This window comes from Dermacentor variabilis, chromosome 10, assembly GCF_050947875.1.
Source record: "Dermacentor variabilis isolate Ectoservices chromosome 10, ASM5094787v1, whole genome shotgun sequence".
NCBI classification, from domain to species: Eukaryota; Metazoa; Arthropoda; class Arachnida; order Ixodida; family Ixodidae; genus Dermacentor; species Dermacentor variabilis.
The window spans coordinates 111,676,761-111,748,849 of record NC_134577.1 but is presented as its reverse complement, the minus strand read 5'-3'; the positions used below and the strand labels follow the sequence as shown (position 1 = coordinate 111,748,849).

At 43.7% G+C, this 72,089-nt stretch overlaps 1 protein-coding gene across 2 annotated transcripts; it reads left to right on the top strand.

Annotated features, from left to right (window-relative positions):
• Positions 1 to 16,830: 16,830 nt before the first annotated feature.
• Positions 16,831 to 55,788, top strand: LOC142560876 (xaa-Arg dipeptidase-like). Of its 2 annotated transcripts, XM_075673283.1 has the most exons (7): positions 16,834 to 17,123; positions 31,102 to 31,309; positions 41,695 to 41,843; positions 43,075 to 43,224; positions 43,769 to 43,910; positions 51,379 to 51,624; positions 54,684 to 55,778. In XM_075673283.1, the coding sequence occupies exons 2-7, from the start codon at positions 31,102 to 31,104 to the stop codon at positions 55,043 to 55,045; spliced, it is 1,257 nt and encodes a 418-aa protein (XP_075529398.1). In that variant the 5' UTR covers positions 16,834 to 17,123; the 3' UTR covers positions 55,046 to 55,778. The 2 variants fall into 2 exon arrangements, with proteins under 2 accessions (XP_075529399.1, XP_075529398.1); XM_075673284.1 differs by lacking the exon at positions 51,379 to 51,624 and having other exon boundaries at positions 16,831 to 17,123; positions 54,684 to 55,788.
• Positions 55,789 to 72,089: the final 16,301 nt, after the last annotated feature.

Genomic DNA, 72,089 nt, shown 5'->3' with positions numbered 1-72,089 from the left:
TGGATCATCTGCATTGGCATTGTTTTTAGAGAGCACCAATACTGCTTTGATAGAAGTAGCCTCGTGGAACATGAAGCATCGCTTCTTGCTGAGTCAAGGAAATATTATCTGCATATCTGAGGCGCATGCGTCATATGCTCGAACGCTGTTTAAAGGCTGCTAATAAGAAAATTACTTCACTTGCCTTCCAGAGATTGTTTCAGTAGTCTATGCTACTCGATCATAAACAATTTACCAGAGTGAACATTCATCACAGTTGGCTTGGCAATGTTTATGCAAAATACCACAATTGCCTACTAGACATGTGACTGCACTAAAACTTGGAATTAATGACCAGTAAGATTTATGGGACCAGCAAAACTTAGTTTATTACTCCATAACAAAACGCGAGGCACTTCGGTTATTTCTTCCATAGAGTTTCTTACAGTAATTACTAGAGGGAACTCTGGCGCTGCAGTCGTACCACCATGGGAATGATGGGAAGCACATGGATTTCTGATATTCGTGCTTGTGAATTCAGACGTTCTTGTGGCTTCGTATATTATAGGCTATATAAATCTTATTGTCGTAAATTTCAGCGCAGTCTATACTCTTCTAAGTGCAGAAGACGACGCCAACACGCACAATTTCTATTAATTGCAACGATTGAGCTTGTCCAGGTGGCCAAGTCGGAAAGCGCCAAGCGTCTCAAGGCACTGGTATGCCCGCGATAAATTCATCAGGGCGTTGCATTCGCTTGTCGTTACATGCCTCCGTGGCTTAATGGTTTCAATATCGGACTTCTGTTCTAGAGTTCCTGTGTTTGAATCCTGTCGTCGGACGATTTTAATGTTTATTTATTTATTACGCAGTATATTGTTGAAAATGACTCGTTTACAAAGTCACAAAGCCGTTTGAAGCCAAACAGACGAAGTTTAGGCAAATCCATGTACTTCCCATAATTTCCATGCTGGTACAGCCGTTCTTGTTTGATCTCCTGTGGACACTAACGTCAGAGTTCCCTCTAGTAATTATTGTATGAAACTGATTTCTGCACCTTGCTCGTGCAGAAGCGGCACCACACCTGCGTAAACATGCACTCCCTTTCGGCCAAGTGCAGGGAATGCTTTGAACTCGCCCTGTACAAAGCCTGCACTAAGTAAAACAAATCACAACGTGCAGTTGCTGCCACGTTGAACTGGTGGAATGAGTAGTGAAATGCAGCACCTCCTGAACTAGTTGAGAAAGTGCAGGTTAATCAAGTGGAGATTATATAATAACAGAAGTTGAGTGATTCTGCATTACATTCACGAAATATACTGCATGATACTTTTCCATTTATTTCCTCAGTTATTAAGAATCTCTTTTGCATTGTTGGACAAAACCATAGAATGCCAACATATTTTCTAGCATTCACTGGTAGCAAACATGTCAAAACTTGTAGTTTCTGGATTGCCGGTTTAGCCGTTAACCCCCAAGTAAATTCCGGAAAAATGTACCAAATTTTCCAAATTTTTTACGTACTCAATTTTTCGGTGTCATTCTCATTCTAAAAATACATTTCATTGGTCTCTGGTTAGAAATAACATAAAAATAAGAGCTGCTCTTGAGGGCTGCTTTCCCTCAATGCCGGCTGTAACTCATCTTTGACAATAAGAGCAGCATAACATCGGGCAGAAAGAGTGCGACTCGTCATTGGCAATATTGGTACTACCTCCAGTCACTAGTACAGCTTGGGATCAATGGTTAAAGGTTGCGACTTTGTTGCTGCCCAATTTTAATTCTGCAGCTGTTACACTTGGCTGTAGCGTGTGTATGTACGTGTGCATGCATTAAAATGACTTCACGCTAGAGCAAAGCAACTGTAGTGCAGAGAGGCGTTAGTCATCTTTATATATTTGCTTTGTAAAGATGCACTAAGTTTCTTTTGCAGTATAGACTTGGCGCTCATTGGCCAAAGATGCCATTGTGCTACTAAAACCTATCAATTAATTCGCTTTTTGCAGTAGCAGGTGCTTATTCCTTTCTCAGGATCGGTCTGTGAGTTTTCATTTGCTTTTCTTGAACTGTGCAATTCCCACTCACAGGACTGCATGTCATCTGAGGTGTTCTTTTTTCAATCATGAATGTTGAGGTTGTGTTTGTGAAACTCGATTTCTTGCCTCAAACGAGCTTGTACAAACTGACCAAGCTGATAATTCTACCTGCTTATATATTAAATATGTTGCGGTTATGAACCCTCATAATTAATGACACATAGTGTAGATATTTTGTCTAATGAAACAATTTAATGAAATGTTTCATGTTTTTCGCGTTCGTGTTCACTTCTCTACTCTCGTGTCCTGTCTGCATGCCTCACCTCTTTTTTGCATATTAAATATCGTATAAACTTAACCATGCTTTTTTACCACAATGCAGGGGGAAAAGGTTCCGGTAACACCATGCATTCAGTATGGTGGCCCAGACGTGTATGCAAGCAACCTCCTTCATGTGGACCAAGAACTACTCTGTAGTGTCTCGCAGACTTCCATGCGAAGCCCCCAACATTCTCGTCTCAGTGGAATGGCTGCTCATCTATCTGCGTGTCCATCACCAAGAAGGCCAGTTGTAAAGCTCCTGTACCCGTTTAAGAAAGCTTATTGATTTTTTTTATTTAGTTTTCACGGTTGGCCGTAGAATCTTAACATTTTTGATGTTTCTAACATTTTTACCTGGCACAAAGTGGTGCAATAACTTTAAACCAGTGTAATGTATTTAAGTGATGCTCACTCTAATGCCTATCTGGTTTTGTTTGTGTTTAAGAAATTTGAATGTCTGATGAGGTAACAGCATTTGAATTTGTTATCGTGGGTCGTTTCAATGAGCTGCAAGGAAATAAGACGCAAAACTTGTCACACGCCAGTTGTAGCATTTTTTGTTTTCATGACTAAAGTATGCACGTTTCAAAAGATGGAAAGTGGGGAAAAATGCCTCAAGAACATAATCGTCCTAGGATTGTCATGTCCTTACAACTCTGCAATGACTAATGCCTCATACATCTTGGGAGCACATTGGTCGCAATGCCTACAGGTATACTTGATAACCGAATAGCTTGCACTCAGATTTGCCACGCAGTTGATGGCTGATGGCTTTTGTTTGTCGTCTTCATGTTACTGCTATGTATTCAATATTCATTTAGATGTGCTGCGGTTTTTTGCAGTCACCTATATATACATATATATTCTTCGTTTCAATAAAAATTTAGTTGAGAGTTAGTGCTCGTCCTTTCTGCTTCTAGTCTGTGTCCGTGTCACTTCGCGCTACAATCCAAGATCATGTTACTGTACCAACTCGCCCAACTTTCTATCCTTGTGTTAAAGACACACTCAGACTTGTTCGTACTTATGTGACCGGTAATTTTTGGCTTTATAAGATGCAGTGCTTTTCGAATGAAAACGTGATAGTTCATAGTGAGGTTATTTAAAAAAACTGTTCTGCTTAAAATTTAATTGAGCAAGCCTGTGCCATTATTCGGTGCTTATGTCTTTGTATTGGTATGGTTTTACTCCTTATCTTCCTTTTTACTTTTAAAATGTGCAAACATTATTATGTAACCATTTCTCTTTAATGAAATAAATACCTCTGACAGTTCGTCACAAATTTTACAATAATTTTGTTCAGTTAGGTAACCTTAGACGAGGTGATTGTTATTCTGGTAGCTTAATTTACAATTCCTGTGGAATATTAAATGCAAGCACATGGTGAAAAATAAACTAAATTATTGGGTATAAGCAGGTCACTGGCAGTATATGGAGCATACATATATTTCAGGAAATAGTGCATGCTTATATATTGAACAGCATGCACACCTATGCATGCTGTTTTGTTCGTAAATGCTGAAACATTATTTGACGTGGAAGCACTTTGTTCTTTGGCTTTCAGTGCTACCTTTAAGTCATATGTCTGAAAGTACTAGTAGAAGCATCCCGGGGAGATAATTGACAACTTTTATGAATAGAGGTATAAAATGTGTGCTTAAAACGGCAAAAAACTACTTGACAGGCAAACGTATGCTTCTGTAGTACTGCACTTGTTACCGTCGCCAATCCATGCATTGCTTGCGCTCTATTGCATTCAATAGGAGCTACAACAACGAGCTGTGGTGTCTTTCCCTTCTGGTCCAGCTAGTGTTGCGAAAATTTTTGACCAAGAAAAGTGGAGGTTTTTAATTATTTGTGAAAAGCATGTAACCATGCTTTTGGCTGTGTGCTGTTTCCACGGGGTTATAAGTACTGGTGCACCAAGGTGCGGGAGATCCTGTGTCCTTAGTGCAGCGCGCATTGTTATTGCGCTCTGCATCCTGCCGGCAGTGTACTATCACTGCAGAGGAAGATTACGAAAAGCATGGCGTGTGTACCTTGCTGCAATGGCGAAACCTTATATTGTTTGCCTGAAAGGGTCGCACGTTATGCTACCACATGACGGACCAGAAGCGCAATATGACGACGCCTCACAGATTCTGGCTCATGCTGAACAAGGTAGTACCATAGCTAAGGCTAGGCAGCATTCACAACAGCTAGTCTGCCCATTAACTACATGGCTGTAGTGAACGCAAAAATACTTGCAGGGATAACACCCTTTTGGAAGGGTGCTGTCCATGCTACACCCATATTGAAAGGGTGGTGTCTGTATTACACCCCATATAGAAAGGGTGTTGTTTGTTAATTTGCATCCCTTTGCTTGGGGTGTAGCAATACACCCAAAAAGGGTGTCACCCATGGGACAAGTCATTTACACCCATAAGGGTGTTAATATTTTTAGAGTGCAGGCCTCTGATACAACTCATAAGACAACCTAACGCATCATCTGAAAACAAATCGTCTTACGCAGCGTTTTAGTTTAGTTTTGTCCAACATCATGTCTCATCATCATCATCACCAGCCAGGTTACGCCCACTGCAGGGAAAAGGCCTCTCCCGTACTTCTCCAACAACCCCGGTCAGGTACTAATTGTGGGCAGGTCGTCCCTGCAAACTTCTTAATCTCATCCGCCCACCTAACTTTCTGCCGCCCCCTGCTACGCTTCGCTTCCCTTGGAATCCAGTCCGTAGCCCTTAATGACCATCGGTTATTTTCCCTCCTCATTACATGTCCTGGCCATGCCCATTTCTTTTTCTTGATTTCAACTAAGATGTCATTATCTCGCGTCTGTTCCCTCACCCAATCCGCTCTTTTCTTATCCCTTAAGGTTACACCCATCTTTCTTCTTTCCATAGCTCGTTGCGTCGTCTTCAATTTGAGTAGAACCCTTTTCGTAAGCCTCCAGGTTTCTGCCCCATACACGTTTTATACACATTTATCTTGAGGGATAATCGCAACCTGCTGTTCATGGTATTCTCCATTAACTTTTATCCCCAATTCTTCCCAATCCAGGTCTCTGAATATCTCCTGTAAACACGCTGTGAATAGCATTGGAGAGATCGTATCTCCCTGCCTGACGCCTTTCTTTATTGGGATTTTGTTGCTTTCTTTACGGAGAACTACGGTGGCTGTGGAGCCGCTATAGATATTTTTCAGTATTTTTACATACGGCACGTCTAAACCCTGATTCTGTAATGCCTCCATGACTGCTGATGTTTACGAAATCCTGCCTGGTCCTTTGCTTGACAGAAGTCTAACATGTTTCTGATTCTATTTGCGATTACCTTAGTAAATAGTTTGTAGGCGACTGACAGTAAGCTGATCGGTCTATAATTTTTCAAGTCTTTGGCGCCCCCTTTCTTATGATTTAGGATTATGTTAGCGTTCTTCCAAGATGCCGGCACTCTCGAGGTCATGAGGCATTGCGTATACAGCGTGGCCAGTTTCTCTAGAACAATCTGTCCACCATCCTTCAACAAATCTGCTGTTACCTGACCCTCCCCAGCTGCCTTCCCCCTTTGCATATCTCCCATGGCTTTCTTTACTTTTTCCGGCGTTGCCTGTAGGATCGCGAATTCCTCTAGACTATTTTCTGTTCCATTATCGTCTTGGGTGCCATTGGTACTGTATAAATCTCTATAGAACTCCTCAGCCACTTGAACTATCTCATCCATATTAGTAATGATATCATGTCATTATCATAATGTAGTAATGAACATCATGTCTATGTATGCTCGACCCGAGCACACAAACTGGGTCGCCAGTCTACCTTTCGTGATTTTCGCCTATAATACTGCCATCCAACGCACAACTAATTAGTCTCTACTCCTCACGTACGGTCGGGCACCGTCTTTCGCCTTGGACATTACATTCCTTTCACTACCTGCTGCTCCATCCGCGTCCCTCGCAGAAGTAGTCACGAAAGATTTCTTTCCTTGTTGTAACGCTTCTGCCTAATAATTAACCTCTGCATGTAATTCTAGCATGTGATTCAATATATTTAATGAAGAAACGTAGAATGACGGACTGTGCAACAAATGAATACTTAATTACTATGTAACTTTGATGGGTCACTATAGAAGGCACAGAGTCATTCTGCTACCTCGACTTGCTTTCTATATGGAGTATTTAGTGCCTTGGGATAAAATTACCTAAATTGCACATGCTTACCTACCGTCGGAAGTAATTCATGACTGAAGGTATTTCAGGAAAATACATGAAAAAGCGATGGTTTAGAAACGATCGGCGGCATTTGCATTTATAGCAGGATAGTTTCGCAGCAGAGTGCACTTAAAATTTTAATATTTTCGCAGACTTTCTCGTACGTATCCCTAGCGTTGTTTTAGGAGTCTAGGAAACATCTACATTAGCGGCAGTATGAAACATTGAAACGCTTCAATTAGTAACTTTCTACAAAAGCTGTAATGAAACTACATAGAATAAATACATATATCGTGCGTCCCTCAGACCGTTCTCTCGTACGTCGAATAAATGCAAAAAGCGTGCCCCGCATATTTTCTCGAGGATACCGGAGGAAAACAACTAAATGCCGTGTAAAACACGTAAAAATTGGCATTACGCAACCGGTAAGTACTTTTTTCAGGGTACAAAAGCAACTTGTACAAATTTTCGGTAAACATCAGCAGAAAGTGGCCCCGGATTTTTTTTTTCAAAATACGAAATATTTGCTCTGTTTGCTCCTGCCGAGGAACAAGCAATAGAGTAGCTCTTATTTATAAACAACCTGAAAATGAAATCGCCAGTCTGTAGTGACACGTTTTTCGAAAAAATTCAAGTCAGTGTTCTATTACTACTGAAATGGCTCTGCGACTTGAACCAAGGACATTTTCACGAGCTTACTTACGATAAGTCGGAATTAGAGAGCAAAATTCGACGGTTATACCTCTAAGAGGTTTGATTATGTTTATGATAATGATAAGATACTGATACTGCAACGTACCAACGGACGGAGATTAAATAGTTGCAGCATTTGATAATCCCATGATTTCAAGCCGTAAAACCTGTCGTTGGGCTCGGCTGATCATAATACTTTATGCGGACCTCCCCCTCACCCATAGATTAGATGTAAGATGCAAATTGTGTTTCAGAATACGGATATAGCAGTCCGAAAAATACTAGCGTAATGCAAATTGCGTAAGCTGACAGTTTGTTAGCTAGGGCAGGAACTGCCCAGCGCCAGCCGCTATCCGCAACGCATAAATGTAAGGCGACACCCGCCCGTCGTCTACTACAGGGCTTCACGAGAAGTCACAAAAAATCGTCGTTGTAGAAGCGGGGATATTCACAGTAAAGAGTAACCTATGCGGTCACTTTACTAAGAAAGAAAACTTAGCTTCATCTATAGGGGGGGAAGAAATGGACAGGGCATCTAATGAGGAGGGAAGATAACCGACGGTGATTAAGAGTTACGGACTGGATTCTAAGAGAAGCCAAGCGTAGCAGGGGGCGGCAGAAAGTTAGGTGGGTGGATGAGACTAAAAGTTTGCAGGGACAACATGGCCACAATTAGCACATGACCGAGGTAGTTGGGGAACTTCGGCAGAGGCCTTTGCCCTGCAGTGGGAGTATCCAGGCTGATAATGATAATGATTGGGGCGAGCGCAAATTACATAATTTTCCCACCCCCTAAACGTTTTACAGTAGCGGAGGAGGGCAAGTGGCCCCCTTAACGCCCCGTAGATACGCATATGGGCTTTTTAAACAAAATAATGCTTTCGCACAGCTACGGCCGCACTTGTGGTCTGCCTCCTACCAATGCCAACATATACACGCTATCGCGGTCACCTGTCACCGTTTTCAGTATGCTTTCAGTGAAGGACTACATACTGTTACGATCGGCCTGCGGGGGCTGGTGATCTTGGGAGCAGCGACCTCCGATCCCTTCCAAGCCCGCTGCGACGACTGACTTTGTAAAGACAACAATGCGCCGCCTCAACAACCCACCGGCGCCTGCATGTCTAGCCACGTTCGGCGGGGCGAGTATTGTTAGTTGATTCGCTCTGAACTTCACGGTTTGCTTGGGGCAAGAGAACTCCTGTAAAAGGATGTTTTGCGGTGCTTTCTCACGGCCCCAGAAGTCGTCGCAGTCAATGGACAGACGCGACGGCTACTGACTGCGGGATCAGCTCTGGGATGAAGAGGCGACTGCTCGGGTCAAGACGTCTGTCTACGAAAGCCCTCTCACTTCGGTGTGTTCAGTGAAACGAAAGTGCGGAAGTGAGTGTGTGAACCCTCCCCCTCAAAAGCGGGTCGACTACGATGCCGTTGGACGCTGCCATTGGCGAAGGTTGAACGGCAGTTTTCCCTCACCTAGGGATCCAGGGAGGACAGAGTGTTTTAAGCAGCTGTTTACGGCTGCTTGGGGTGCATTCTCTTTGAGTCATGCTAGACTGATGAAATGTAACGTTCTCCGATTCGTGTAGCTATTGTAAATAAATCCCATATTGCTCGTTCTCGATTAGAAGTCCCTGCCTTCAACAACTTCCTCAGCGTGCATGAGTTGGACGACGGCATGGGCCAGCTACCATTTATTTCATGCCCGACCCCAACTATTACAACTGGCTGGCAGCGGTGAGACGAACATTGCGACGTGGTGCTGTGTATGTGGTTAGTGGTTGGTTGTTACTTTGACTCGCTAGGCTTCATTTTGTGGTTGTTCAGTTTACAACAATAGGCAAGCTGGATTGTTGATTATTAGCTAGCTTGTGCTACCTAGGTATGTTTAGCGACCAGGATCAAGGCAGTTAAGCAGCAGACATGGAGTTAAGGACAATGCCGAGAGACGAATTGTGGATTGTTGGTGAGGAACTGAGCCTTGAGGTACACAAGGAAAGCTAAAATGGGAAATTACTGAAGCTAAGTTCCGAACAGGCCAGTGACGAGTACATTGAAATTGGTAAGCACTTCTTCGAAAAAGAGAGAAACGGGAGTTACAGAGAGAAGAACGGGACAGAGAGGAACGCGAGTTAAGAAAAATGCAACTTGACCGTGAAAGAAAAAAAGTTTGAAGTAGTCTCCATTCATTGAAATGGCTCTGAGACGATCAAGTGAGGCAGAATCATACCGCATGGACACGCTAAAGCCATTTGAGGTCGGGAACGACATATGCTTCTTCCCAGGAAATTTTGAAATGATTTGCGAGAAGACGAACTTCGGTCCGAGTACATGGCCACAGCGGTTGCTGTCTATGTTGCCGTGTGAGGCTGCGGAAGTGATCACCAGACTCACTGCAGAAGATGCATATGATTATGTGAAGGTTAAGGCTAGTGTTCTGAACAAGTGCCACCTTTCAGCCGAAGCTTTTCGGCAAAAGTTCAGAAGCACGGGCAAGAAGGGTAGTGAGGGATATTCTGAGTTTGCATACTGCTTAAAGGCCAACCCAGTCGAGTGGTTGAAAAGCGCGGAAGCGTACGCGAGCCGAGACATTATTATTGAATGCATATGTCAAGAACGGTTTTACAAAAGCATCCACCAATCTGTGAAGCTGTGGGTGCAAGACAGAGGAAATGTTAACACTGCGGAAAGGGCGGCTGAATTATCCGAAGAGTATGCAACGCGTAGAAAGCTGAATGCCGAGGACGGAACCTGGGACGGTCGGAATGGACCGCGGAAACTATTTGCGTTCAAAAAGGGTTCATAGACTAGACGACCGGAGCCTGTAGACGTGGAGGAAAAGCCCTCAGAAAAGAGCGAGGAGAAGTCAAACGGGGAGACCGTATGAAATGAGCAGAAAAGAAAGTTCGAATCTTTTAGACAGATCCGCTGCTATAATTGCCACAAACTCGTACATGTCGCTGCAAACTGCAGCAAGCCTAGCGTAGTTTTCTCCTACGTGGATGAAAAAGACGAGAATATGGAACTTTTAAGCCAATAGCTTCGCGACCTGCAAGTTAATGGCAAACCATACCGGGTGCTACGAGACAGTGCCGCCACTATGGACATTGTCCATCCGTCTTACGTGACGGTAGATAACTTCACTGCAGAAGTTGCATGGATGAAACAGGTTGTAGAAGAACACAGCGCGTGTCTGCCCATGGCCAAAGAAAAAATCAGTGGACCATTCGGGGAGCTCGTGACCGAGGTTGCAGTTTCAAATTCTTGTCGCTGCCCTTACATATTTGGAATCGGTCGGATCAGTTACTGCGGGACAAAGGGCTTAAATAGAGAGAGGGGGTAGTACAGGCTTTGACGCGAGACCAAGCTCCTAAAATCACGTTGCTTTAGGCTGAAAATGCAAAAGCTGCTCCAGCTGAAGTAGCAAAAGCGGCAACTTCAGTAACCGAGTTCGAGCTAGGCTCGAGGGATGAAAAAAAACGGTTGAGGAAACCCTGCCAGTCACCAGCTCAATCAGAGCGTATCACTACGGTGTACAAGTTCACCCCTGCAGCAAGAGCCAGCCGACACAATCGCAAGCGAGACAGGGTCGTTACTATCACCGGCCTCAACGAACTTTGATCGGCTCTTACGTGTGGACCGATGGTCTATGGCGGCCAAGCAAAAGAATGATGACACATTAGCTAAATTGCATCGCACAGCTAAAGAAGGCATTGCTAGGCGCAACGCGACGATACAAGAGGGAAGAGGATTGTTGTATCGGCTCTACAGAAACCGAAAGAGCAGGATTCAAGATCAGTTATTCGTACCTACTAAGTAGAGGGAGGACCTTTTGAGTCTCTGTCATGGAAATGGGTGGTCTAGCTACCTATGCATAAACAAACTAAATGAAAGATTGCTTACGCAATACTACTGGTCTGGCTGCTTCAAACACGTAGAAAACTTTGTGAGATCATGCGATGCCTGCCAGCTCTCGGGTAAACCAGGAGAAACGTGGAAAGCTCCACTAAAGGTAGTGCCCTTAATTTCAGAACTTTTTAGACGACTTGTGGTAGACACGGTAGGGCCTCTATCAAAGACAAAGTCGGGTTACATGTACATGTTTACCATGCTGTGTCCGGCAAAAAAGTTTCCGGAAGCAATCCCTCTGAAAGAGCTCAGCTACACCGAAGTAGTAGACGCACTTTCACCAGTATTCGCATGAGTTAGGCTTCCAGCCGAAATTCAGGCGGAACAAGGGTCATTATTCACCAGCTCACTGACTTGCAAATTCTTACTAAAGTGTGGGGTAAAGTTGACACACAGTTCCGTCTATCACCGTCATTCAAATAGTGTAGAGAGGTGGCATTCAGGGCTTAAACAGGTTTCTTGGGTGCTCTGTTACGAGCACAAGGAGGACTGGGAGAATTGTCTTCTGGCCACTTTGTTGCTTTGCGAATGGTTCCTCATGAGGGTACAGGGTTCTCTCGGGCAGAACTAGTGTATGGGAGGACACTACGTTCTCCCCTGAGAATGTTGAGAGTTGTGGAAGGAAAGAGGAGAGAGTCCAACAGTGGTAGTATACGTGCTAAATCTGCTGCAACGGCTAAGTGCAACCCAACAACTAGTCTTAAAGAACATGGGAGTAGCTCAAAAGAACGCCAAGTTCTATTACGACAAGAATGCGAGGCTTCGTACATTTAACACCAGAGACCAGGTAATCATTCTCAAGCCTTCAAGAAAGAAAAAGCTTGAAGTTCACTGTGACGGACCCGTCAAAGGGTTGCACAAGCTTTCCGATACTAACTATGCTCTGAAAATGCCCGGTCGCATGAAAGAAGTGAGCATATACCACTGCAATTTGATGAAGCCGTACGTGCAGTGGAGCGGAGTCATTAACATTACCCTCAAGGAGCAGGATGACACTAGTATCCAGTTTAATGATTATAAGGTGACCTCCAACTCTGAATTCAGCCTGGAAAAAGTGGTGAAAGATTCGGCAAGCTTGCACGCTCTTAGACCCCAACAACTAGATGAGCTAAAAGGGATGTTAGGGGAATATCTCGATAGATTCAGCGATCGGCGAGGTAGAACCGAACTAATAACGCATGAAATAGAGCTGACATCAACCGAGCCCGTGAGATCAAAGCCTGACCGGGCGTCTACACGACAGAGAGAAATTATGGAGGCAGAGATACAGCGGATGCTAGAGTTGGGAGTTATAGAGCCCGCTGAGAGTGACTACCGTCACCGCTAATACTTGTAGAAACCCCTAATAAGGACCCTCGTCCGTGTGTTGATTACAGGAAGTTAAATGCCATCACTAGGCATCAGCTGCACCCGATACCCAACATTGAGGAACGAATTCTAAGAGTTAGCGCTGCTAAATGCATTTCAACTATATATCTTGTGCGGGGATACTGGCAAGTTCCAATGTAGGCACACATGCCCGTGGTGCGGGCAACCCCCACGCTTTACCATATAACCTGGGAGAGTAAACGTAACTACACATTCCACCAACACAAAACCCCGAGTGCGGAGCGGTGGGAGAACCGGCTCACCAGCTGCGAGCTCCCCGCCCAAAGGGCAATGGTGCAGCACGCAGGGCTCAGTGGAGCCCTGGACTAGGGTCCCAACCCTGCTAAAAAGGTCACGCGTCTGTAGCGACGAAGACGAAGACCGAACGCTGAACCCTCAATGGACCAAATAAAGTTTTCTCTCTCTCTCTCCCCTTTCAGAAATTGCTAGCCGCTATGCCGCATTTATCTCGCCTGTAGGCACTTTTCATCCTCGCGCCCGCAGCTTCGGGCTGAAGAACGCGCCGTTTCGCTTCTCTAAGTTAACGGATATTGTCCTGAAAGACTTGCAGGAGGTCGTCTTGCCATATCTTGATGATGTAGCAATTTTTTTCGGACAGCTGGGAACAGTACGTATCGCACCTCAAGCGTGTGTTCTCACGGTTGAGGGAAGCCGGTTTAACGATGAAGGCGGAAAAGTGTAGGTTTGGCTGTTCGCAGGTTACTTATCTGGGCCATGTTGTCGGCCAGGGCGCTATACTGCCGGCCGAGCTGAAAACAGCTACGACTGGAGATTTTCACAGACGCGCACGATAACAGACATTCGTTCATTTTTGCGACTTGTGGGGTACTATAAATGGTACATTCTGATTTATTCTCAAATAGCAATTCCTTTAACAGACGCCCTCCAAAATGGAGTACCTAGCAGCGTGCACTGGGATAAGGACAAAGAGAACGCTCTACATGGTTTGAGAACGCTATTTGTTTCTCATCCTGTGTTTCGCGAGCCAGACTACATAAAGTAATTCATAGTTCAGTGCGATGCAAGCGACAGGAGTTTGGCCGGGGTACCTAGGTCCGCCACGATAATGAGGAACATGCTATCCTCTATATCAGCCGTAAACTAACCATAGGAGAAGGAGCCTGCAGTGCTTCAGAGAAGGAATGTGCTTCTTTAGTTCGGGCAGCCCACAAGTTGTCGTGTTACGTGTACGCAGTGAGCTTCATCTTCGAGACCGACCACCGTCCTCTGACGTGCTCAATCAAACCTGACATAAAAATACAGCTTGCTTCGATAGAGCCTCACTCTCCAAGAGTACAACTTCTCCTTTAGATATAAGAAGAAAAAGTTCCATAGTAATGCGGATGGTTTGAGCAGGCTAATTTGAATTCTGCGTTTAGGGATCCGGCCTAAATTTTTGGGGTTGTTATTGTTAATTTTGTTAAGCCAAGAAGGTCCCCTCTCATTTAGCTTGGCTCCATCCGTGATTGTTGAATTTGTCTGCACGAAATCGCTTCAGAAATTGGCATAGCGAATTGCAGCATTTTTGTTGTTTCTACACTTTTTCTTTTTTTGAAGCCTAGCGGGTCAAAAGTGGGAGCCAATGTACGTCATCTCGGCGCAGAGCCGTGTCGTGGGGTTCATTTTGCAGTTGCCGGTCCTTGCTCGATGTTTTGGGCTGGTGACATCATTACAGAAGTCTGCGCTGCGAGCCAAGGCATCAATCACCCCCTGGCCACCAGCCATTCTCTTCCTGCTCAGCCGTTATCAGCACTGGCCAGTCGAGATTTCGCGGGCCACGGAGCAGCTGTTACGATCGGCATGCGGGGGATGGCGATCTTCAGAGTAGCGACCTCTGAACCCTTCCCAGGCTGCTGCGATGACATGCTTTGTAACGACAACAATGCGCCGCCTCAACAGCCCAACGGCGCCGGCATCTCTACCCACGTTCGGCGGGCCCAGTATTGTTAGTTGATTCACTGTCGCCTTCTCGGTATGCTCAGAGCAAGAGAACTCCTGGAAAAGGATGTTTGGCGGTGCTTTCTCACGGGCCCCAGAAGTTGTCACAGACGCGGCGGCTACTGACTGCGGGGTCAGCTCTGGGATCAAGAGGCGCCTGCTCGGGTCAAGACTTCTGTTCAGAGAACCCTCTCACCTCGGTGTGTTCAGTGAAACCAAAGTGCGGAAGTGGGTGTGTGAACCCTCCTCCTCAAAGGCGGCTCGACTACGATGATTTGGACGCTCCCATTGGTCGTTGGTCTAACGGTGGTTTTCCCTCACCTGGGGATCTACGGAGGACAGAGTGCTTTTAAGCAGCCGTTTACGTCTGCTTTGGTGCATTTTCTTTCAGTCATGCTAGACTGATGAAATGTAACGTTCTGCGCGCTTCTTGTAGATATTGTAAATAAATCACATATTCCTCGTTCTCGTTGGGAACAAGTCCCTCCCTTGAACGACACCCTCAACGTGGATGAGTTGGACGAGGGCATAAGCCAGCTACCATTTATTTCATGCCCGATTCTAACTCTTACAATCCTAACCACAGATAAAAAAAATCTGATAATAAATGTGCCACGGCGTTCTCCACGTTACCACTTCACGATTAGACACTATAACCGGTAAGCCTTCCACTGCACTAAAAAAAATGAATTCCATGAAAATTGGTTCTCAGCCTCTGTAAATAAATTACTCCAACCTTACTTAAAGTATAAGAACAAAAGACATGGTACAACGTTTGAAAGTCTGAAGAAATACAGTTAACAGCCTATGCCTTATGAAAAAAAAAAGAAAATACCTAATCGACCTGTTCAACACTCATACCATCAATAAAAAATAATTAGCTTGGAGTAATATAAATTAGCTCATTAGCAGTAGCGGCGATTCCTTCGGGCCTACTGAGCTTGTTAAGCGGTAACACTATATCCGTAGCGGATATGGCAAACTTGGTCAATGACCATTTCATATCTTTACAAGGAGAGAACACAGTCCGGTTGTGCTGAATCCTTAATTCAAGGGGCCTCTGAAAGGGCATTTACAATGCCGACAACTAGTGAATTGGTTATTACTTTCTCGCCTGTAAAACAGCGCCTGTGCAACGCAAAAAAATTATGGGGCTTTACGTGCCAAAACCACTTTCCGATCATGAGGCTCGTCGTAGTGGAGGACTCCGGAAATTTCGACCACCTGGGGTCCTTTAACGTGCACCTAAATCGAAGCGCACGGGTCCATGCAAATGCGACCGCCGTGGCCGGGATTTGATCCCGTGACCTCGTGCTCACCAGCCCAATACCATACGCACTGAGCAACCACAGCGGGTCAGTTGCAATGCAGACTACCTTCAGATTAGCCCCATTAAACACGTGTTGGTTCTTATTGCTGATATATCAGCATATATCTTTAACATTGTTTTTCCTGCAGGAATATTCCAAACCAAAGCTGCAAGTAGTAAAGTACTAGTGTTGCATGAGGGGGAAGTCAAATATTCTTAACTATTACGTGCAGACATCTATAGTATCCATAATATCATATCAGAGAATATTGAGGAACTTGTTCACAAGAGCAGCTGTCCTTGATAAGGAACATGTAATTTTTTTTTCGCAGTTCGGGTTCCTCATGTGTTGCTCAGCAGAGCACGCTCATTATAGCAGCAGATATTTACACTGAAGTAGCAGGGAAACCTGAATTTCTGCAGTTGCTTATGTTCATTTGTATAAGCGATTTCTTTTGTTGTTTGCGTTAAGTATATCATTGCTGTGCTTTATTCGGCTGTCCTTGCTATTGTTACTGGGTCGTGATCATGGTCATGCTCATGTAGTGGCTTTTCCGCCATGGCTGTCAGCATCCCGGATGTTGTCAAAAATTCCGACCTGTTTTGATTGCAAAAAAAGAAAAAAAAGCTGAACCAGCGTCAGAGTGACAGAACTTCACTGACCATAACTAAGGAGATCGGAAACACGAGTATCGAATCACCATGCTTTCAAAAGGCAAATTGTTTGCGCGGCTAAGCGTGATTGACCATGTGGGAAATTGCGCTTGTAATACCACATCCGCCTAGTAATGCCGCAGCAACATCTGTCAACGCTTCTGTGTTTCAGAAAAACATTTTTGTATTTGCTTGTGTGATGCCTTTTTCTTCGGATGACAAACAAAACGACGTTTTCCGCTGATCCGGCTGCGTTCTAGCCTCTGCTGTTTACCCGTTGCGTAGCGTATAAACATCGAACAGGGTGCTTCTGTCGCTTTGACTGCGTGGGCAACCGCTATCTCTTGGCAGGGGCGAGCGGCCTAGATGCTTTATCACCGTTCAGTAGAGTAGTGCCTTTTTGCTGCGGGTGCGTCAATGTAAACGCTCCAGTTTTTGCTTCAGTGTCGTCTGCGAGCATTCGCTTCAAGGGCCACCTGGGCATTCAGCTTGCTATACACTCCACAGGCCACGCAGCAGCTGCGCGTTTACAGCGCGGTTCGCACGTCCCACACACACACACGCACACTCTCTGCTGCAAGCTTGGCCCTTCAGGTTTGCATTTCCCGTGAAGCTTCATTCTGGACGTCAGCCAGCGCTTATCTTCACTAGGCAAACCATTTGATCCTGGCTCAAGGAATACGCCAATAAAGGCAAGTTCTCACTCATTCTATCACTGCAGACATCACTGTATGCAAAAGATTTTGGTACTGCTCTGAGAAAGTTGATGTCGCTCTAACCGATGAATTATCGTAGTGTTTACACGGATTCTTCGATGACTTTCTCAAGGTCACTTATATAATAATTTATTGTGGGTTTTGTTTTATTTTCTTACAATCGAATGATAATCTCCACAAGTTTCCGCACGTCTTTTGTTATGTTTTCCATATTTATGCCTTAAGATATATATTAATATAGAGTGGATGCGTTTTCTCGGGGCATCGCCACTTTGTAAAGTTTCTTATAGAATGTGTTCATGTGCAAGCTACGCATATGAACATTAAAAAAACAGAGAGGTACGCAGAGGATTTTGCTATGGGCACCGTTTTACGAATAGCAGACGCTACAGATTAATTGCAATGCCATTGCGCCACTGAAACCAAACGAGCCATTGCATAACAATAACCAATGCGAAGACGGGACACTCAAATTATCGTTAGGACGAAGCGCCGCTCATAATCAATCAAACCACACGTTACATATCTGAATGTTTCAAGCAGTATGAAAAAACCGAGCCAAACGGGAAGTGAAAGTGAATATAAAAAAAATATCAGGGAAACTTAACGTTGACCTTTATCGTCATGGAACCTGAAGGTATACATAAAAAGAAGACTTTGAGCTCGTTTTGAGCCACCTCAATATAAATAAAGCTGACTGAAAGCAACGCTAACAAGTGACATAGCAATATGCTGCAGCTGTCCACTCCAAAATTAAATTAGAGCAGAGTAGGTGCACTTCTTGCACCCAAGTCTGTGATCATCACACTCTGATTCTCCTCAAAAACTTCATATATATATATATTAAAACAAATGGTTGCAATGAGAACTCGAGCAGGTCTGCGAAGCCTAATCTGAGAGAAGCGATGTGTACCTTATAGGTACCTATAGGTACCTATAACTTAAAGGTATTAAGGAGGCATAAATATTCGTCTCCTTATTGATATCAGTAACCACTGATAGCTAGCTTTCTAATATACGTGCTCCATTTTCAAATTATCATTTTTTTCTCACAGAAATAATTAAATTGTGCGAAAAATTTCCATCCCTAATGGCGTTTGAGATAGCCTAAAGCAATCTTTGGTGCGTCGTTTAAGCTAGAATCTACGTTAGTTGAGCATGATGTCTTAGGTAACGCAAGTACTTGTTCCGAAATTGGAAGCTCTAAGGCGTTAAGCTAGGAGTGAGTGTAGCAACAACACAGTTTGCTTTGTTGAAACGAAGCTGGCCATACATTGGTTGTAGTAAGGCAAAAGACACCACGAAGATAATAGATGCGCTGGGGTCCTTGCATTCGAAAGCAGTACTTCCTGCTTTTTATTACAATAAAACATAGCCGCAGCTTTTACACTAACACGAAACACAAGCTAGGTAAAAGAAAATGAACTCTGGGGTTTTAGGTGCCAGAACCACGATACCATTATGAGGCATGCACGCAACCAATAAATCAATGGCCCCGCAAATTCAATCATAAATCAAAGAAAACAAAGCCATCTGGAGCGTCGCTTAGGTGCTCACAACATACCGCGCATTTTAATTATTAATTCCTAGAGAATGTTGACCATTTCTTTCTTTATTACACGGAAATAAAACCAGTAACCTATAGTAAGCACGATTTACATTAGATTTACACTCAAACACGCACAAAAAATACAGATTATTTTGAAGAGCCCCGTGAATATTTTTTAATAGAAAATAAATGCAAGTGTCCAGAAACGGAAACCACTCAGAAATGGAATCCAAGGTGTCGACCCTCTATGCATTTGAACCGCTTCTCGAAAGGGTGACGTTAGCGAGGTGGGTTGCTCACCGCGTCTGTCAATCATGTGGCTCCTCCATAAAGAATTTAGTCTTAGTAACCTAAACAAATTATATCGTGCAGTACTGATGATGGCCTGTTTGAAAAGCAAGAACGGCATAACGTAAGAGGTGATAGGCGGTTCTTTTCTTTAGTGGTTTATTGTAATCTATTGCAAAAATAAAATACGTGAAGACGAAGAATGTAATAGTGTTACATTGTCTCAGTTTGGTTGGAAATTCTACAATTAACAAACCAGCAAGCGCAGATTTCTTTGTTACGAAGACTTGCTTTTACTGGTAAGGTGAAAGCGTGCTTGTTAAAGAAAAATGTTTTCGCTTGCTGGAAACATACACGTGCTGTAGACATGGAAAATTGCGTCTAGACCAAATAAGTTAAGCAACGCTTTGGATTTAGGGAAAAGTGCAGCAATCAGGGACGTTTGATCGACACTGAATACTCTAACTTGAATCTCGCTTTTCAAAATAAGACGTGTCGACAGTTCCCTTGGAGAAGCCCCGGAACGGCGATTCTCCAACGAGGCTTGTGGTGGCAGAAAGATTGTGAAGCTAGATGCGTAATGCGGTTATTTTACAGCAATACCTGCTGTGGTGTAACTCTGCCAGTCGTTGTGATGTCTACCAGGGCCATCAGTAGAGCCCCAAAATCTTTTATATAAAAAACTACAAAACAATTCGGCAGAACCCATCTCACAATGATTGTTGACGGTAATGAGTCTCAAATTGAATCTATATATCGACACAACCAACCGCCATCATCGAAGCAGGTTATGTGTAAGGCGTGTACTACAGCAGGATCCCTCTTTCGTGCTTCCCTAAGAACACTCGGTGTCATCTAGCGCCGCCACCGCGAAGACTGCGCGTTGCTCCGAAACACATGGCGTACCAGTGCGTTGCAACGTTGAGAAACACGCCGTGCGGCAACCGAGCTCCTCTCTCGTGTTTCTTACTGGACGCGCTGCGCCATGTTGACACGTGTGCTTGCTTATCTTTATCGGGCGACCATGTTCCAGCGCCTAACAAATGTCATCGCACAGCGCAGGACGCGCCTACATGTATCGGAAGTTTCTGGAATGTTATCGATGGTCCCATCCGATGTCTGTCACCGAACCTTGCGTAATCTGACGCGAATAGTGTCGAAATTTGTGGAAAACACGTGGGTTCCAGGGATTAGTCTGGGACGTTCGACGACTGATGTATAAAAGCCGACGCGCTTGACGCACTGATCAGATTTTCGACGATCGCCGATTGTGTTCGCCGTTTTCGTTGAGCATTGAGTGTATACTGTTTTTTTCTGGGCACAAGTTCGCCCAATAATGTTAGTTACGCCATCGACAGTTTAGTTGCTGTGTCCTCAGCCGTCACTACTACGTGATAATATAGTGTGTCTGACAAGAAGTCCGCGCGTGACCTCCGAGACGAAAAGCATAGCTCGTCCTTGCCTACGAGTGCTTAGGAATATTCCATCGCTCGCCTCACATTCACTGGCACATACTCATTGACACAAATTGACGAGATGTTTATTGAAGAGCGGCACTTACACAGTGCATTCATGGCACAGCTCGTGAAATACGTTAGCTTGAAGGGCGTTCATTGAATAACGGCACATAACCAAGGTATTTTTTCTTCAAGAACTCTTGTGACATGGGTTCGATTGCGCTCAGCAATGCAGACATTTACGGGATCTTTACCGTCATAGTAGGAGGGCACATTCCAAGTGGCGCATACCTACTTAGCTAAGTTGGCATCAAATACGTTCATCGAAGAGTGGCACACACTTAATGGCACCTAGGCAGATACCTAAGATGGCATGAATGACATTCATTGAATACCAGCGCAGACTGAGTGGCACATACCTAGTGATCCGACTCGGAGTCAAAGAGTTTTTTTGACCTACCCTGACCTACCCAGTCCCGCATCCACAGTCACCCATGTCGGCATACTGCCACATACTCAGTGAGCCTAGTTGGTCCGACGGTTGGCTTCGAACCCCGTTCCCTCAGCACAGCTGCGCCGCCCGTTCGACCACGGACTATTGTGCCGCGAGGATTCTCACTTATGACTGCGGTAATCTAGGATTCTCTCATGTACTTTTTTTTCATATCTATTGCGGCAAGTTTGCATCCGATGCACTCACTACGCTGTCAAAAGGACAATACGTGTCACTTTAAGGATACCAAACAGCACAATTTGTATCAGTAGAAACCTACAAAATTAGCCAGCATAGTTTCCACTAAAATGGTGGCAATGACAAACGCCTAATCAATCGAGGGCATCAGTTGGGATGAAATTCTGTTTGGTCAAAGATGGTCTTTACTTGAACAATGCTTCTAATAAACTGTACTCACGGAGAAACAATGGGCTAAACATTGTGGCCCAACTTTCGTGTCTTTCAAAAATTGTGTACATCAATTAATAAAAACATATCAAAGAACACATCATCTTCGTTTAGCACAAACAAATATCGAACGGTATGCGCATTCAAATTAAAGTTATTTTCAGTGTCTTCTTTAACATGGACTTGAATAAATACTACACCTTTACAACTGCATGATAGAAGAATTCTCTGTCGTTTCCGATACGTCGCAAAAGTGGCAATTTGCAGGAGACAGAACAGTACCTTTTTTTATGCAACCAAATTTAGGTAACGTTTCTGTGTGCAATATATAGAAAATTGATCTCTCGCATGGCGAAACAGGCATCTTGCACTCTGGCCTAATTATGTCGTGGCCCGCGATACCGGAGAAATCAGAACCCTAAAGTAGGTTCTGAAAGAGCTTGAATAAAACACTTTTGAACAGCCATTTCCTTGATACTGCGTAGACATTTTCAACGGGAAAACGCACCAAAGAAAATGCACCGCCAGATAAATTTCATACATAAAATCCAACAAGGAACTTCACAATACCGTGGATCCACCACTAGGTTGGGTAGAGCATTGGCTGGGTTAACTTGCATGGAGTATGAGAACATTGGATGTTAAGTGTCAATGGAAAAAGACGAAGCGGCAAACTATCTGTTGCAAAAAAATACACTATACCAAGCCGAACAGTGAATACAGACATAAAGATGTTATCTCGCCCCATAGGTTCGAAAGTAGAAGAGCACACAAAAGTGGCAAATGCATTCTGGAAACGTTGCATATACGTCCTCGCACAGTGAAGGATCTGTCATGTGTGGTACATTCTTGTAGCCACGAACAGATGACAAGCCGTTGCCCGTGCACACATAGAAAGACGGTGTGGAATAAAATTATTAGCAAAGTGCTAGGGGGCCCGTACTCGCGCTCGGCAGTGATGTGCACTGAGGTTACATGCTTCTAAAGGAACACCAAGGTATTGTGGTGGCCGGAATGTCCATTTAATACGAGCCTACTGACTTGGCGTAAAACCCCACAAATCAAATGAAATTCCCAAGCTTTTAGATGAATTAATCCGGACGTCAGAGCCATTTTAAACCGATGAGTCAAGGATTGGACCTTATGATGGTAGATTTTTCTCACAGAAGAAGGCAAGATCATCTGTGTCGACCAATACATTGAATTCGTTACCCAAGGTGTTAAAACCCTGACTGTCCCTACACGGTGGAGGGCTAATATAAAATGGCTTCAGATGAAGGGCAAACAGAAGTCGTGATAATGGTCACTCTTGTCTCACAGATGAAAGTAGGAGTACTACTTGTGTTAACAATGATGGGAGCATAATGGTTAGAACAGCACATGCTAGCTCCTTTAAAATGAATCGTCTCAACGTTTACATATATCTTCTATAACTTGGAACAGGAAAGAGCGGTTCATAACGCAATCAAAAACTCTCGCTAGAGCCATCGGAAGTAGCGCGAAATGTTCAGGGTAGGAATGCCCCAATTGGAGAATTGTACGCACAAGGCAAAAGTTAGTCTATGTGGAACAGTCTCTTCAACCATACTTGTGATGAGGCGTAATTACAATTAGCATCGCCTAATTACATAAGCCCTTGCATTGCTGAACGCCCATTAGATAAAACACTTCCATAAATTTTGTATTCCACATTCAACAGCGTAATGGGCCTGAAACCGTCTGCATAACAAAAGTTTTCATTTTGTCATTACATTTTGGGCCACTCAGCCGATGTTCTCGCTGTAGGGTATCTTCCTGATTTTTTGTGTAGAATTAAGGTAGCTGTAGACCTTTGTAGATATTATCCAAGGTATTTACGTAAGCGTTTTGTACTTCTTGATTACGCAATGCCTTTATGACTGCTAGTATCTCTAGTGAATCAAGTGCCTATTCGTAATCTATTAAAGCAATATAGAGAGGCTTATTGTACTCTCCAGATCTCTCGATTACCTGATTGACGACATGGATGTGACCTATCGTAGAGTATCCCTTCCTGAAATCTGCCTGTTTCTATGGTTGACTAAAGACCAGTGTTCCCTTATCCTATTGGACATTATTTTGGTGAATGTTTTATATAATACTGAAAGTCGGGTAATGGGGCTAAATTTTTTTATTCTTTAACGTCTCCCTTTTTGTGGATTAGCATAATGTTGGCATTCTTCCAGTTCTCGAGGACCCTTGAAGTCGATAACAGTTCGTTTAAAGGGCCGGTAGTTTTTCAAGCATTAGGTCACCTCCATCAAATTAAATCGACTGCTAGTCCATCTTCTCCAGCCGCTTTTCTCCGTTTTATGTCTTGCATGGCCCTTCTAACTTCATCGCTAGTTATCGAAGGAACCTCTCTAACATGTTAATTACTTCTTCGAATGGAGGTATAGTGGGCGCTCGGAGTATTGTGCTGGCCAGTATGGAATTCTGCCGCTGCTCTTACTATCACAACAAATTAGCTGGTGATATTAGCCTGCTTATCTTTTAGTACATACATCTTGATTTTTCCAATGCCAAGTTCCCTAGTCAGTGATTTGAGGCTGCGTCTATTTTTCACCACGCGATAATACGCACGTCTTTCTCCAGTAAGATTGCTTTTATTTACCAAAGTGTTTCTACTCATTTTGTGCAAATAACTCAATGCTTGGCCGATCACAATAATGGCTAAGCACCACAAGTACAGAAGAAACAACGACACTAACTTATCCTATCGCTCGCTTGCTTCACATTTTTACGAAATGGCGCTGAGGTCGCCTTTTGAAGAATAGCCTGGGGCCTATTAATAGGGTTCCTCATAGAGGAAAGACGCGCACATGCAACAGTAGAAACGTAATTAATTGTTTTGTTAGACACGAGGGGTTGAGTTCGTATAGAGTAGAAGAGGAAGGAAGTCCAAGTTTGCCATTTCAGCACTGGGAGGCGGAACATTCGCAAATGAATTCTCGAGGAGAATTCTTGATATTACTCCAATACTTGAGGCAGAATTATTAATGCGGAAGCAGTACATGCCCCATGAGGCAGAAAATGCGGCGTCATCAAGAGATGGTACCAAAATTGACTGACAGTGCAAAGAATAAAAACACGTCAAAAATGCTCGGATTGACGCAACATTTCTGAGGTTGGTTCCTGTAAACAAACTAAACTAATTGTGTTGAACAGAAAATTTAGTAAATTTTGGTTAGAATTGAACCCGGGCCTCAGGGGCGCAAGAAGAGCACGCTTCTCCAAGGCCAGGAATGCTCCACGGTTCTTGGGTGAGTAAAAATTAAGGTGCCTAGTAGATGCGTCATTGCTCAGTTCACGTTTATACGCTCTTCGCCGGCAAGCGAGCACGTTAAGGCGCTTGGCGGGTTTAGATTTGGCCTTACCGAGCCACAGTTGGAACACAGGCTAGAGCTTGCGCTGACAAGGAACGTGCGAAAAGAAAATTCATCAAAGGGACTATAATGCTTTAGCATTCCTACACTTATCCAGTCTTAAGTGTCTCTGTCGAAATTTCAGCAAATATTTTAGCTCTTTAAGAAGTTCCCGTAAATTCTTCGACAGCTGTAATACAGGCGCGCTCAAGTTACTTTTGTGTTTCAGTGCATAAAGGAATGTTCTGTTAAAACAAGCAACTGCAACAGCAGCGCATCCTTACGGCGAGATTGATGGCGGATATCTGCAAATCGGCGTCATTCTGGAAATGAATTCTAAGTGGATACGCCTTTCAACCTGAATCGCTACAATTAGTTAGTTGCAATGTGCGCTGTAAGTAATTAATTGAGTAAATAATTAATTTTTGTTACTTTTCGAATGTGTGTTTCGATTTTTCCTGCTAGTAATATCCGCCTCTTCGAATAATGCAGCTCAGGGACATGAATTATGCAATCTGCCACAGGCGATTTTTGAAAATGCCCTAACCATAACATAATTTTTGAAAATGCCATAATGACCACCCCTTATTTCACCAGCTATTGCGCCACTGCGTCGCGTTGCGGGCGAAATTGAAATTTAAAAAAAGTAGCACTTTCGCGGATTGCACAATGCGCTGTTCGTTATATGATGCGAGTACAATAGCCACTTCCCGGCAAAGTCTAGATGATGACGTCGGGTTTTATATAGCTTATGATAAAAGGAACGAGATGTCAATGGGCAGCGTGCTTTGAAAGGCTAATACCAGAAAATGTGACTGGTAGGTCCTACTGGCTTGTCTAGCTCTCTTTCACCACTTCAAAAAAGGTAACCCTGTTCACTAAATTTTTGTCACTTCTGGACCGACAGAAGTTACCCGGTGTGGCAATTATTGCGTTTTCGCTTCCCTGTTAGCCGTCATTTGAGACATTAAAGGAAACCTCGTTCGGGGGCAAGAAACAAAAAACTAGGAAGAAACCGGGCGAAAGAAGGAAGAACGAATACAGAGCGCTTTCCAGCCGGAGCTTGCCGCAGCTTCGGTATAGAGCATCAGGAAACCGCTTAATGCAAGAAATACCCAAGATGATCCTGTTGAGCTAAGCAGCTAGACGTATAAGTTTCTTTACAGAGCTGTCTAGAAAAGATACATGAACAAAAGTGCTAATGACAATCAAATGGTGATGATCGGCATCACGAAAGTATGCGCAGAAGACGCTGTGTGGTGTACCTATGGAAAGAGGCACGTGAATTGTATAGGAAAAGGAAATGTCACCTAACATATATTCGTATATATAGCTGTCGTATAGCATATTTTCACGTGGTGGTGACATTGAATAACACAGTAGCAATACTATGAACGACAAAACTAACTTTTATTGCGCGAACCTGTGCCCACAAAACAGGCTACACTTATAGCACAACGATAGCGGCGAACACGGTCGGCGATCGTTGAAAATCTAATCAGCGGGTCAAGCGCGTCGGCTTTATACAGCAGCCGTCGAACGTTCCAGACTAATCGTGGGGACCCGCGTGCCTTCCACAAAGTTCTACACCATTCGCGTCACGCGATGAAATCAGATAACACAAGGTTCAGCGACAACAGACAGTGGATAGAAGCATCGATAACTTCCCAGAAACTTCGGATACATGCAGGCGCGTCCCGCGCTCTGCGATAACATTTGTTAGGCGGCGAAACGTGGTCGCCCGATAAATATAAGTACACGTCTCAATATATACGACAGCTTCACCTCGTATATTCAAGTTGGAGGTTCAGGACATGAGACAAAAATAGAAGCATTATTCTGTACCTGTAGCATCAAAAAGAAAAATCATTTGCCCGCTTCAAAACTCAATAACAGCATAGCCTGTAGATTGCATTTTTTCGTCGCGCTTAAAATATGTAGTGAAAAAGTTGACAGTCGCTTTAGCACGCTCTAAAGAGCATGACGGTGAAAGCTTTCGCGCCCACGAGAAATTCATTAAATTACTTTGACATTCTCATTCGAATAAATTGTTACTGCCAATTGCTTTCTTTTTGCTTCTTTTTCTCTTTCATCATCATCATCAGCCTATTTTTATCCCCACTGCAGGAAGAAGGCCTCTCCCTGCGATCGCCAATTACCGCTGTCCTGCCCCAACCATTTTGAACTCGCGCTTGCGAATTTCCTAATTTCATCAGCCCGCCTAGTTTTCCGCCATCTTCGACTGCGCTTCCTTTCTGTTGGCACCCATTCCGTAACTCTAATGGACCACCGGTTAACTATCCTACGCAATACATGGCCTGCCCAACTCCTTTTTTAACTCTTTATGTCAATTAAATTACCGCCTATCAGTTTTCGCGCTCTGATCCAGGCACAGCTCTCTCTTCGTGTCTGTTAACGTTGCTCATCTTGTAATTAGGGGAGCTACGGCGCTATAAACACACTTAAAACCGAAAAAAGCGAGTCCTGTCCCGTTCACTTCTACTTGAGTTCTTCATGTTTCGCAGTAAACCCCCTAATTTTAAAATGTACTCTCATCAACGAGCCCGATTTGCCGCTCTAGTCTTCACCTTACGCCAAACATTTTTCATTATATCGCTCTTTGCGTGGTCCTTGCCTTGTTCTCGAGCTTCATGGCCAAACTCCAAGTTTCTGCCCCATACGTTGGCACAGGTAGGATTCAGTGATTCTACGCCTTTATTTTCAATGTCAGTGACAAGCTCCCACTAAGGATCTGGCAATGCCTGCCGTACGCACTCCAACCCCTTTTTATTCTGTAAATTCGCTTGTCATGTTCAGGGTCCAGTGTGAGTAATGGATTTAGATCAACGTGCCCTTGTACAGAATCTGACTGGCAATCGTGAACGCTTGTTCTCTGGCCATTGTCTTTGTCTTCTCAATATTAAACTTCAACCCCACTCTGACACTTTTTTCTGTGAAAGACCTCAATCATTTGTTGTGATTCGTCCCCAGTGTTGCTGAACAGGCCAATGTCATCTGCAAACCGAAAGTTGCTGAGATATTCGCCATTGATCCTCACTCTTAAGCCTGCCCAGTTAAATTGCTTGAATACACCTTCCAAGCATGCAGTGAAGAGCATTGGAGAGATTGTGCCTCCTTTCTTTCTTTATATGCATCTTTCGACTTCTATTGTGGATAATAAAGGTACCTGTGGAATCTTTGCAGATATTTCGAAGACATTCACATCATATATGCCTTCTGTACTCCTTGCTTACGCTATATTTCTATGACTGCTGGTATCTCTCCTGGATCAAATTCATTTCAGTAATGCATGAAAGCCAAAGAAAAGGTTGATTGTACTCCGCAGCTTTCTCAATTACCTGATTGATGGCATGGACGTGTTTCATTATAGAATATCCCTTACTGAAGCAAGCCTGTTCATTTGGTTGACTGAAGTCAAGTGTTACTTTCATTCTGTTGAAAAAAAAAAAACAACTGGGTCAATATTTACTGGTCGCCTAGACATCACCACTGGTTAATGGCACGTTAGAACGGTCGCGGCGACTCCATGAAGACCATTATTTAAGACACATGGGCAGGTTCACTGAATTATTTCTTCAAAACTTATTGTAACACTTTCATCGATGAGGCTAGATGAGGCTTTCCGTCGGTCTGGTTCTCCACTTATTTCATACTGTGCAAGATTATTCCTTCATGGATCTATTCAGAAGGCCGAAGCACTTCAGCACAGACCCTTGCAAATATGTTACTTCTACGTATAATATGCTATTTCGTTTTCTTTGTGCATGTGCATGTATCCTCCGGACAGTTCTGTTCTATTACCAGTGATTGATATGCACTGTTTTTCTTTTTTAATGGTTTTAGTTGTATGTATACAGCTAACTGTATCAGGTTGTATCATTAAAAACTAGATATGCGCCTGACATTGTAGCTGCTACTACATATATGACTATGGGCCTACACTAGCCTTTGGCTACAGGCCCAACAGTTCCTTTCTACAAATTATTATCAATGAAAAATAAACTGAATTGATTTGAATTGAATTGAAAAATTGAATAGCTGCAAAGGCTTGTATATATGGTGCCTTTTGTTTTCTTGTAGCGCAGGCAGAATGAGAGGGACATCAAAAGGTAATTTAGAAGAACGCACAGCGCTAACTTTGAATAACAGATTTATTTCCAGTTCTCGCAAGCATACTTGTACTACCCAGAGCGCCATAAGAGACGTGTACATTGCTTCGCACATGTGACCAAAATCACGAAAACCCTACGCACACACTTTTGTGGCTACACTGATTATCTAAAAGGGCGTCTGTTCAACTAGAACAGAGACAATCGAGCTGTTTTATTGATAAAGAAATTCATGCTGTACTGGCCCAAGCGCTTGAGTTTCGGCGCCATAACACCAGACTGTCGTCCAATTTTCCGACCCGTGAACCATCGAAGGCTTTCGCCTTAAGGAAGAATGAGCACGGATTTATTCGCACTGTAGACAGAAGCGATACACATTAGGTGCCGCAAACACGTTCGCACTTACCTGCTAAGCACCTAGGAATGTAGTGGCATATCGCAAGAGTAATCTGATTATGATGAGCCCATCTTGCTATCATATTGATGTAAGTGTAATGAAAGCGCACCTTGTGCGACATCGACGACATTCAAGCAGGCGATGAAAGTGAGCGGCGTTATAAAGTAAAACGCGTGCAGCGTAACACAGGAGGGTGTCGAGAGGTTTTAGATTACAATTAATAAGATAATATGTTGGGAATATGCTGCTCAATGAGTGATCACAGGTGCTTCTTATCGCTGAGCCATACAAATGAGGGAAAACATAGATTGCTTGTGAAGAAAAAAAAACAAGAAAGTGCAACTATAAGCATAAAATTTCCTAACACAATGAATGCTCCCATTCCGTTTCATTTCTTGTTTCAGTTCTTTCCAAAAAGTAAAGCAGAAGACTTGTTTCGAAATTTCGGCATATTGCCCGCGAAAACCACGATATGGTTATGAGGCGCACCCTAATGGGAAACTGCGCATGAATTTCGACCACACGCGGTTCTCTAACGTGCATCCAATGCACGGGACACGCGCATTTTTACTTTCGCCCCCATCGAAATGTGGCGACCATGGCCTGGATTCGATTCGGCACCCTGGGGTTTAGCGACGCTACCCCAAAGCACTACGCCACCATGGCAGATAAGTAGAAACACCAGGACTAGGACAAAAAGTCGGTGTTCTAGCCGCTTGGCAAAGGCATTGCCCCTATTGTTTTTCGCAGCAGACATTTTGCGTGCATCGGTCAGATATATATAAAGTGACAAACGCGCTTATAAATAACGTAGACATATTGATAAACAATGCGTCATTTCTTAGATTATTCGCACAAAACAGAGTTCTACACATGATCACATACTGATATGGCCTAGTGAAGTATCTTTACAGACAAAAAAAGTGAATTTCAGAAATATATGTAAAAGTAGAGTGCGGAAAAGAATTCCGCGCTTAAAAGGGAACGAGGAATACTAATAATGACAAACATTTATTTTTATTCAGTCACATAAGCAATGAAATAAGCTCACGAATTTCAGTGCACAATAGGGTTTTATAATTGTTCCCTTTTCTAAGATTGAGAAACAGGACTCAGAGTCGACACTGCAGCCTACATTTTGCGTGATTAGTTCGCGCAAAAGCCACGGTCAAAGTTTCGCTCTCAAATGTCGTCCTTCAGGCTTGGTTAGACTATAGATATCAAGAAATCCTGTGCACCTTCGTTTTAGGCTATTTTGATGTTTCGCAGAGATGGTAAATTCATTATGTTGAAGACGTTCCTGTTATGCGTTTAGTATAACTTGTTGCTCGATATCCTTTACAAAAGCAGCCAAATCTACGCATCTATATAACGCTGCCACTTTGACTTTGTTACTTTACAGTTCAAAAATAGAAATCTGAGTCAATGAAATTCAGTAAAGATGTAACGGTAAATGTGAGAGAAATGCGCTAAGATTACGTCGCACCTCTTTGAGGCAGCGCATCCATGATTCAAACAACGTTCATCGCATTGCAATAAGTTGTTCAGGATGTCATTGGACACTTGTCCTGTCTCTACGAGAAGGCAAGTGCACCTGGCTGTAGTCCAGGTGCACCGGTAATACCACAATATATATATATATATATATATATATATATATATATATATATATATATATATATATATATATATATATATATATATATATATATATATATATTTATATATATAAATATATATATATATATATATATACATACAACCGGCTTCGCACAATTGACGCATATTCACTGTGTCTCGCTTCGATATTCCTAATGCTGACACATTAAAATGTTTATGTCTTCTTCAGATGGAAACGTATGCCTGCATCGTTGAAGCTGCCATTAATTCAAGAGCTGACACGCTGACCTTACTGGGGCAGTACCTGTGGCGCAATCCAGAACTCGCCTTTGCCGAGGTCAAAGCCCATGACTACATCAGCAGTTACCTTGAGAACGAAGGATTCAAAGTGGCCCGAAACTACGTGCTCCCCACGGCTTTTCGGGCTCAGTTTGGAGGTGAGATTGCTACTCTGGTAAGATTGCTCCTCCGTACCATTACATTTTCCCGTTCGTCAAGGTTGTGCACACTTGCGATTTGGCTGTCCTGAGAGTCGTAGGAATTCAGATTTCACTATTACGCCGAAGTATTCTCATCATAAGAAAGGTGTAAGCCAATTATACATAGTGTTCTACCAAGCACAACAGCGTGATTGAACATACTGACAGTCAGCTATATAATTCTGCTAACTTCATTCGTAATTAATTTTATTCATTTCGAAATACTGTCAATCCGCTAGAGAAGATTGTTACAGGAGTGGGAACCAAATACCAACATTACAAGAGCATAGGTACGAATATAAAAAAGAAAGAATTCCAAAAACACGAGCAACTGTCTGATTTTCATGGGAACATTTGTAGTATATATATATATATATATATATATATATATATATATATATATATATATATATATATATATATATCTATGCACACACACATAGAATATACACCATTAAAATACTGTGGTTTCAAATGAGAAGAACACAGGAACGGACGAGGCAAATCAACGTTAAATGAAAAGCCTACAGATGGACGTAAGTGGCTAGTATTAGGAGCTTGGGAGCTCCGGTGATGATCATCATCATTATCACCCTGGCTACGCCCACTGCAGGGCCAGGGCCTCTCCCATACTTCTCCAACTACCCCGGTCATGTGCTAATTGTGGCCATGTTGTCCCTGCGAGCTTCTTCATCTCATCCGCCCACCTAAATTTCTGCCACCCCTGCAACGTTTCCTTCTCTAATAAAAATAAAATTCTTCCTCTTCTTTTTCTTCTTGGAATCCAGTCCGTAACCCTTAACGACCACCGGTTATCCTCCCTCCTTGTTAAATACCCTGCCCATGCCCATTAATTTTTCTCGATTTACACTAAGATGTCTTGAACTCGCCTTGGTTCGCTCAGAGAATCTGCTCTCTTCTCATCCCTTTACGTTACACCCGTCATTCTACTTTCCATAGCTCGTTGCGTCGTCTTCAATTTAAGCAGAACCTTCTTAGTAAGCCTCCAGGTTTCTGCCCCATACGTGAGCACTGGTAAGACACTGCTGTTATACACTTTTCTCTATAGGGATAATGTCAAGCTGCTGTTCATGATCTGAGAATGCCGGCCAAACGCACCACAGCACATTCTTATTCTGATTATTTCAGTCTGATGATCTGGATCCGCGGTCACTGCCTGCCCTAAGCAGATGTATTCTCTCACCACTTCCAGTGCCTCGCTACCTATCGTAAACTGCTGTTCTCTTCCGAGACTGTTATACATTACTTTAGTTTTCTGCAGAATAATTTTGAACCCAACCTTCCGCTTTGCCTGTTCAGGTCAGTGAGCATGCATTGCAATTGAACCCCTTAGTTACTAAGCAAGGCCATATCATCAGCGAATCTAAAGTTACTAAGGTATTCTCCATTAACTCTTATCCCCAATTCTTCCAAATCCAGGTCTCCGAATACCTGCCTGCCTGATGCCCTACTTTATTGGCATTTTTTGCTTTTGTTTTGGAGGACTATGGCGGCTGGAGAGGCTCTATAGATATGTTCCAGTATTTTTATAAGCTCTCTACAAAAGCTTAAATTTACCCGCCATGTCACCTGTAAATATTAGTATCAGGTCCACTCGGACATTTCATATTTACTTTTATCCTTTTTTTCTCGAACTCTTTTCTGGAATCTTTTAATCCCATTCCCCATCCCTGTACAGAGTAGCATGCCAGCAGTTATATACGCGCCGGCAAAATTCTCTGTTTTTCCAATAAAGAGCCCTCTCTCTCTCTCTCTCTCATGCGGCTCATCTACACCCTGATTCCGTAATGCCTGCATGACTGCTGTGGTTTCGACTGAATCAAACGCTTTTTCGTAATCAATGAAAGCTATATATAAAGGTTGGTTATATTCCGCACATTTCTCTATCACCTGTTAGATAGTGTCAATAGTGGGATATTGTGAATAGTGTGATAGTGATAGCCCACCTCTTATGTAATACCCCTAACCGGGGTCTTTAAGGTAATAAAGTGAAGTGAACTTAATATGGTCCATTGTTGAGTAGCCTTTACGAAATCCTGTGTTGTCCCTTGGTTGACAGGAGTCTCAGGTGTTCCTAGTTGTATTTGCGATTACCTTAGTAAATACTTTATAGACAACGGACAGTAAACAGATCGGTCTATAATTTCTCAAGTCTTTAGTGTCCAGTTTTTTAAGGAATAAGATTGTATTAGCGTTCTTCCAAGATTGCGGTACGCTCGAGGTGATGAGGCATTGCGTATACGAGGTGGCCAGTTTTTCTAGAACAATCTACCCACCATCCTTCAGCAAGTCTGCTGTAACCTGATGTTCATCAGCTGCCGTGACCCTTTGCATAGCTCCCAAGGCTTTCTATACTTCTTCCGGCGTTATTTGTGGCATGTCAAATTCCTCTAGACTATTCCGTCTTACATTATCTTCGTGGGTGCCACTGGTACTGTGTAAATCTCTATAGAACTCCTCAGCCACTTGAACTATCTTATCCATATTAGTAATATGGAGTTCCGGTGTGATGTCTGCAATTCTCTCAAGAAACCTTTCCAGTGTTGTCTGGGCTACAGTATGTGGGTCAAGCGCATTACAGTCCCTTATTACTTGAGGAAAAAATGAAAAACGGAATCTATTGCTGGTGCAAAAATATTGTTTAAACATTTGGTCATGTTTCTGGCGCGTTTCCACGTTTTCTTTAGCAGTAGCAAAGTATACTGCTAAAGGTTTTAAAATGGCTGTTTAACAATTGATAATAGAATTTCAGACAACGCATTTTGGATCTGTTAACAAGCGCAGATAACTTCGCTGGGCACAGTAGCTTAGTAGGGGAATCACTTCGCTTGTAGCTGTTAAAGATAAATCCTGTTACTTTGCGCTGTACGGCTTCCAGCATAGAAATGTTGGTTTTTGTGTAGCGGAACACATTGTACTCGCATATTCCAGCATTGGCCAAACAAACGTCATGTACGATAAGCGTTTTGTATCTGTGGTAGCGTAACGTTGTGTTCGTTTGAGGAAAAACAAGTTCATTGCTTTTTTCCTCACCTGTTGCACAGGTACAGCCCAGCTGAGATCAGATGAAATCAAAAGCCCCAAATATTTGTACTGAGTCACTGTACGAAAGGAGACACCGTCAGTGATATATGGAAATAATAGTTTACTTTTTTTTTCTTGCTTATGTTTATTACAGCCATTTCTTTAGGATTAACTACAATCCGCCAGTCTCGGCACCCCTGAGCTGCATTATGCAGGGAATCGTTAAGGGCGATTTGCTCGCTAATATCTTTAATCTCACTGTAAAGCATGCAGTCGTCTGCCAATAACGAAATTTTAACGTTTGCTATTTCATAAATAGCATCAATATATAACGTAAACAAGAGAGGTGCCTGAACAGATCTCTGTGAGATACCCGAAAGGACCTTGACTGTGTCGGAGTTAAGTCCCTTATATTGCACGAGCTGGTAGCGATTTGAAAGGTAGTCGCTTATCCATTCAATTATTGGACCATTACCAAGTTTTTCTGTGAGTTTACTGATAAGTTTAGAGTGAGAGACATGGTCGAAGGCCTTGGAAAAGTTTATAAAAATTAGGTCGTATTGTGATTATTCATTTTTTGGTAGCCCAAAGTCATGTAACGCCTCTACGAGTTAGGTGACGATAGACAGTCCACTTCTGAATCCGTGCTGAGCGCCTTGTCCTGTCTCTATTCCTTCTTGTGTGCCGTCACTATTGGCGCTTCACCTATTGAAAGATATGCACCAACTAGCCCCACAACGTGTTTTATTGAGAAGGGGAGATCAGATTGTTTTCTTCTACGTGTTTAGTGATTGGTTTTATGATAATGGGTTCAAGAATTTTACAGCTAGTGCTTGTCAGAGATACGGGCCTGTAGTTGGATGGGAGTGAAGTGGCACAACATTTCTGTACCGGTACTTCTTTCGCGATTTTCCCGTCCACTGTAAAATGGCCACCACGAATTGATCTTGTGAATGTGAGATGAAGATATTTGCTAATCGGTTCAGCATAGCGCTTGAGGAAGCTGTTCGGTATGTTGTCCGGACCACTACTTTACTTTTCATTAAGCTGTAAGAACAGTGAAACAAGGCCAGATGCTGTGATGTTTAAAGACGGTAGTAGTCTACCTTGGCCTCCGTAACTTGCACTTGGTGGAATCTTTAGGCTGATTATCGGTGCTAAAAACAGAGTGAAAGCATGAATTGAAATTATTCGCCTTTATCTTCTCCTCCGCAGCTGAAGACGTAGCAGGTGTCTTCCGCTTTATACTCATGTACCGCAAGAATTTGCCTGGCGAATTCTTGATAAATGTTTGTAGGGTGTGACCAAAAAAGTGCTGCTTCGCGCTTCGTAGTTTGCATTTCAGGATCGACGTCAATGACGCAACCTCAGAGCTAGCACTTCTTAGCGTATATTTGGTCTTTATAACACGTTTGATTTTGCGCTTTAAGTCAATTATGTCGCGGTTATTCCATAGGCTGTGCCTTTTTGTAACCTGCTTTCGTGCAGAGACTAAGTTAGATATACAATGCATGATGCGATGTTTAAACTGGGCCCACACTTCATCTATGCTTCCGTTATTATCTGTAAAAAGATGTGAGAAGTCAGGATACGCGTCAGAGAGGTAGGTCATTATTGCCGCATCATCATCTTTCTCAAATAATAGTACATAATTTACTGTACCAAGCTGTCGTATTGGAGCTGACAAATTCAAAGTTCAAAGAACTATTCTGTGGTCCGATATGCCGTCTAGAGTTTCAATACTTCTGATGTCGGTGAAAAAATGATCGCTCACACATACATGGTCTAATATTGAGTGGGACCCGCCTTGCATGCGCTTAGGCTGAACAACAAGCTGAGTGGGATAAAAAATACATAAAAAGTCAATCATAGTACTGTTCGATAAGAAACCTGTGCTCAAGGAACACCATTTCACATCAGGTAGGTAAAGTCGCCCGCCATGATATTCCTGCCACCAAGCAAGCACGAGTTCGTGTAATCGAAAAGAGAATAGAAGTACTATCGTGGACAAATGAAACGCGAACAGCGGAGCGCGTGGCCGACAGTGCAATCAGCGTCACCTCCATCAGGTCGTGCTCAATTCAGGCGGTGAGTGCGACAGTACGTGTCCCACTGCGATATGTCCGACCACAGTTCACTGTGTGCTAGTTTTATCGCACCAGCGCACCGGCGCGCCACTGACATTGCCGTCAAAGCAGCTGTTCGTGCCACGCGGTGTTGCCTAAAGGCAGCCCGCACATGCGAGACGAGTGTTTGGTTTGCTTGCTATCAAGCATGTCTTTTTATTTATGTATTTATTTTAGCAACCATCATCTCCCCGCTATCACCGAGTCTTTAACTGCTGGAAAGGAGCACTGCTCGTACCACTCAATTGTGTCATTACAGAGATTCGCTTCGATAATACGAGCATTCCAATGGCACTCTCTTTTCAAACGTTTCTCAAGTATTGCAAGAAAAGTATTGAAAAACCAGCCCAGAACAATCTGGCGTGATTAACACCATTTTATTTATTCACCCACGACACTATGAAACCTATGAAGTGTGCTAGAAGATGCTGATCTGGCGTAGATTCCAGCTGCAAGAAATATAGCAGGCAAAAAGTAACAAGGGAAACGCATTTATTTCCAAATGAAGACTCTCTCACGACTTCTTTGAAATGAAAGTTGAACTTGTGGTCCAACTGCTGCGCTCACATTTAAGAGCTTTCCGTTGCAGATGTATAATGGTTGAGAGGCCAACAATATTTTGTGAAATCTCCTCGGGCCGCAGCGACTGCCATCATTCGTTGGGGCAAGCTTTCGAAGAGCCGCATAGCTATATGCGGCTCTTCGTACTGAAGACCGCACGCGCTCCCATTCTTCCTGTACAGCGCCCCACAGTGCATCCTGCGAGCCACTCTATAGCGATCGGCGCGAAAGCCTTTTTCATTGCGGCCCACATATTCTGACATAGGTTCACGTTGGCACCTTGAGCGGGCCAATCAAGGAGCATCACGCCCAATTCTTCTGTTAGTTTCCTTACTGATCAGGCCGCGTGTTGGGCTGCGATCACGTTGGAGATAAACAGGCCACCTCAGAAGGGGCCTTCACGAGCGCACGGAACGACATCGTCCTCAATGACCCTGCGATACACTTAGGCGGTGAATTGGCCTTCTAGGCGAATGAGTGGACCTAGGCCATCCTTGGAAAGGGCTCGCCACACGCTAACAGCACACCGGCCACTACTGACAACATGCTGGAGGTTGCGTGGCTCGAACCTGCGAAAGAAAATTCTTAGGTGCATTGGGTAGCGTTGGCAGATGCCTTAGAAGTGGAAGCACCTGGTACGGAAAAATGGCACCCGATTACAATAATGAGGGGCGATTCGTCTGTTTATTTCGACTGAGAAAGCATCTGCAACTAGTTTACGAAAGGATGGAGTGTTTGAAGTCAATATGGTATTATCTCAGCGCATAAGACAACAAATATATCTAGTGTTTCCTGTTCTCCATATGCTCTCGCGCTGGTCTCATCGCCAGGAAAATGTGGATTCATCTGTGACCATGACGTAAGTCGAGTCCTTAGTCGAACATGACAAATTATATTCAGCAAATAAAAGCCGTTCGCGCCTGTTCGCCTCCGGAGCAGAGGTTCTTGTGCAGGCAACCAATTTCGGAGCTTTGCTTCGTGAAACCGTCTTCGCCCGGTTTTCTAGCTGGCGTCCGCACTAAGTTCGTCCACTATTTTCCTCAATGGGAAAAATGAGGCTTGAGCTGTGCATGCCACGATTTGAAGATTCCGGCACTCTGTCATAGCTCGAAGTCTGTGTCCACGAGGTAGGTTTCCAAGTCGTCCCTCATCACAGTACGCCTGGAGAATACGATTAACCGTCGACAACTGGCTGCCTGTAATGTTGGCATTGTCACGCTACGGAACATTGTAACACAAGAGAGCAATCATCTGAACTCTATTTTTTGTCGACACACCTGGCATGGCTAAGTTCTAATAGCCTTAGGAACACTGGTTCCTGCAATTACATACAATAGCGAACGGCGACACCGCCTCGTTAAGATGTGGCTCTTGTGCAAGCGGCGTCCGAAAGGATACAGTTGAGTAACACGAGCAGTTCTGCTTTAGAGCAGTTAAAGCGGGCCGTTGGCAGCGAGGAGACGATGGTGGAAAAAATTCATTCATAAATAAAAAGCCACGTTTGATGGCGAGCAAAGCACACACTCGTCTAGCACGTGCGGGCTGCCTTTAGGCAGCACCGCGTGGCACGAACAGTTGCTTTGACAGAAATGTCAGCGGCGCGCCTGTGCGACGGCATGACAAAACTACCGCACAGAGACTGCGGTTGAACGTATCGCAGTGGGACACGTATTGTCGCACTCACCGCCAGAATTGAGCATGGCCAGCAGGTCGCGCTAATTGCACTATCGGCCACGCACTCCGCTGCTCGCGTTTCATATGTCCACGAGAGTACGTTGCTTACGCATTCGGGGCCCTGTATATGCCGCCAACGTACACGATACCATCATTCTGGTGAAGCTAACGCCAAACTACACCTACATCATTCACCGCCGGCATTACCGCGTTGGCAATTCTCTGGCGTAAAACAATTGCTACTCCTCCGCCTCTAGTATCTCTATATATGCGAGCAACGGTGTAACTTGCCAGCACGAATTCATGATCACAAATTGTTGAGTGTAGCCTCATTTCAGTTACAGTGACAATATCGGGTTTCAGTGCCAACAAAACAGCGTCAAACTAGTCCGTCTTTTTCTCATGGCTTCGGGCGTTAACATTTAGAATGTTTAACGGCGCCGTTGTCGGGAGGGCTGTCCTTTTGGTAGTTCCACCTCGTTTCTGTTTTCACTTCATCGGTATTGTTACTCCTCTCATCTCAGGCAAAAAAAAAACGACCATTTCTTTGTACTCTATTGTAGATAAGTCTTACCGTTTCCCCTCTGTCGCGGTTTTCTTTCGCAAAGTTCCACAGTTTTCTTCTAGTTTCACGAACTCTGAAGGAGTAGTCTCCGCTTATGGAGTAACCGGTCCCGCTTAGCCTGGAACATGACCGGAGTATTTTAACTTTCTCGCGATAATAGAGTAACGTAAGGATAATTGGCCTGTCTCTAGATTGGTATTCCTTAATTTGACCAAGTCGATGAATACGTTCACTACCCGCAGTCTTTATGTCTAGGGTATCTTGAAATATTGTCTTTGATGCCAGGTCGTGGAACTTCTGAAGTGATTCATTTTGTTGTTCCTGAACGCCATGGACAATCAGATTTTACCACCGACTTATGTTATCCAGTTTAACTTTTCTGTTCATATCCTTCATATTGTTTTATAGTTCCGCTATTCGCTTTACGCAATCAGAAACCTGCTTTTCCAACCTGCTAAGTTTTTCGAGTTCCTTATAATTTGCACATAGTTTCTGGTTTGTGGCAGTGTTTTCTTTCTTAATTTTCTTTATGTCGTCCGTGATTGCTTATAGTTGCTTTGAAAAATCGCCTCCCATCGGTCCCGGATTGGTTTCAGTATCGCCACCAAGTAGCAACAGGAAGTGCAGAGAAATCGTTACTTTAGTAAGCACTTCGCACAATGACCATGGGCATGGGAGCAAAATTAAGCAAACATTATTGCTACGGTAACATTTTCCGTATCGTTTGCTCACCTGTACAAGAAGCATGGACTGGTTTGAAGACCGCATCATGCCGTAGCTGCATGCCCACGGTCGAGTGCCGCAGTGAAGATCACGTTTATAGTCCCGTTGATACACGCCGCCATCAGCACCCCTGGTGGTTCCAATGACAACATCGTGGCCCCTCCAGGAGTGGTGTTTAACTGATGAACGTATATGGGCACCAACCTTTCGTGATCGTTGACCAAGAACAAAGGCGGCGATGAAGGCGCATTGTCATTCGGTGATAGTCTCGCAGAAGCCAACAGACATCCCAGCAGAACCTGTACAAGAAGTATGGACGGGTTTGAAGACGGCATCATGGCGTAGCTGCCGTGCCTACTGATTTACTGATTCACTAACTGACTGATTTAATGGCTGTGTTTACCCAAACAAGGTGACAGATGGGCTACAATAGAGGACATTGAAGGTGGCTTTGAATTAAATATGAATAATGTCATCTTTAATGCGCAGTTGAATGTAAGCCCAACAACTTTACTGTCTTTCACCTCCATCTAAACGTGGAGGAGGCCATGGGCTGAACTTGTGTACCATTATTGCATTTTTTCAACAGCTTCTCACTTTTTCACACTGGCTATAGTTAGGATGGAAATGAACTCAGAAGGCAAGTTTCAATGGCCAGTCATTCTACTAGGACATCCTATTAAGAATAAATACAGCATATAGAACTAAAGGAACATGAACACAAGAAAGGAATCAAACAGAGCAAGTGTATAGTGCGCCATGTGCTAAATAAGTAGTCGTTTGAGTGCGTCTGTACTCGTAGGTGTAGACCAAACTATGTTGTGAACTCCAATTGATAACGGATATGTAGTGGTAGAGCCCTGTATAAAATAATCTGTGGCGCGAGTTCTACAAGTAGATTTATGATCCTAAGCATTACCCGCCAAAATTCTTGTTCAACTCTATTATACAATGCGCATTCAATGAACAATGAGGTAAATATGATGCATAATCCGCATCAACACCATATAGAGAAATGTTGTGTAGCATAAACTAAATTTGTTTGTTATTGTGTATAGAAGGAAGCGTTATTAAGCAACCGAAGAAATTGAAGATGTCCGGCTTGGTTTATTAGCCCACTTAATATGCCGTGCACAGAGGCGTATAAGTGGTGGGACAGCGGTGCACGTCAGGCTGCAATTGCAAATAGCTTGTAATTTCTGGCTGCTGCCTCTCTGTTCTATCAGATTAGTGTCCACTACATCATTTCCAGCTTATCTGTGTGCCTTTCAAAGAGCTAAAAAATACGCGCCTTCACTACGCATTTTCTATTCCACATACAATGTCATTTGCATAACATTTTATCTACTGTCAGTAAAATTCAAACCGGAACAATTCCGAAACTGACTTGAATGCATCTTCTTGTTTCCATGTTTACCAGTATTTGTAACAGTGATTTAGGTCAGCCTACAAAACGTACTCTAGGGTGTAATCCTTGCTTAGAAACCGGCTGCAAATCCACTACACGTCGCACGTCCACGTAAGCACCCGTAACAGGCGTTCTTAACCATTATTTGCTGTTCACGTCTCAATTTATGCTCTTAGTAGACTGGGTGACGTAATTAGAGGCACCTCTGTATCTGCATCATCTCCGACGTGACTAATTGCAGATGGAGACGTGACAGTGGCTGTGCTGTGCGAGTACGACGCCCTTCCAGGTCTTGGCCACGCCTGCGGTCACAACCTGATTGCCCAGGGCTCAGTAGCGGTAGCGGTTGCCGTGAAGGAGGCCCTGCGTCGAGCGCCGCTGAGAGGAAAAGTACGCTGTTTAATCAAAGAGAAATAGTGCACTCGCATCAAGAGTATCTCTGCCTGCGTTGTGCTGTGGGATAACGGACTATCAATACAAAACTGGGCGGGAGGAATGATGAAAAAAGGAATTTTATATAATGTTCATTGAAGTACCGTTAAGAAACCTGTAGCCTTTCAATTGGATCAGGGAGAACTGTTACGCAATGGGGGCCCTATTTTCTCAATTATTTTTTTTTCAAGGAAAAGTATCACGTGTAATTACATTACACGAATTGCAGTTCTTCACGGCGAAGCGGCATTATCCCTGAGATATGAACACAAATTTATTCGCAACATGAGCTAAATATCAGATTGTTTCGAATAGCTCTTCTATAGCTCTGCGAGAAACGAGGTACTTCTCACAGTGAAGTTTTGTTCGCCATCTAGGCTATACCTAACCGGCCTCAAGCGCAAGGTCATTATTTTTATTTTTTTAGCGTTCTTTTTTTTTTGTAGATTCGTTTGAATTCCTCTTCTTTTCGCCTTTAGCGAACGGTTCAGGCGCCACCGCTATCTCCGAGGCCACCCAATTGGCGCGAACTACTAGAAAAGACTAACGCAAAATTAAATAAATTGCTACAAAATTTAACTCTTGAGGCATTATATTTAAGCATATATTTCTTTTTTCTGTGTTTCGAATTTTGTCGTTGACTCTGACGGGGCTCGGTCGCAGCCGCGCCGCCATTATCGCGGGGATTGATCCCTCGCGCAACGCATGATAGGAAAAGTTCAAAATGAGATGTTACAAAACACTGGAATGGTCTCAATTTTCTCATTTGCGCTTCATTCGTCAACCAGAAGTCCAACTACGGTCAAGAGGAAAATGTTTGAAGATTTTGTGTGCCGCGAGAGCCTAATTTGCTATTTCGCAGTGTAGATATACGATCTGAAAACGAGTTCACATGGCACCTGGCCGTACTGAGCCCATACGGCTGTACGGCCATGGAGAAAGATGGTACTTCTGCTACTTCTACCAACTACTGCTAATACAAAGATTAACAGCAGTTTTCTGTATCGACGTTGCCTTGAATTTTCTTTTCCTTGGGTAGTCAGTATAAGGTCAGTATATGCGCGTCACCTGGCCAAGCTGTAGGTTAAAAAAGGTACAATGAAAGGGCTGTGTAAAATGTCAGCAAACAGCGTCCCTAAGCGGATCTTCTTGCGTCGTGAAGCAAGGCGCCAATTTCGGATTTCCGCAGGTCGTGCTGCTTGGCACACCGGCCGAAGAAGGGGGCGGCGGCAAGGTGCATCTCCTGAAAGCTGGAGCCTTTGAAGGCATCCACTTCGCGCTCATGGCCCACCCGAGCACCCGCAATGTGGCTGCATGCGGCACCACATCTGCCACCAAGGTGAAGTTTTCTCGCGCTGCGTGCCCGCTGGCAATGGGTACCACTGCGCGTCCAAATAATTGGGCATGCATGTCACGGGAAAGAAAGGATTCATTTTGCTACCTCATGTGCGCAGTGGTTCCCTCATTTGCAGCGCTATGGTTGAACAAAGTTCAGAGGGCTCTAAGCTGCTGGTAATGTAATGAGAGATAATGCGTTTGCTCTGCTTGTCAGCGAAGAAACGCTGCGAAAGTATCGCTCCAGTCTATGTAAAAGGGTGACAGGCTGCGATGAGCACCGAACAATTTAGCGTTCTCTTATGCGTAATGAACAGAGAGGCGTAGTATGGTATAGAAATTTTGTAAATTTTATCTGGCTCTAGTCTCAGTGGTCTGTTGCGAGAAATACGAGGAGAAAAACTCGCAATACGGCGCTCAGCAAGAGCAAGTGCTGATAATTTACAAGCAAGGTTCTGCGCCTTGATACGCGATTATACTTCGAGAACCAGTGCGTAGCGTTCCCCGTGTTCATATAACTGCATATTCTTTGCATGAATTTCAACCAGTACGCGGTGACCTACAAGGGCCTTCCCGCTCATTCGGCTGCGGCGCCCTGGCAAGGCCGCAACGCGTTGGACGCCGCTGTTGCTGCTTACGTCAATGTCGCCTTGCTCAGGCAGCAAATAAGTCCTGAATGCCGCGTTTCAGGTGAGCCCCACTTTCAAAGACATTAATACACCGGAGGTTCATATGGCTGGCACAGCAAGGATTGAGTGACGGGCGAGTTGGTTCATTATCACGCAAAAAGCGGCGCTTCAAGACGGCACACAGAAGGGGACATGGCGCAGTGTGTGTGTGTGTGGTTCCTTTGTGTCCCGTCTTGAAGCGCTGCTCTATTAGTGATGCCGAGATACGCAAGACATAATGAAAGTGGGATATTTATTAGAATATAATTTGCATAAAAATGGCTCACATGTGGCACAAGTTTCCTAGTGCCAACTTCGAAAAAATAATTTATGGACTAAGTAACCTTGGACATAACTGTCTGTGTTTCTGTGATATGGCTTGCAGTAATATAAACAATGTACACGTGAGTTCGAGCACAGCACATGGTACAAATAATTTTATCGCTTTCTGGCGCCTAATGGCGTCCCTCGGTACCTTGTGAATAAGATGACAATGCAGATTTCATATTCACAATCCAAAGCGGCAGTGCAATTTTTTTCCTTCACATAGCTAGTGCATAAACAGATAAAAAATTAAAACCTACGTCATTGAACTACGCTTGCAGAGCTTGGATATCTGCTTACAAACTAACAAATAACTATACTATACGTAAAAACACACGCACTCAATTGCGCCTTTTTTACGCCACACCGTCGATCAAGGGACTAGCATTTCCTTTGCTTTATTTTCCACCCGCGTTCGGCGCGATATCGCGTATATTCTTCTTTCTCTGAAAGCGGTCAAACAAACACTAGCTGATGGAGCTTCACCGTAACTTTACTGTACAGTTTGACTATTGACAGCAATAAACTCATGCGTCTCACTGCTCCCAGCTTTCTCAGTCCTCCAAATCACATTAATTAAGACAGTGGCAAAGCATCTTTGAATAACAACCACAGATTTCAGTGACCAGGTGGTATTGTCTTCTAAATATGCTGTGCACGAAATCCATGAGCCGTATCCAATTTTTCTGTTTCATTCTTCTTACCTTTAATTTCTGTTTACTTTTTACAAGAATAAAAACCGAAAATATGTCCGCGCCACGTTATGGCTTTTCTTTTCCTTGCCATCACTATAGTTTATTAGACAATTTAATGTACGTTTATAGCCCAGGTTCGTTTAGAGTAATTACTCAGAACGGTAGCTTTATGCAAAACAGTGTTGAGAAGTGTGCGCATTCAAATGCATCTTATAAGTATTGTCTGTCAAATCGGCTGAGAGAACAATCATCGTAATAATCCGCACACGAATGCGACACTAGTATCTTCAAGATTTAAGATTCATTTATTTCTCCAAGAGAAAAATGCCCGGGACAAAAAGCTGACATGGAGCAGCTTTTTGCCAGTTTTACTGACTGTCGTATGGGTGGGGTTTATAAAGTTCCCTTTAGCTGCGGCCAGTTGTACGTATGGCAAACGGGGCGGTGATCAATCAGAGGCTAATGAAACATAGAAGATCGTTAACCGGTGGATCGCCTTCTAATCTTTCCTTACAAAACCTAGATTGTAACTGCACGCCAGAGTTACATGAATGCGCGATATTGTACAGGCACAAGAATGAAGATAGGCGTCTTATGGTAGAGGCATGGCATAGCTATAATGGTGGAAGTGAGTGCGTGAGTCAGCCTTCGATTACATTACATAAGGAAGGGACTAAGTGCCTTAACAGTTATCTCTCGCGTTGACCGGCACATGTGCCCGCCTGACACGTGATGATATCATTCCGGAGCTTGCGCAGATGAGTTTTGAGTCTTCTTTATTCTTTTCACCTCGGTGCTCCCTTCAGTTGATAGTCTGCGTTCGTGTTGCCCACTTCTCTTGTGTCCTGTCTTTACACCTCACCTTTTTGCATAATGAATTCTTACCAACTAGCTCAGCTTTCTGTCGTTCTGAGCTTTATTTCCAGCAGCTTCGGGCCCATTTACAAAATGGCAGCATTGAAGGTAAAAAAATACAATTTCACATACATCCAGAATCAAGGAACCATACACAATGCAGAATTACAATTAAACTTAATGTAAGACAAACGTAAAACTCAAATATAGAATGCACTCAAAAGCAAAAAAGCATAAAAGAACGGTATAGCAGAAACAGAAGGTTTAAAACATAATTAGAATTCATAACTACACTATAGTAAATTAAGCTCAAACACAATACATAGCAGTATTTTTTTATACCATGGCAAATAATATATAACGAATTCCCTAAGTTGGGTTTGAGCCGACCACTTGCTCAAAAAATTGCTGGATTGTTTTTGTTTAGGTTCATTTTTCTGTGTACCGTTTGTTTGTGTTAAGGGTGTTTGGAAGCAGGAAATGCATCATTTGCGAGCCATACGTTGTGCGAAGTCGGGGTAGATGCCATTTCTCTTTGCGTCTGGTGCTTGTAAGAGTTGTGCGTTTGTGTCACCGATGAGAGTTAGATTATGAACTTAGCCCGAGGTAAGTTCAAGTTATTCAAGGCGTGAAGTATGGTAAATGACACTAGATGATGGATGGGAGAAATTCTATGTTTATTAAACAATGGCCTGGTATGAGTTAGGTAATCTGAGCCAGAAACTATGCGAATAGCTTTTTTTGCAGAAGGAGTAGTTAGTTTAGATGCGCGCGAGCCGCAGTTACCCATACAAGATGACAGTAGCTTATTTGAGAATGAAAAAATGAATGGTATGTTAATTTTTTTTACTTTCACGGGAGACAAGTCACGAACTCGTGAAAGAGCTCCTGCAGATTTTGACGAGCTTAAACAAAGATAACGGAAGTGATTAGCCGATTTAAGATGTTCGTCAAATATGATGCCAAGAGATTTATATTTACTTACGATTTCGATAGCGTAGTCCCCAATAACCAGTGGGTTTGATAGCGTAGTCCCCAATAACCAGTGGGATTGATAGCGTAACCTTCCGATTTATCGAACGAAAAATAACCGCCTTTGTTTTATTATAATAAATATTTAAGCTCTTTAGAGGTTACCAGTTATGGAGGTTTTATAATATGACGTTCGCTTCAAGCAGGAGCTCATTCGATGAGTTTTCATATAAAGAAAGACTAGTGTCGTCGGCATATATTATAAATTTAGTTTTCTTCGAGATATGCATGAGATCGTTTATATGCGCGTTAAAAAGAAACGGACCTGAGATGCTGCCCTGCGGTACTACTCATCGTGTATATTCAAAACTGGAGCTACAACCGTCGACACATAGAGATTACTGCCGTTTTTCAAGGTATGACCCTATCAGCTTAAGCGGCTTGCCTCTGATACCGTATGCGCAAAGTTAACCTAAAAGAATGTTACGATTAATGCAGTCAAGTGCTTTGTTGAAATCAATAAAAGTGCCCAGTGTTAGAAGTTTATTTACAATGTTTTGCAAAATTAGTTATTTTTGTTTAAGTAGCGCAGATTCCTTAGATAAGCCTTGCCTAAAACCAAATTGGGAATCTGTGAACAGGCAATTATCATTAAAGTTAATTTCCAAACTCTTAAGCAAAATTTTTTCAAGTATGGTTTCGAGAAAATCGGCAGAATCGATATTCGTCTATAGTCGCCCATGTCTTGTATCGTTTATGGGTAACAATCACTTTGGCTAGTTTTAGTCTGTCTGGGAAGGCAGAGGAGGGTATCGATAGGTTAAATATATACGATAAATGAGGTGCAAGAAGGTCATGTACAAATTTAATTGGTGTTACTGACAGACCTTCTGCGTAAAGGCTGGAGCTATTCTTCAAGGCCATTAGTGTAGCCAAAACTTCGAATGGATGGGTAGGTGGAAAGAAAAGGAGTCAGGTGTCTGTGCAGAAATAAAGCAGGTAGCATCTTTGTTGTAGTCTGATTTAGGGAGACCAATAAAGTGTTTATTAAAGCTATCGGCTAGTTCAGTACCAGTTAAGGTTACACCGTTTATTGTAAGACCTCCTATGGAATTGGAGAGCTTGGGCATGGTAACGACTGCGTTTATTGTTTTCCAAACTAATCTCGCATCACATAGGCCATCTTCGTTAAATATATTCGTATAATATTCCTTACGCGCCTTACGCAACTCACTGTTTAATTTATTTCTGAAATGTTTGAAGGCCAAATCTCGGCTGGATAAAATTTTTTTTATACATCTTGTCTTTCTTTTTTATCTGTTTATAGAGAGACGGCGTAATTCATGGTTTTGAATTTTTTTCAGATTGGCGCTTTGTGGACCACAGGAAACATGTATCATATATATTTCATGAAATTTATTGATAAATGTATTGTACGCTTCATCTGCACTGCCATAAGTATAAATCTCGGACAAATCAGCAGTGTTTACCATTTCTCCAAATTTATGAAGATTTGTGTTATTAATTGACTGGTAGGTAAGAAGGGCTTTTCTAGTTAAAGTTGAAAGTATTTGTACAGCAGACACAGAAACTGGGCAATTGTCGCTAAGGTCGGACGACAATCTACCAGCACATTCGACTGTAGTGTCTGCATTCACGACGTATAAATCTATAGTTTTCTGGCTGGAAGCAGTAATTCCTTTTGGGAGACACCATTACGTTTGTAAAACCATTGGAGTCAATTATGTTGGCAAGACTAAGTGACGTGTAATTATCTTCAGCTGTATTTATATTAAAATCGCCACCCAAGACCACAATATAACGGGTAAAAGAACAAAATTCTAGAAATTTGTTACCATAATTGAGAAAATGGTCATTCTTTCCTTTCGGGGGCCTATAGCTGACTGATAAGATTTGATGGTTATGACATAATGTGAGACTTTCATAGTCATTTGTTATAAGTGAAAATTCATCAACAAGCTCGGATGCATAACAAGATTTAATATAGATTGCAAGGCCGCCCCCTCGGGTCCCTCTGTTCAAGAAGAAGTGCGAGAATGATTTCATCGAGATGAGATCATTTTCTTGTGCGCACCATGATTCAGTAAACATGAAACAATCAAAAGATACCGGTAGATTATGTATCCGCTGATCCACTTGTTCGTACTTATGCCTCATTGAGTGAATGTTTAAATGCGACGCTGAGAACAAGCCTTTCTTTGCCATAGATCCCAGTTCACAGGGGCAAACACGTTCCAAATACTGACTGACTGTCATCAGGAAATGATAAGAAGAATAAAGTACGTGAGCATACAGGAAATGGTTGGTAAGCGCAACAAGCCGAGCTCTTGCCGACATATGTAGATATCTCTGGTACAGTAACAACAACCATGGGGGGTTGTCAAATTGTAGAATATAAAATTGGGCAATCAAACTTGATGCTTCATCACAACTGAAACTGTTTACTGCCGCAACCTTAAGCACAGACACACAGGAAAGTAATATGACGCAATTATTTTTTGGTATAATATCCCTACAAGCAATGTACGAGGGCAGACAAAACTTCTACGGTATAAGCATGTCGCACTGCAAGTGAGCTTCGTTTCAGAAGCATAGATATGCGACATGTTTTCAAACGTTGTCATTTCTGCGCAAGTGACACCTTTTGCTTTAGACACCATCTGATGATGCAGTGAGCCTCGCAATGTCCTCTCTGCATGCAATTCTGATTGTGGGCGCATCATCCGTTTGACGAGCGAAGATTTTACCATTGCGCACCCAGACATGCTTCCATTTGGCTTGGCGTTTCTGCGCAGTTGCCTCGTCCAGAATGCGCTTGAGTTCAGGGCAAAGGCTCTCATTAACGAAAATTCGCATGTCAGAATCAAAGCCAACGTCAGCGCATACCAATTTTGCAGCGCGCGCTTTCTGAAGAAAAGCGTCACGGACACGCCTCCGATTGAACTGCGCCAGTGTATTTTTTACTGCCGACTTTGCTGTCGGCACGCGGTGAATTACGTCAATGTCAATTGGGAAAATACAGGCATTCACTTTTGCTGCAATTCTACCTATTATCTCGGTTAGGTTCTCTGGCGTGTTGCAAGGAACACCTTTAATTTGAACACTTGTGTTTCGAGAGTATTGTTCGGCATGGAGGAGACAACTTTCATGAGCCTTCAACAGCTGTGCAAGGTAACTGCAACGACTTTCAAGCAGAACGTTCGCCTCTTTCAGTTCCTTGTTCTCCCCTTTCATTTTATCATACTCTTTACTAATGAACGTAAGGCTGGTCGTCACCTCCCTCATTTCTTTCCGAAAATCTCTGTCAAATGTGTCTCTAAAATCTTTAAAGTCTGCATGAAGTTCACGTTTCAGTTCCTCGAAAAGGGTCCTTATTTCTTTAGACAGTGCAACGCAAATACACCATGGCAGCAGCACCAACACCAGGGAAGAAAACGAAAAAATAATTTCAGTAAGATAGGGCAGCACAGACCTGCGTAGAAGAAGCACACGATTGTGAGTACGTCGACGCTTTTTGACAACTGGTTCAAGAAAAATAAATAATTTTGCGCACTGCAGAGAAGTCGATGTTGTGCAACTAGCTCTTTGTGTTTAGTGTGACAACATGCAACCTAAGGTTTGCGCTAACTTCAGATAAAGTATTAAGAACGGGCTCTTTTGAGGGAAGATAAGTCTCAGTAACACATGGCGTCAAAAGTTGCGCCATTGGCTTTTAAACGATATTATGGGCTGACAGTTATTGATGAGGACAACGAGCGCCTACATGCGTATAGCGAGAAACGAACATATTGTCACGGGGAGAATCTATATACGAAGGGTGCATTTACAAGGCAAAGGCGCACAACGCTACCGCAATGGTAAGGCTAGCGCATGCAGACCAGAAAGCCGCACGATCGTCGCTTCATTGTCTAAACACCGACCACATGATCGCCACCCATGACAATATGTTGCCAATTTCTAATAAAGATTCTTTACTTTATCCCCTCTCCACCTTGTCCCATACGCCAGAGATGCAAACGTTGCGTTCTTGGTAATTCTTCCGTTGAAAATGAGCGCAATTATTTTAGGAACGAGGCTGCAAGCAAAATCCAGATGCGAGTCTTCCCTGTGAGAGACTTGCTGCCTCAGTCAATGAGCACGGAGTCGAAGCTCTTCCTGTGCTACGCTATATGTTATATTTATGTACGTACTATATCTGTTTGCAGGCTTGTCATCAAGTTAATAGATCAGTCCAACACATGTCATAGAATCACCGTGTCATAGCGGGAATTGAGAATATTGGAACTTAAAAGTGCACATATAATAAGAATACATCTCCACCATTTTCGGCCGTTTCTTATATAAGAGTGTTTTCTCACGGGTCAGCGTTTGGCCACCTACCAACCATGGTCGCGATTCCTGTGATGACAGCAAATTCACCACGATGATCTTAATCGCTAAGGGAACTTCCGTACAAGCGCCTAGTGAATTCGGGCCCAGATGCGCAAATTTCGCATGCAGGTGTAAACAAAATGTTTTCTGTTACGCCAGCGAAAGAAATATGTCGATGCAGACCAAATTCGCGTCATTTATTTCATTAATGTCAAAAGTCACCAGCTGAATCTCATGTTCTGTGCTTCGCAGGTATCTTCCGCAAAGGCGGTGAGCAGCCCAACATTATACCGGATGAGGCTGTGCTGGAATTCGATTTGCGTGCTCCAGACGCTTCCAAACTGAACGAGCTCCAACGTAGGGTTCGCGACTGCTTCGACGCCGGGGGCCAAAGCGCAGGATGCGAGCTGAGCGTGGAGGAACTGATGCCCATGTACATGAATCTGGTGCCGAACTTTGTCATGGCGAATATTTACAGGGCTTACGCGGAACAGCAGGGTGAGCCTTCATCTTGGAGGTTCAATATTAAGCAGCAATTTTATATAATTTAATTGTTGTGCTTGTAGCCTTTCAACTATTGCTATGCAGAAAGCAGATGAATTTATGGAGGGAAAGACAGTCTTATGTCCGGTGTGGAAAATTAACGTTATAAGTTTTGGCATGGACTGAAAATTGGGCGACATAAAGATTGCGGCATGCTTGGGGAATTATCGTCCGATGTCATTCTATGCTTCTAGCAAAACAGTAAAAAAGCGGCTTTGTGGCACGGCGTACACTTACGTTTAGGACACTTGCGTATCTAGGTCCGTCCTCAACTTCTCCCCCCCCCCCTCCGCTTTTATGAATGATTGTAAGACCATCATTACACAAGAGGTTCATTTTTAACTGTAATTTAGGGGTTTTATATTCCACAACTGCCATCTCATACATCTAACACCCGAACTCTGTCGAGTGAAGCTAGCTTAGCAGGCCTTTTTGAGAAACTATCTTGCAGTGTTCGCGATATTATTGACCTTAGTGATGCTAAGAACTGGTGACGCTTATAATAAGCTTCGAATAATGAACACCTTTCTCGGGAAGCGTAGCAAAGGAAAATGGACCTGAAAAAGTCCTAATGGGGAAACAAGAAATGGAGTTGACTTGATACTTTCGGCTTATCGCAGCATAGTGCAGGATGTAGAAGTGACAGGTAGGGTAAAGTCCAGTGATCATAAGTTAGTGAGGGCTAGGATTCGCCTCCATTTGAAGAGGTAAAGAGCAAAATTTATCAAGGAGAAACAGGTCAACATAGAGGGGCAGTAAGAGTAAGAGCAGACAAATTCAGGCTGGTACTTACAAACAAATATGCAGCCTTAGCACAGAGAGACGATGATGACATAGAGTAATGAATGAAACCGCAACTACGCTGCCTTCAGAATCCGCAATTGAAGTGGGAGGCAAGGCACCAAGGCAACCAGTAGGCAAGTCCTCCCAAGTAAAAAGGGACCTAAAGAAACGACAAAGAATGAAGGTGTTCAACTCAAGAGATAAGATGGAATTCGCGGAACTGTGAAAATTGATCAAAAAGGAGAAAATAAGTGATATTTGAAAGTATATTGTTAAAAAATGTACGCTGCCTGAAATCATAAGAAGGAAATTTGGCCTAGGACAAATCGAGCTGTATGCACTAAAAATAAGCAGGGTAATATCATCAGAAACCTCGAGGATATAGTAAAAGAAGCGGAAGAATTTTATACTGACCTGTACAATGCCCTGAGGAGTCAGGATGCCTCCGTAAGAAAGAGTAACGAACAAGATACAGAAACTCTTCCTGTAACTGCCGATGAGGTCCTAAGGGCCTTGCAGTCTAGTTAATTGCAGCCTATTTAATTAAAGAGGGAGGCGACATAATGGTTGGAAAACTGGACGGTATTTATACGAAGTGCGTATCGGCTGCAATGGTCCCAGAAAACTGGAAGAATGTATACATTATACTGATCCACAGAAAGGAAGACGTTAAAGAATGGAACAAAATATAGGCCCGTTAGCCTACTGCCTCTATTACATAAAGTATTTACCAAAATAATCTCCTATATAAAGAGAGCAACACTGGATTTCAGTCAACCAAAGGTACAGGCTGGCTTCAGGAAGAGATACTCTACAATGGATCACATCCATGTCATTAATCAGGTTATCTAGAAGTCCGCAGAGTACAATAAGCCCCTCTAGATGGCTTTCATAGATTATGAAAATGTATTTGACTCAATAGTGATAGCAGCAGTCATATAGAGGCATTTAGTAATCAAGGAGTGCAGAACGCTTACGTAAATAACTTGTAAAATATCTACAGAGGTCTACAGCTACCTTAATTCTACACAAGAAAAGCAGGAAGATACCTATAAAGAAAGGGGTCAGACAGGGAGGGAGAATCTCTCCATTGCTATTTACTGCGTGTTTAGAAGAAGTATTCAAGCTATTATACTGGGAAGGCTAAGGAAAAAGGATCGACGGCGAATATTTCAGCGAGCTTGGTTTTGCCGATGACACTGTTCTATTTAGCAACAATGCAGACGAGTTACAACAAGCGGTTGAAAACCTACACATAGAGAGCGTAATACTGGGGCTGAAGATTTATATGACGAAGAGAAAGATAATGATGAATAGCCGGGCAAAGGAACAAGAGTTCAGGATCGCCAATCAGCCTCTAGATTCCGTGAAGGAGTAGTTTACCTAGCTCAAGAAATCATACGGAACACATATCATGAGAAGGAAATTCACAGAAGAATAAAGATGGGTTGCATCGCATACGGCAGACATTGTCGGCTCCTGACTGGAAGCTTTCTATTATTATTTAAAAGCAAGGTGTACAATTCGTGCATTTTACCGGTGCTGACATATGGGGCAGAGACTTGGAGACAGACGAAGAATCTTGAGGACAAGTTAAGGTCCCCGCAAGGAGCGATGGAAAGAAGAGTGTTAGGCGTAACGTTAAGAGAAAGAAAGTGAGCGGCTCGGATCAGAGAGCAAACGGGGATAGCCGATATACCAATTGACATTAGGAATTGACATTAGGACAATAACTGGCCTGCTCAGCTGAATAAATTGAGCTGAGCAGGCCATGTAGTGCGTAAGTTAGATTACTGGTGGGCCACTAGTTTTACAGAACTGGTGCTAAAAGAAGGGCAGCGCAGGCGAGTGCGGTAGAGGACTAGGGGGGGGGGGATGAAATTAAGGAATTCGCAGGCGCTAGCTGGATCCGGTTGGCGCAGCACAGGGGTAATTGGTTATCGCTAGGGGAGGCCTTCGTCCTGCAAAGGACATCAAATAGGTTGATGATGATGATAAATGAGGCCGTGGTTTTACGATCCAAAACAACGATCTTATAATGAGATCATGCATTCGCTTTCATTAAAATCAAGCCGCCGTTGCAAGCATTTGATCCCACGACCTCATGATTAGCAGCACATTAGGTTCATTAACAAAATAATGTTATAATACTGATTCACTACTTGAGTGCCACTGTGACAAGGTACTTTCCAAACAGCCTAATTCTCGTTTCTTTCGTTGTTTTCAAACAGGACTGCGTTTCCCGGATGGTGACGACTCTCCTGCGAGCAGCGCATCCACCGACGTGGGCAACGTGTCGCACACCGTGCCCACCATACAACCGTATTACACTTTGGAAGCAGTCACGTCGGGCGGAAACCACACCGAAGGCTTCCGAGAGGCCAGTAACGACCAGCGATCTTATGACGTCACCTTGAAAGTTGCGAAGGCGCTGGCACTTACCGCCGTCAGAGTAATGAGTGACTCGTTAATTCTGACGGACGTGAGAAGCGAATTTGCAAGTTCACTGAATTCAACCCTGGATGAAGGACGAGTTCGCAGAAGCAGCACAGTGAAAACATTGCCGACCTGTAGCCCAACCTCACGTCGCTAAGGCCACCTGAGATAATCTGAACATGTCCTTAGCAAATGAAACACGCCGCTCTAATTATAAACCGAGAAATAAAGGCAATGCCAGATGACCAAGTCAAATTGAAACACCTCTTATGCGTCCATGAGGAAATAATTATCCTGAAATAACCAAGAAAAAGAGTTCTCTTTAACTTTAACAGAATTTTTAAAACCGCCTGTGGCATATAGCACAAATCTAGTCATTTAGATTGATTGCTTGAAAAAGCGAGCATAACTCTGTAAACCAAAATGCAGTATCGACTCACACAATTTCAGCAAAGAATATTTTAACTAATCATATAAGGGCAAAAATTGAAATAAATGAATTGAAACGAGCGATTGCACAAGTCACATCCACTTTAATCGAATTAAGAAACTAGCACCAGCTTTGAGACAAGCACTGTCGAACTTGGGGTAAAAATACACTGTTATTCTGCTTACTGTTTAACAACACACTTTTTTGTGCAGTGAATCACGAAAATTGCTTAAACACCGACGCATCTCGTCGGAAACACTGCGAATATTATCCGGAAAGTGGTGTCATTCTGAGAATTTATTCCATGTGGATAATACTTTTGAAGTCACCTGCTTCAATCCCAAATTGAAATATTTGTAATAGGCAAGAATATAAAAATTTAGTTCGCGACAATTTGTTGATTCGCCTAATATTCTTTTTGATTTCTCGTTCAAATGATGTGCAACTCTGGGAGAAATCCATATCAAAAATAGAATTGTATGGCATGGCCACTGGTGATATAAAAAAATGTTGGGGCATAAAAAACAATATGCCATGGCATACTACGCATGATATGTTTTTTCCCCGCAGGGGCGTCTGCGTCAGTAGGCGTTTTGTGTGTTGCGACACAACGGACCCGAGCACACGAGAGTTGGACCCTCCCGCGTGTAGCCGTGCGCGGCTTAGCCGTGTCTGGGGAAAAGGGGATCCTGGGGGTTGAGCCGATGCTGGGTGTTTGAGCCGGTGCTGGCTGTGTTGCCCCCCGGCGGAGGCAACACACCTCTTCGGCCTCGGCTTCACATAGACGGCACCCCGGGACTGACCCACCCGGGGGACATCGGCAGTCGCCTTTTCCTGTCCTCCTCTCCAATCTTCGTCTTTCTCTCTCGCCTTTTTCATCTTTCCTGTCTTCTCTTCACTTCTGCTAACTTCCTAGTCTCCCGGCGGCAAGGGTTAACCTTGTGTAGCTAGCCAGCCTTGGTTATGCTGTATTTGGTTATAGCAGTGATGTACGGCTGGCGTTGGCAGGGTTTCTTTAGCAGGAACTCCTGTCACGTCCCCCTGTTGGGCTCCATGGTGGGTGGTCGGCATCGCGGCCGAAAACCCTACTGTACTCATGGAAAACGCTTTTCCTAAACTCCCTGATCGCCCTCACAAATGAGGGCGCACCGAAGATCTCTTTCAGATTTTCGGACGACAAGTCCAGAACTTTCCTAGATATCATGTGATCCACTCAGAAAACCCAGACAAACTAGTGCGTAACATTTCACCGTTCCTTGTTTCGAAGTCTTTAACTGAAGTTTTTGGAACAGGATGTAAGGCGTCGAGAATGACAAGTGGTGATCTTCTCTTGGAGCTCCACGATAAGAAGCAGTACGAGAAACTGCCGAAACTTGTCTCATTTGGCGAGACCCAAATAACAGTAACTCCGCACCGTACCATGAACACCACCCGCGGCGTTGTCTCGGACGAGGACATGCTAGAGCTCACTGAAGCTGAACTCTTGGAGGACTTCAGTGAACAGAATGTCATAAATGTTAAGCGAATTAAGATCAGGCGAGACGGTAAAGAGATCAATACGAAACACCTGATACTCACTTTCGGTTCAAGTGTCCTCCCCGAGTCCATCGAGGCCGGTTGTATCAAACTTCGTGTTAGGCCATACTTGCCCAATCCTCTCAGATCCTATAAGTGCCAAAGGTTCGGCCACAGTTCACAGAACTGTCGAGGCCGGATGACATGTGCCAAGTGTAGCGACACTGAACATTCCTCCGAGACATGCCAGAAGACTGCACATTGTGTCAACTGTGATGGCGAGCACGCCGCATACTCGCACGCCTGCCCGTCCTGGAAAAGAGAAAAAGAGATTGTGACAATCAAAGTCAAAGAAAATATATCTTTCAAGGAGGCACGTAGGCGGGTGTCATACCTGTCTAAGAGCAGCTTTGCCGATGTGGCGCGTAAGGGGGCAGCGTCACAACGGCCTCCGGCGGCTGTCCGACCCACAGGCAGTGAGTCGGCAGTTACGCCATCTGCCCCCGCGGCGGTTGCAGCTAGCGCTGCTCCGTCAACCGAGGAGAAGGGACCATCCACCCCGAAGGTGGGTGCAGCCGAGGCTGCCCCAACCTCCGAGGCCCCTTCCAGCGCTGGCAACGGCCAGCGCAGCCAAATCCCCCAGGGAGCCCCATCGACCTCCGGTCTGGTGGGCGCAGGGGTCTTGCCCGCCAAGGCGGGACTCCCTCTGAAAACCTCTCGCTCGCAAGAGCGCTTGTCCGGCACCTCAAACGAAGCAATGGACACTACACCTGTCCCCAAGGCGCACCAAACGCCTAAGGAGCGTCGAGAATCGCTCGAACGCTTCAGAAAGAACAAAACACCTATTACAGGGCCTCGAAAGGGCTCTGTTATATAAGGCATCCACTCCGTTTCCGTAAACACAGCACCAATTTGCCTTAAACATGGATACACAAATCATTCAATGGAACATCAGAGGTCTCCTTAGAAACCTTGATGATTTGCAAGAACTCATCCACAAACATAATCCAAAAGTGCTGTGTTTACAGGAAACACACTTAAAATGTAAACACACAAACTTTCTCCGTACGTATGTTACGTTTCGCAAAGATCGCGAAGATGCCGTCGCATCATCGGGTGGTGTTGCGATTCTTACTCATAGAAGTATTGCGTGTCAACCTTTCCAGCTACAAACGCCCCTTGAAGCAGTGGCGGTTCGAGTTGTCCTACTAAACAAACTCATCACCATTTGCTCCCTTTACATACCCCCACATTACCAACTGAACAAACATGAATTTCACTCCTTGATCGATCAATTTCCAGAACCTTATGCTGTTCTTGGCGATTTCAATGCGCACAGCTCCCTGTGGGGCGACTCGCGTATAGATGCGCGAGGTCGCCTTGTTGAACAGTTCCTTTTTTCTTCTGGAGCGTGCCTTCTCAGTAAGAAAGAACCCACATATTACTCTCTTGCAAACCGATCCTTTTCGTCAATAGATCTTAGTATAGTCTCCCCGTCTGTACAGCCTGAACTTGAATGGGAAGTTACCGACAACCTTTACGGTAGCGACCACTTCCCTATACTGCTAAGATCATATAAAGAAAACGAATATCCACCATACGCTCCTAGGTGGAAGATTGAGACAGCTGATTGGGAGAAATTTCGATCTCCAACTAGTATCTCATGGGCTGACCTGTCTTCGTTAGGAATTGACGCTGCAGTCGAGTTTTTTACAGCATTCATAATAGATGTCGCATTTAAATGCATATCAGAAGTAAAAGGCTTGGCCTGCAAACGGCGTGTCCCAAGGTGGAACGACGATTGTAGGATCGCTCGTAAAAAACAGAACAGGGCGTGGGGGTTGCTACGCGCTTCTCCCACTGCAGAGAATCTAGTCAACTTTAAAAAAGTAAAATCCGAAGGCAGGCGAACCCGCCGACAGGCCAGACGAGAAAGTTGGCAGAAATTTCTATCGAGTATTAACTCGTTCAGAGATGAGGCGAAAGCCTGGAACAGGGTCAATAGGATAAGAGGGCGACAAGCACATGCACTCCCTTTGGTAAACACAGAAAGCGATACCCTACAAGATCAGGCGGACTCACTTGTGGATCACTTTGAGAGCGTGTCAAGTGCCAACCATTACTCTCAATCCTTTCTGAAATATAAACAAATAGAAGAATGTAAGCCACTAATGAGAAAATGTCAACAGAATGAACCATACAACTGTCCTTTCAGCATTGCCGAGTTGAGAGCTGCCTTGAGCGCATGCAAGAGCTCTGCACCGGGATCTGATAGAATCATGTATGAAATGATCAAAAACTTACATAAAGACACCCAAGTTACACTAGTCACAATTTTCAACACGATTTGGGCTGCGGGATACTTCCCGACTACATGGAAAGAAGCCATTGTGATCCCGGTTTTGAAACAAGGCAAAGATCCTTCCTCAGTGGCAAGTTACCGCCCGATAGCCCTGACAAGTTGCCTTTGTAAGGTATTTGAAAAAAAAATGATCAATCGCCGTCTCGTGCATCTCCTAGAGTCCAGTAAAATGCTTGACCCATTTCAATGTGGTTTTCGGGAAGGGCGATCTACAACCGACCATCTTGTGCGCATCGAAGCGAGCATTCGCGATGCCTTCGTGCACAAGGAATCTTTCTTATCTGTATTTCTGGATATGGAAAAAGCGTACGACACAACCTGGCGGTACGGAATCCTGCGCGATCTTTCCGCGCTAGGTATCCGCGGCAATATGCTAAATACTATAGAGAGCTACCTAGAGAACCGTACATTTCGAGTGAAAATAGGTCCTGCACTGTCGCGTACATTTATTCAGGAAACCGGGGTACCCCAGGGTGGCGTACTCAGCTGCATGCTCTTTGTCGTAAAGATGAACACGCTTCGTGCATCTTTACCACCAGCTATTTTCTATTCCGTCTACGTAGACGATATACAAATAGGTTTTAAATCCTGCAGCCTCACAGTCTGCGAGAGACAGGTACAGCATGGTTTGAACAAGGTGTAACAGTGGGCAGCGAAAAATGGATTTAAAATCAATAATCACAAGAGTTCTTGTGTTCTGTATACACGAAAGAGAGGCCTGGTTCCGGATCCTTGCTTAGAACTGTGTGGACAACAGATACCTGTAAACAAAGAGCACAAATTTCTATGTGTTATACTTGACAATAGACTCACTTTCATCCCACACATAAAACATCTTAAAGAAAAATGTCTGAAAACAATGAGCCTATTGAAACTTCTATCGCAGACTACGTGGGGTAGTGACATGACGTGCCTAATGAATCTCTATAAGAGCCTGATTCGGTCACGATTAGATTATGGTGCCGTGATCTATCATTCTGCCGCCCCGAGCGCGCTAAAGATGCTAGATCCGGTCCACCATCTAGGAATCCGCGTAGCCACGGGAGCTTTCATAACGAGTGCCATACAAAGTTTATGTGCAGAATCGAATGAGTGGTCACTTCCTATCCAGAGAACATACATCAGCCGAACATATTTTTTGAAAGTCCACTCTAATCCTCAACATCCGTGTTATAATTCCGTTAACGAGATGACATACGCTACACTCTTTCGCAATCGTCCCTCCGTAAGACAGCCTTTCTCGCTGCGTGTGAGGAAGCTTAGTGAAGAAATGCATGTTCCACTCCTCGAGCTTCGCCTAATGCATCCAGCCAAGCTGCTACCTCCTTGGGAGTGGCAGCTGATACAATGCCACACATCTTTCGTTCAAGTTACAAAGCACGCTTCAGACATTGAAATCCAAATGCATTTCCGGGAACTCCAACACAAACACTCCTGCACGGAGTTCTACACAGACGCATCGAAGTCGCACGACGGGGTGTCCTATGCAGCCGTCGGTCCATCCTTCTCGGAATCCGGCGTACTGCATCCGGAAACTAGTATCTTTACGGCTGAAGCCTACGCAATATTATCGACCGTGAAGCATATAAGGAAATCGAAACTCAAAAGATCAGTTATATATACAGACTCCCTAAGTGTCGTGAAGTCTTTGATATCGTTCTGTAAGCACAAAAATCCTGTTATAATTGAACTCTATTCCGTGTTATGTAAAGCATATGTATCTAACCAGCATGTGATTATATGCTGGGTGCCTGGCCATAGGGGCATCCAGGGTAACGTTCTAGTGGACCAGATGGCGACATCAATTTCACTGCATGCAGTTAATCCTACTGCTTCAGTCCCTGTCACAGGCCTGAAGCCTCTGTTAAGAAGGAAACTACGAAACCACTGGCAACGCATGTGGGACGAAGAAATAAATAATAAACTGCATGTAATAAAGCCACAATTAGGTTTCTGGCCTCCTGTAACAAAATCCCGCCGGACAGATGTCCTCTTCTGCCGTCTAAGAATAGGACACACTTTTCGCACACATAACTTTTTACCTCACGGGAAACGTGAGGTATCACGTTTCCCGTGAAAGGGATCACGGGAAACGAGCCTCCAACCTGCGGTAGATGCGGGGAGAGGCTGACCGTCCTCCACGTCCTCCTGGAGTGTCGGGAAGCCGAATATGAAAGAAAGAAACATTTTCCCTTAGCATACCGGCAGCTCATCCCTCTTCATCCTGTTATGTTACTTGGTCCAGAACCACTCCTTGACGCCAACGCCGTCCTAGGTTTTTTGAAAGATGTTGTGTTGCATGTTATTAGCCCCACACGTTCGTAGCGCTTCCTCTCTCCAGAGGATGCCGCTGCGATAATTACTTTGAATGGCACATGCCTCTAGGCCCTTGTGGTTCAAGGGCTCTGGCGAGGTAGTAGCGCTGTAAGCATTTTAACATCTCGCATATTATAAACAATGCATCATTCTTTTACGATGGATTTTAACGTTCATAGTATTCGTCATCAGTCATCGCCATAAGTTTATAGCAAGTAAATTTTACGCACTTTACAGCGACTATTTTTAGGCCACTTTACAGCCAAGTCACATCTTCCATAATACATCGTTAACACTACCACTTGTCATGGCGCTCTTTGGCCAAACCTGGCCCTTGCGCCACAAAACGCCACACATCATCATCATCATGATATGTTTTCATCATCATCATCATCAGCAGCAGCAGCCTGGTTACGCCCACTGCAGGGCAAAGGCCTCTCTCATACTTCCCCAACAACCCCGGTCATGTAGTAATTGTGGCCATGTCATCCCTGCAAACTTCTTAATCTCATCCGCCCACCTACCTTTTTGCCGCCCCCTGCTACGCTTCCGTTCCCTTGGAATATTTTGGCATGGGGTAATAAATAGATTCTGCAAGGGCATTGCGCTAGGAAAGGGGTTTATAAAAATACGTACCTTCCGTGAGACAAGTCAGTGCGTTTCTGAGCGTAGCTGTCGCAACTGTATTTTAGGCAGTTAATTCATCGAAAACTCCGCGTGTAAAGATAATCCAACGCATTCAAGTGGACAAGTTCTCAACATCCGGTGTAAACATTTTTGTTTTCCAAAAGGGATTCCTTGATACATATTTGATCCTAATTGTGGCGAGCTCCTTCAAAGCTAGTGTTAGCATCAGCACTTTTGGGGCAACAGCTCATCATGCTGCTAACAAATATGAACGGTCCGCGATTGGTGGGTCCTGTGGCTTTCGTACAACACTTATTTTATTTATTTATTTATTCGGTATACCTGCATCGCATGCACGCCATTATCGTAGGGGGGTTAAAATACAGGTGGTCACAATGAAAGAACACAACAGCGAGTTTTAGGCGCGTTCTAGTTGGTATATGATGATATCAGAATTAAAAGGCGAGAACAAGCAGGAACCGTAGGACAGCCCTTAATGAGCGCTCACTTCAAAGTACATCAGACGTAAACAGGATGATTGTGTAAGCGAGGATAAAAACAAAAGACGAACAAGACAGTATCACCACATTGAGCACAATGAAATAATGTGCTACAAGTATAACATTCAGGGGTAAGACTATACCAGCCCGCTAAGAAATCCTAGTGAGAAATTGAAATGATAGCGCAAAGTATCGCGATCAGTATGCATTTATTGTACTAGGAGTGTTTTCGCATGGGGTATATTGGACTGGATTTTCTCATTGTATATCAGACCAGTCGGTGCTCCAGAATTTCAATGTGTCAACACACGAACGATAAGAAACGAGGTATTGGCAGCCACTTGGCGGCCTACTGTCCCATGTGTGGCGACGGATTACAGTTTGATAGGTGTACTTATCAAAGCTCAGCGTCAGCTCAGAAGCAACTTTGTTAAGAGGCTACAATAAGAAAATCAACAAAATCAGTGCGGCAGCGTGCCGTTAGCTCATATACGAAGGCGAATCAGAAAGTCTTTGTCCTTGATTTTTTAGCCAAATTAGGGTGGTAAATGCGAAGTCTACATATCCATTCCCACCAATGTACCTTTCTTGGACCAGCCTGACTTTATCTGCCGCAGCTTCACGGTGGGGCGGTACTGTTGTTTGCTCAAGATATCAGTTGTGCTACACACGTCCACAGCGTACGAGCAACTGTGACTATTTATTTATGGAGCAAGGGACGAACGCCTATTGAAATCCATAGCCTACGTATGGGGAAAGGTGTCTAACATTAAGAAGTGTGAGGTGCTGGTGTTGTGAGCTCGCAAACGGTCCTGAAGTCATGCTTGACAATGAGCCCTTGAGGAGGCATGGGGGTCTCTGATGACAAGATTTCCCGCGTAGATGGCATGGTGAAAGCCTATCGGCGTGTGCACATCAAGGGCATTTCCCGGGAGCTTAGCATCTTGTATAGGTGTGTTTAAGACATCGTTCACGGGTCCTTAGGGTACCGGGAGGTTTCATGTCGGTGGGTGCCTAAGTAATTGGAAGACATGATGAAAGGAAAGGGAATGACTGCTTCACTGAATCATCTGCAATGGTATGCCGAGGAGGGTGAAATTTTCGTGGGACGCATTGCTACTGACGATGAAACGTGGATACTGCATTCCAAGGCGGAAATAAAACAGTAGCGCATGGTATGGAAACATCTGTGTTCGCCTCTGACAAAAAAAATCCGTTCAATGTCATCTCTTGGGAAAATAACGTAAACAATCTTTTAGGATCTCTAAGGATCACTCCTGCTGGATTTCCTACCACAAGGTGCAACCATTAATGCCCGCAGCTATTTTTCCACTCTGTCACGTCTGCTGGCTGCCATCAGTCGAACACGCTAAGGGATTCTTCATGTGGAGCACGCGGTTATCCTCCACGACAATGCGAGGCCGCACGTGGTAATCAGAACCACCGGCAAACTCCGTTCATTTCACTCGGCGAGTCCAGACCAGCCACCCTAGGGCCTGCACCTCGCCCTTACTGATTTCCAGATTGTCGGTCCACTGAATAAGTTCCTGGCACGACAGCGATTGGCGTGCAACTTTGAAACCAAGACATCAGTCCGACGGTAGTTCCACAGTCAGTCGGATGAGTTTTACTACAGGCGCATCTCAAATTTAGCGCTTCGATGGGACCAATGTCTGACCCGGTATGGAAACTATGCAAAAATATTGTGTAACATACGTAGAATAGTACGCATATTTGTAATTACTCGTATGTACCTTATTTTGGCTAACAAAGACAGGGAGAAATACTTTCTCGTTCGCTCTCGTAATATAAAAAATATCCTTCCTCACTCCTCATGTTATGCGTTCAATTGAGCAAGGTTTTGCTGTGCACGCTGTTATAGTTGCTAGTTTGCTTGTTTTTTTCTTTTGGTCACTGTGCTTCGATCAGAATTTGTATAGCATCTAGGGATCAGCCAGCTCTGACCCTGGAAATCGGGAACTGAAGGAAAGCAACAAAAGACTCACGCAGAAACTCCTCTGAGAGTCGTCTAAGTAGGCGTAAGCATTCTACCACTTTTGTCATTATCAATGTTAGGAAACTTGATCCAATCGGCATAAATCATTATCAACCCTTATTGCTTATCAATCTTATCAGAATTTATCTGACCCTTATTAGCCCTTATCGGTCGTCATCAACCTTATCGATATCGATCCGATGCTTATTTAGCTTATCGGACATGATCCGACCCTTATAATATGTTATAGCTCTTTATTAACCTGATCAAGCTTCATCCGAGCCTTACCAACTCTTATCGATGCTTATTAACCTTATCAGAATTCATCTGACTGTTACAAGCCTCTGAAGGGACACTAAAGGCAAGTACTATGCAAAGCTAAAGTGATAGAATAGTGCTCGAGAATCTATAAGGCGTCAATGTTATCTCGAACAGAGCCTCAATAATCGAGATATCTAGGCAAATGCCAGACATGATTAGAGACTCCCTCGGGATATTTAATCAGTTGCTCAATGACGAAAGCACTCCTAAGTTAAATTCTGTCACTAGTATACAACTACGCTTTACAAAAAAACATCCTTGTGTACGATCAAATAAAATGCTACTTGTCCAATTCCATTTAATGTTTAGAAAAAGAAATACCTGATTGAAATTACCGTTCACAACGACGCCGAAAGATTTCGTTTTCACTACACCCTGCGCCACCCATGCTTTCGCGTTTCAGTACTTTCCTGATCGCGTAGTGGTGCAGCAGTTTTGCTGGCTCGCAAACTCGCACAAACTGCAAGTAGCAAAAAATCCAACTTCCGTGTGATGTTGCGGGATGACTAAACAGTCTACTACACTTAAACAAAAGGCCACTGCAGCGGCGAATCCGCCGCTCTGTCTTGGCTTGATTCCGCCGTCTCTGAGGCGCCATTTTACTCACCCACGGCATCAAAGGGTGGTGATGGCGTATGAAACGTCACCACTTCCCGGGTGGTGTGGCGGGAGATTGAATTTCGAAAAAGGTATTTAGACCCTTCAGATACAATTTTCTCTTAAACTAAGTCTGCTTTTGGTACGAAACAAGCGTTACGAGGTTTCTGGAAAGGTATTTATACAGTCCACGTTGACAGGGTATTTGCCTATAGGGACCCTTTAACGCTCTTTAACATGTTATGCAACAGCGTCGAGCCATTATAAACAGTTATGAGGCCGACATAATCCCTCATCAGTCCTTATCCTCCTCATAAACTCATCCACTGCTTAAATGTGTGTGTTGCGCGATGTGAAACGCATGAACCCTCAGAGATCTGTGGAATTTCGGTGGGTGAATCAATCTATTTTTATTTATTTTATTTATTTATGCATACTGCAGCCTTTTTATGGGGCTATTGCAGGAGTGCATTAGACAAAAAGAAGTCATACAAAAAGAAAACAAGTAAACAATAAGATATTAAAAGTTCACAAGAAATAAGGCAGATGACACAAATGAAACTCGAAATAACAGCAACACTGGGAGTCACTACAAAAACGAGACTGAGTCAATACACTGTAACAACAAGAAAATACAAAAAATCAGGTGTAGTTAACTTTTAACATGAAATCGTTTAATGGCAGTGACCTAATTTTTCCGGGGAATTAAGTTCCAGAGTTCAATCATCATCATCATCATCAGCCTAGTTACGCCCACTGCAGGGCAAAGGCCTCTCCCATACTTCTCCAACTACCCCGGTCATGTACTAATTGTGGCCTTGTTGTCCCTGCAAACGTCTTAATGTCATCCGCCCACCTAAGTTTCTGCCGCCCCCTGCTACGCATCCCTCCCCTTGGAATCCAGTCCGCAACCCTTATTGACCATCGGTTATCTTCCCTCCTCATTACATGTCCGGCCCATGCCCATTTCTTTTTCTTGATTTCAACTAAGATGTCGTTTGTTGCCTCACCCAATCTGCTCTTTTCTTATGCCTTAACGTTACACCCCTCATTCTTCTTTCCATAGCTCGTTGCGTCGTCCTCAATTTCAGCAGAACCCTTTTCGTAAGCCTCCAGGTTTCTGCCCCATATGTGAGTACTGGTAACACACAGCTGTTATACACTTTCCTTTTGAGGGATAGTGGAAACCTGCTGTTCATGATTTGAGAATGCCTGCCAAACGCACCCCAGCCCATTCTTATTCTTCTGGTTATTTCAGTCTCATGATCCGGATCCGTGGTCACTAACTGCCCTAAGTAGATGTATTCCCTTACCACTTCCAGTGCTTCGCTACCTATCGTAAACGGCTGTTCTCTTCCGAGACTGTTAAACAATACTTTAGTTTTCTGCAGATTAATTTTCAGACCCACCCTTCTGCTTTGCCTCTCCAGGTCAGTGAGCATGCATTGCAATTGGTCTCCTGAGTTACTAAGCAAGGCAATATCATTAGCGAATCGCAAGTTGCTAAGGTATTCTCCATCAACTTTTATCCCCAATTCTTCCCATTCCAGGCCTCTGAATACCTCCTGTAAACATGCTGTGAAATAGCATTGGAGATATCGTATCTCCCTGCCCGTAGCAATTGCTACAAAGGAAACCCATACGGGTTCCTCGAAAGAAAGGCCTCATAGTTGAAGAAAAATTCGTCCTGGTCCGGGACTCGAACCCGGGACCACCGCCTTTCCGGGGCAGCCGCTCTACCATCTGAGCTAACCAGGCGGCTAGCAGATGGCAGGGCGAATTCGAATTTGTCGACAACACGAAGCAAAGGCAAGAGTTTGACGTAGTAGTTCTGCGGAAACCCGCAAGGTGGAGAGAAGTAATGAATAAAGGGAAAATCGTCAGGCAGTCAGCGGCAAACCTTTGTCCTAGACTGAACGTTTGCTTCATTTTGGCAGGCTCTGCAAGCTGTGGGACAGTATCAGCTGGAAAACCGCTCGTATCTTCAACGGCTGTCATCTTCGCAACTGTTCCTGGCGACTGATCTACGCATGCGGATCTCGGGGAAGCTGCAGTCTCGACGTAGCAAGCCATCCTTGACTGATTGGCTCTGGACCTGCCAATAATGTCCCCCTGGCGTCGATCACCGATTATTTAAAGGCCGTCAACTTCGTGGATCGTTGCAGTCAGCGGCAAACCTTTGTCCTAGACTGAACGTTTGCTTCATTTTGGCAGGCTATGCAAGCTGTGGGACAGTATCAGCTGGAAAACCGCTCGTATCTTCAACGGCTGTCATCTTCGCAACTGTTCCTGGCGACTGATCTACGCATGCGGATCTCGGGGAAGCTGCAGTTTCGACGTAGCAAGCTATCCTTGACTGATTGGCTCTGGACCTGCCAATAATGTCCCCCTGGCGTCGATCACCGATTATTTAAAGGCCGTCAACTTCGTGGATCGTTGCAGTCAGCGGCAAACCTTTGTCCTAGACTGAACGTTTGCTTCATTTTGGCAGGTGAGTGTTGATTACACCTGTTGTAATTCATCACTTTTTGGGTTCTGCCGCTGACTGCATCATGTCTTCTTTGTGTACTTCTTGCTCAAAAGCCATACCGAAAGATGGTAGATTTATGAGTTGTTCTACCTGTGAGGGCGAATTCCACCTGGGGAAAAACTGCTCGTCAGTTTCGGATAACGCCTACAAAACGATGAGTACAGTAACACGCGAAACCTGGAAGTGTCCTTCATGCAAGGTTGATTCGGTTAAGCAACCAGACGAAGTATCCAACCCAGGTGAAGGTTCATTCTCACAGCAACTGTCTGCTCTGAATATGAAACTTCATTCTTTGACTACAACTGTTTCAACATTGATGGTGAAAATTGAGGAACTGTTGTTCGTCAGGGAAGCTAGTGAAAAGGTTGCTTCGGTAGTCGATGACATACGCTCCGCTATCGATTTCCTTTCGTCAAGGTACGACTCGGTGCTTGCTACAGTGGCCGCTAATCAGAATGAGCTTGCAGACCTTCGATCACAAGTTCAATCGCTTGCTTCAACAGCAGTTTCCCAGACACAGGTGATTGACAGGATGAGTGGGGAAATTAATGACCTCGAACAATACAGCAGAAGATGTAACTTCGAGATTCACGGCCTTCCTGTCAAATCTGATGAAAACTTACACTCTTTCTTAAGTACTTTGGCAGGCAAGCTAAACATAACCGATTTTGAACAAGCAGATATCTCGACAGTGCATCGGCTGTCATCCAGAGGCGACTATATTCCACCGATTCTAGTGCAAACTCGCTCAGTTTCTGTTAAGCAGAAATGGCTCGGGGCCCGGAAGGGCCTTCGTGATTTGGTGCATGACGATGAGTCTGCTCGGCTGTTTCTCAACGATAACCTATCTCGGGCTAATCGCGAGTTGTTCCGTCTAGCAAGGTCTCGTGGCAAAGAAAAGGGTTTTCAGTTCGTCTGGACCAAAAATGGGAAGGTCCTTGCAAAACAGTCCGAAGGCACACCTCTCATTCGTATCAACAAGCTTTCGGATCTTGAAAAACTAACATAACCATGTCTGACATTGGTTTCGTGAAGTGTTCCGATTTTTCTGAAGCCCAGAAGTTCTTTCAGCATCACATAGGCAATTCATTTCAGTTTACTCACGTTAATATTCGCAGTATACGGAAGCATTGGGACCATTTTCGTGCGTTGATTAATCCTTTTTATTCAACTTATGACGTTGTTGCTCTCACGGAAGTGAACGTTTCGTCAGACGTGTTATCACATTTCTCGCTGCTGGGATGCCAGTTACATTCTCATACTCGTCAACAACGAACAGGAGGAGGAATCGCAGTTTTTGTTAAAGATTCTTGGTCCGTTTCTGAAATTAGTATTCCTTTTACTCAAGCAGAAGTAGTTGCACTCCGCCTAAATACACCTTGGTTGTCGTTCATTCTACTCGCAATTTATCGCCCTCCGTGTTGTAACGGTCGAATCTTTTTAGCTGAGCTTGATTCTGCATTATCATCATTTTCCAGTGAAGAACGCGTGTGCATTATCGGGGATATGAATATCGATATTCTACGCCCAACTGTGCCACCAGTCGCAGATTATCTTGACACTTTATCAAAGTGGGGACTAGAGACTAAAATCCACAGGCCTACACGTGAGGAATACTTATCTGGGCAGCTGGTCGCTTCTTGCATCGACCACATAAATGTGCGTTCTCAAAACTGGTTGGTGCGGTCTGCTGTGGTTGAAGTCAAGCTTGCAGACCACTATTTCGTCTGCTGCTCATTACGGATGGCTCCAGCCACCCTGCACCTTTGCGCAGCCAGCAAATCGTATCAGTAATTGATTATAAGCGTTTCGATGAAAGAATAGCAAACTATGATTGGGATTCTTTTATTTACAATGTGTCCCCTGCAAACTTATATGACAGTTTCGTCGAGGTTTTTCGTTCACACAAAGCCGAATCTTCACGCATGGTGATCGTTAAGCAACGAAATTTAGACAATAAGTGGATGTCGCCCGTAATACTGGAAGCTATTAAAGAAAAAGATCTGCTCTGGGCTCGAACGAGACGTGCTCCACACTGTTCTCAACTACGACTGCAGTTTAAACATGAACGAAACCGAGTTAATGCCATGATCCGTCTGGCCAAGCGCAACCACTTTAGGTGTCAGTTTAAAGACGCACGTTTTAACTGCAAGAAAACATGGTTATTGGTAAATAACCTGAAAGGAGCGAGCGCTACTATTTATAATGATACATATTTCATATCTCATTTCCAGAAAGATGGACAGAGCATTGCGAATGACTTTAACAAACTATTTTCTCTGCTTTCTGGTGCATCTGGTACCCCGCCTAACGACTGTCCTATGCCTCCCAGTGTGATGGAATCTGCTTTCCTTCCTGACATTACCGAAAGTGATTTAAGGTGTATACTTTTCAGTCTTAAACGCAGTAAATCTCCTGGTCATGACGGCCTCACTGTTTCTGAATTGTGCAGAAATTTTGAAGCGATTAAGGGTGTCCTACTAGTTATCCTTAATAGTATCATTTCCAGGGGTATAATACCGACTTCAATGAAAACTGCTAAAGTTATACCTTTGTCTAAGGGTGGCTCCAGAAACATGATGAGTAATTACCGACCTATCTCTATTTTGCCATGCATTGGCCAAATTTTTGAAAAGCATCTACTACTTACCATGACGAATTTTTTGAATACGCACAATGTTCTATCACCTAGTCAGTATGGCTTCATACCAGGAAAAGGAACAACAGATCTTCTTGAAGAATTCTCTGACATACTAAATTCAGCTTTTGATAGGAATGAAGTCGTATGCTCTCTTTTTCTTGACGTAAGCAAGGCCTTTGATAGCATCTGCCACGTTCTTCTGCTTCATAAACTTTCTACATTGGGATTTCGAGGTTAGTTTTTACATTTACTTACTAACTTTTTACAAAATAGGCGCCAATATGTGTCGATTTCAAGATTCCATAGCGATTTCACGGCAATTAATTCTGGAGTCCCACAAGGTTCTATATTGAGTCCTTTGTTATTCAATCTATACGTTAATGATCTTGCTAACAATGTGCCTGTTTCATTGTTCCAGTATGCTGACGACACTGTCATTTTTGCGCGCGCAAGGAAATACACTGATGCTGTAACAATGTTACAGACGGCAGCTGTTAAAGCTATGGACTGGTTTAAGCCTAATCTTATCAATGTTAATACTTCTAAAACACAACTTATATGTTTTCATAACCCTTTAAAAAAATTTGAGTTGAGTCATCCTGTTTATTTGCATACTTCCTCCTGTTCTCATTGTAACTGTGTTCCAGTAAAATATGCGCATTCGGTCAAATATCTTGGCCTGATCTTCGACAGTGATCTCTCTTGGAAATCGCACCTTTCTTTCGTTTGTCAAAGACTTCGTGCTGTATCTTGTGTCCTGTATAATATGCCTTTTTCTGTCCGTAAATGTGTTACACACGCTCTAGCCTATAGTGTACTAAGATACGGAATCACTGTTTATGGTCACTGCACTGTTCGCTGGCAGCGCAGGGTGAATTCGCTTCTGCGTTTACTTTTAAAAAAATATTTCCTACGACCTGCCCATCGGTAATAACATTGATATTTTCAGAAGATTAAAGTTTCCAAATTTTAATGCTTTATTAACAGAAACTATTGCGCTTAAACATTTTTGGTGCAGTCAGTTCACCTTCCATATGTTCCTGCACGTGATTTAAGACCAAAATACCGTTACTGCATTCCTCGCTCCTCAACCCGGTACGGAAAGCGCACACGTCAATACTATGTACCTGCCTGTTTCAATATTATGCCACCTAGTGTATTCCGCATGAGAATAAAATACACCCTGAAAAAAATTTTGCGGTACGTCTCTGCGTTGCTTCCTACCCCGTAATTATTTAATCGAGTGTTACTATCTTAATTCCATATTGTTGTCATCCCTTTTGATGTTGTAATAGTTATGTCTCCATATCTGTCTCTCTGAGTTGTTAAATTTTCTTTTTTTGTTTGCTCGTCGAGTTTGTTGCAA

Bases quoted from the DNA above. Each gene is read 5' to 3' on its own strand.
- LOC142560876 (XM_075673283.1), top strand. From the start codon at position 31,102: ATGGAAACGTATGCCTGCATCGTTGAAGCTGCCATTAATTCAAGAGCT. The intron at 43,911-51,378 runs GTGAGCCCCACT...TGTGCTTCGCAG, and splicing joins TCCTGAATGCCGCGTTTCAG to GTATCTTCCGCAAAGGCGGT. The intron at 51,625-54,683 runs GTGAGCCTTCAT...GTTTTCAAACAG, and splicing joins GGCTTACGCGGAACAGCAGG to GACTGCGTTTCCCGGATGGT.